Raw genomic sequence first — 65,315 nt, forward strand, 5'->3', positions numbered from 1 at the left:
GGCCGGAGCCGAAATCAAACCCATGACCACTGCACCGTGAGGTCATCGTGCTCACCAGTCGGCCGGGTCCACACTAACAAAATGACTAAAGTTAAAATTGAAAAAACATTTTCGTTGGTGACATAAAATAAAAACAAAAATGATTTAAAAATACAAACATTACAACTTAATTTTACATTTAAAAAACTAAAAATTATTAATAGTATTTGTAGCTGCCATCAAAGGCAAATCTCATTTGTTTCATTCCTTTATTTCATAGTTTTAATGTGGTTCAAAAGTACACTGAATAAAGATATTATTTTGTGTTATAATGTAAAGTAAGGTGTAATTTTCAGGAGTTTTGGTTTGAAATCGTAGTAAAGGGGGGAACTTATTTTTTGTTCCACATGTATAAACTGTTGTTTAGGGACATGGGCATAGATGCACACAATGGCCAGAAGAGGCAATGTACCCTGAAGAGAAGGCAAGACGACAAGTCACGTTTTGTGTGATGATTTGTAAACCTTTATTCCTTTTGAGTGAATGTGGCCAATGAGGGGAATATTATGCTATTTACTTTCTTTATTGTTTTTGTGAGCCATCCTTATTTTGTGTGCTAATTGCGTTTATATTGCTGTTTTCTTAGTTCTGGCGGCATTGTTGGGGTGTTGTTTTAACATGTAAAAAGACATGTCGACAACATTGAATGTCTGTTAAAACCGAAGAACGAAGTTGAGCCTTGATTGAACTTGAAAGGAGTAACATTATTGTTAGAATTGCAGCAAAATGTCCTTTGTTTTAATCTTTGTCAATTAAATTAATACACAAGGGTTGATTTTATTTCAATATTAATGGCACGGCAGTTAGCCGCAAGAAGAGAAGGTTGAGCAGTTAACTGTGAGTTGTAGTCCTTGTAACGTTTGTCGCACAGAATCGATGTCATCCAGCCGCAGTAATTAAAAAAAGTTTCAAAAAAAAGTTGTGAGACTTTTAAAACTAAGTTGTCTATTTTCTAAGATCCAAGAAAGCTTTAACATGTTGTAAATCACTAAAGTTGTTTAATAAACGTGATTGAAAGCATTTACACTTAGTCAAGTTTTGGAGTTTTAACAAATGAACATCAGCTTCAAATATCGGTTATCGAACCCCATGACTACTAATAATCGATATCCGACCTGAAAAAAGCATATCAGTCCATCACTACTCAACACCATGTGGGACAGTTCAGACACAAAATACATCATATGAAGCTAACGGTTCTTAGAATTGAATCAGTAGAACCCGTTTCTCAAAAATAAGCGGTATCCGATTCCCATCTTTACTTTTAAACCACTGCATCTCTCTTTTACATGTTGTGTCTCTCCTGTGGTGACTCCGTTCCAACAGTAAATCACCTCCTCTCAGCAGCTCACTCCAGTTCTCTCCTCACCTCCCCTTTTCTTCTGCTAATGTTCTGAGTCGGAAGTTGCTCTCCAGTCGAGAGAATAAATTATATGCTTTGCATACAGTACACACATTTCATACTGTACGTTCGCCAAGAATCGAAAATAATCTTTAACTGTGAAGCAGATGTGCTAATCACATGCTCCAACTGATGTATGTACAGTACATTCCAAGCCACACCATTGTTGGAGTTGAGTCACCGAGGAAATGAGAAGTATTTAGTAAATAAACCTTAAAAGCCAAACTTACTCCAATGCGTGTTCGTTTTTTTTGTACTCAAGAAGAAAAGGATAAAATAAAGACTCAATAACTGATTAGAGTTCCGATACTTAGTTTCTTCCATTTCTGGAGTTCAGGAAATAGTACAAAGGCAGATATCTGGGCGGCTTTTTCTTAATCTCACGATAAACTGTACAGCACAGTCGAAATGAGTCGCGCGGTATCTTAGCCCAGCCTCACTTTATATAGGATTTCTCGAGCCAGGTTTCTATGTCAAGGGTCATGTAGGTTGAAATCGGTCGGCCTCGCTCCCTCCCACGACACGGTTCCACGTCCAAGGGAAGGTCCTCTCCAGGTTAGTCCTCGTCTGGAAGGTTGATTCCTGTCTGGCCCCAAGACTGGCATGCCACGGCTGGCCTTCTCCGGCGGTCAGTCTCTCCGTCTGGCATTCCCCTGGAATCTTGTCGGTGTGCATGTGTGTGTGTGTGCTTCGATCTCAAATTGTTATGTCTTTCGGAATGTGCTTTTGCAATAGTGTCCCAGTGACCCCTTCAGTGCCCAATTTGGTATGATTGCATCTTCAAAGGCAGGCATCACCAAATGGTGGGCCGCGGTCCGGATCCGGACCGACAGATGGACCGGACCCATGACCAATCTATGATGATTTTTTTTCAGGGCGCAAACGTTGACGCTGCAATTCTAGTTAATACGGAAAAGGCGTCACTGATTTCAGCCAATCAAATCTTTTGTTTACAATCCACTGCCAATTGCGCAGCAGACCGGAAAAGAGTGCTGATGACAGTTTGCCGTGCTAAAAAGTTAGCAAGGTCGATGCGTGTTGTTTTAAATGAATGGACGGAGAAATTTAGTTGCGTTCTGGCTGCGGCAGATTCAAAACCAGGGTGCATCATATGCTCCGAAACCGTCGCAACATTGCGAAGCGCCACTACGAAACAAAGCACCACCCTTTTGTGCAAAGTTATCCGCTGAAGTTTGAGGTGAGCGCACGCAAAATCAGAATCAGAAATCCCTTTATTGTCATTGTACTCAAGTGTGCAACGAGATTAGAGAGCTCCCCTCTCCAGTGCAATACAACAATAATTCAGATAGATATATAAATTAGATAAATAAGAGAATAGTTAGTGCAATGGAAAATAATACTGGATAGGATATATAAAAACACATCACGTTGCTGTTCTGCAAGGTAAGGGTGGTCGTGTGTGTGTGTGAGAGTTTAGAATGGAGATGGCTCTTGGAAAGAAACTGTTTCTCAGTCTATTAGTCCTTGATTTGATGCACCTGTAGCGCCTGTCAGAGGGCATCAGGTCAAACAGGTGTGAGTTTGGGTGGGTATTGTCTTTGATGATATTGAGAGCCCTGCTGAGGCACCGGGCGGTGTAGATGTCCGACAGCGAGGGGAGAGGGCAGCCAATAATCCTTTGCGCTGTTTTGACTGTCCTCTGGAGCCTCACTCTGTCCGCCTCAGTGCAGCCGCTGTACCAGGTGGAGACACAGTACGTCAGCAGGCTCTCGATGGACGAGTGGTAGAAGGCCATCAGGAGCTTCCTGTCCAGGTTGAATTTCCTGAGGACTCTCAGGAAGTGCAGACGCTGGTGGACCTTCTTTACCACTGCTGTGGTGTTGTGTGTCCAAGAAAGGTCATCGGAGATCTGTACTCCCAGAAACTTGAACGTGTGGACCCTCTCCACACACACGCCTTCGATGCAGAGGGGGGGGCGGCACCGTCTTGTTCCTCCTGAAGTCGATGACGATCTCCTTTGTTTTTGCAATGTTGAGTTGCAGTCTGTTGTCCTCGCACCAAGCCGTCAGTCTCTGGACCTCCTCTCTGTAGGCTGTCTCGTCACCTTCCGAGATCAGACCGACCACTGTCGTGTCGTCAGCAAATTTGACGTTGGTGTTGTTATCGTGGGCCGGGCTGCAGTCGTAGGTGTAGAGGGCGTATAGGAGAGGGCTCAGTACGCATCCTTGGGGGGAACCGGTGCTCAGCGTACGGGTGGAGGACGTGTAGGGGCCGAGCAACACAGTCTGGGGTCTGTTGGTCACAAAGTCCTTAATCCAGATGCGTGTGAGGGCAGGGAGGCCGAGAATGTCCAGTTTGGAGATGAGGATGTCTGGGATGATTGTGTTGAATGCCGAGCTGTAGTCCACAAAGAGCAGCCTGGCATAGCTCTGCTGTCGTTCCAGGTGGCCCAGCACAACATGCAGAGCAGTGTCGATGGCGTCCTCTGTGGATCTGTTAGCAAACAGGTAGGGGTCCAGGGTGGGAGGAAGGCAGTCCCTGATGTGCTGGAGAACCAGCCTCTCGACGCACTTCATGATGACTGGTGTGAGAGCAACAGGACAGTAGTCATTCAGGAGGACTGCGCGTGGCTTTTTGGGGACAGGAATAATGGTGGAAGTTTTCAAGCAGGAGGGGATGACTGCTTGAGCCAGGGAGCGGTTGAAGATCCTGCAGAAAACATGTGCCAGTTGGTGGGCACATGCTCTGAAGACCTTGCCTGGTATTCCGTCGGGTCCAGTAGCTTTCCTGGGGTTAATAGCCAGGAGCGCGCGCCTCACATCGTGTTCCTCTACGGTGAGTGGGGGGCGTTGAGGCATGAAGCGCGGGGGTGTGACGGTTGGGGCGAGTCAAAGCGAGCGAAGAAGCAGTTAAGCTCCTCTGCCAGCGATGCACTCGGGTCTACAGAGGTCGTGCTGCTGCCTCGGAAGTTGGTGATGCTCCGTAGACCCTGCCACACCTCCCGTGGCCTGTTGCTGGCAAGGTGGGCCTCCAGCCTCCTCTTGTAGTTTGCCTTGGCTAGCTTGATGCCTTTGCTCAGGTCAGCACGAGCCACCCTGTACTCATCGAACTTCGAGTGCAGTGTAACAGATTTTCGTTTACAGCTCAGCGGCATGCAAACGAATGTTCACTAAAAGTATCATGGATTGTGGGGAAACATAAAAAACATAAGTGATGGGGAAGTTGTCAAGGAGTGCTTAAAGGCAGTTGCACAAACATTATTTAAAGGAAATAACAAAACCCAGATGTGTGAAAGAATCTACCGAATCCCAATGGCCCTGACTCCGTTCCAACACAGATTTAAGTCACTGGCAGGGCAGTCACAAACTCATTTTTCTCATTAAGAGAAGTTAAAAAATATTCAAAAGGAAAGGTGGTGTTAAAGCTCATTTTGAATTAGTTTTTCATGAGGACGTGTTGACCTGTATGGATAATTAGGCTTTCCGTTTTTTTTAGGCTGATAACTCTTTGATTTAAAAAAAAAAAAAAAAAAAAAGGTAAAATGTGTAAACTCAATGCTTAGCACTTGATATATTTCTGCAGCAGATATTTTCCTGTTTTTTTCTGGAAGTGGCACCCTTAAATTCCTGGAGCCACATTTTCTTGAATGTGAAAACGCCTTACATTTGTTTGACTGGCAAAGGTGTTTAATGGGAACATTGCTAAATATTTAGTATAAAAGTGTGCTCTGTTGAAAATGACTAAATATTGAAACTATGTAAAAAATATGAACATAGGCCAGACATTAAGGGAAGTTGGACTTTGGTTCGGACCTTTGAATTGGAAAAATTTTAGTCGTGGACCTCTGTGACTTTTAATTGAATACCTCTTTTCTACGGCCTATGTGGAGAATGTGCTTTGTCGTATTTGTCCATGAAGTGCTGTCTGGTTTGTAATCGGTTTGTAATGTGCAGACTGAATATGTTTGCTGTGAACGTGAGTGTAGGTCATGAAAATACTATGTGCGCAAGTTTGAGGTCTTAGAACTGAAAATTTCAACAGAGTTCACACATTTAAAGCTTAAGTAATATAAATTTAGCATATGAGAATATAATAAATCAGTAAAGCCCATGACTACAATCCCAGTCATTCCTATGCACAGTACTTCTAGTTTCATTTGATAAATGCTTTTTGTTTAATCAATATCTAACATATTCAGTTAATATGAACCTGTTAAATTAAATAATTGACATTCTGTCCCGTAAATGTTTAAAATAATGCCAGTAATCGAAATAGAATCCGTCACCATGAATCATTTTAAAAGGAAAACGCTTCCATGTTTTGGGATGATCAGTAATCACTGCCAGCACAGATAAAATGAATGTACCTGTTTGACTTCCATACTCGTCAATGAGTTAAATACAGTTATAAATTCTAAAGATAAAAACAAAATGTAAAATAATTTGGGCTGAATAACAGAAATCAAGCCATTGAGCGGGAATACTGAACCAATGACAATGTTCTTTTAACTTGGTATTTTGTCTAATGAAATGCACTCACCAAAGAAGACGGATCCTCCCTGATGAAACATTTACATTTGCTTAGCACAAAGGTAAATAACACAAACTCATTGTTGATGGAATAAAGCCACACTTGAGTGAATCAAGCACTCGCTGAGTTGTGTGCACGTTCAACTTGTATCGTGGTTTGTGTGATGTGGCCATCTATTCATCCAGGACACCCTACTCTTAAAATAGCTTTTCTGATGCAAATTAGTGGCGCTCGTAGTAATTAGACCTTGCCCTTATCATTTGAGAGGTTCGACTTAATTTTTCTTTCAGTTACAGAAACAGAATGTTTGAAAACTATAAGCCAATATAAATATGGTATATTAATATATCCATTGATTTTCTATAATGCTTGTTTTCATGAGGCTCACAGTTAAGCGCCAACCCATCCCAAATGACTTTTGCGTAGAGACGGCAAATGTAATGACCAATACAAAATTTTATTTTTGTCATGTTTTGTTGTGTTTTTGTTTTCATCCGCTGCGGGATTGTTGGGCGCACCTGTGCCTAATCCTTTCAAATGACTTATTAAGGACAACCATGCCGACTGCCCGGAGTCGGATTATTCTCCCTGCTCTCGTTCATGTTACCAGTTGAATTTCTAGACGTCTCGTTTTTCTGTTTTCTAGCGGTAAGAAATTTAATTTGTTCATAGCCATTCTCTTCATTTTACTAGTCACGTGGATTGGTCCCCCTTGTCCCTCTGAGGCAAGCGATTTTTGTTCTTTTTTTTTCGCCTTGCTTTTTTCAAGCTTTTTGTGTTCTTCACATTCTTCTCCTGGTGTGTTGCCACCAACGTCATTGCATTTAGTCGGTCTTGCACCTGATTTAATTTTTTTTGTAAATAAACATTTTTATAAAACTTATCTTATGTGTCTGCGCTAAAGAATCCTGTTCATTTCCATAATTTCTGTTAACCCTTAAGAATTTTTCGTCATGAACAATTTCTAATCCTCAGTTAGTCCGTCAGAATTACGTCTGTCCGTCAGTGTAAGTTGGTCAAGACTTGTATGAGGGATGTCATGATGAATAAATAGAGCCATTGGTAGATTTTTGGAAGCGAAATCAACATTTGCTCGCAAAAAAAAAAAAAAAAAATTAGGTCAAACAAATTCCTATTAGTTGTAGCTGTCCCTTGAATGATCATCTGCGGAGAAGTTTATACTGTAGCAAATGTATCCATGCATGAATTTCATTCACTGTTTGTCCTGTTCAGGGTTGTGATGATCTGGTGCCCATCCCAGCTGACTTTGGGCAAAAGGCAGACTGCTCCCTTGACTGGTCACCAGTCAATCATAAGGTACACATTCACATCATCACTGAGTGGGAGCTGAACCCACGCCAGAGCCAAAGTCAGTCAAGTGTCTCACTACACCATCAGTGACTCAGCAACAAATTGAATTAAATGTTTCTTCTTTTTATTTACTGTATCATATGACAAATAGGGCCAAGTTTTCAAGGTGAAAGTCTTGATGGAAACTGGAAATTGGATGCTGGTGACGTGAATTATTTCTTGTTATAATGGAATGGATGCTGAAAAATAATTTACACAAACAGTAGGACACCGCAGGACTCTCACAGTTTGCACTTTTCTTTGAAAATTTTGTTTAAAGTATCTCTGCAGCCAAGATGTCCCATTTTTCACTAACAAGCTGAGTTTGTATATTTTTGATCAGGAAGCTAAAATTAGTTTCAATTATCTTATTTTTATCCATTAATTTTGGAGAAATTAGGAAATAAGTGACATACACCCCCCCCCTCCGCTCTCCCCATATTCTGCAATAACTCCTCCATTGGAAATCATTGTACTTTCATTTCTTATAACGTGCAAAAACTGTGATAAACGGGGGTTAAAGATCCATGCCCGTCTGCTGCTGTCAGCCTCGTATGTCTCCTGGGAGTTAACACCACTTTAGCTTAGCTAAATGTCCGGGGTCCGTGTGCACATTCTTGCTCTTGTCCGCTTTAGCCTGTGTAAGTGGAGAATCGATTGGCACGGCTTTTTTGATTTTGTGAAGGTGATCACATAGGGCTGGGCGATGAGACCTAAAATCAATATCGCGATAAATTGAGCAATTTTACCTTGATAACGTTAAATACACAATAAATTCCCCCTGTGGACCAAAATCAAAATAAATGCAGGAAATGTATGTTAACTGCGTTTTCTATTGACCAACTGGTACACATTACTTTCAAATGAAAAATAAAAGTTCAAAAATCATTTGTATAAACATTCCAAATAGCTTGCTTTGCATGACTTTGAACAATGTCACAAAGAACAGGAGAAAAAGGGTAAGTCAAGTCAAGTCAATTTTATTTGTATAGCCCTTAATCACAGACAGTCTCAAAGGGCTTTACATAGCCACAATCGACATCCCCGATCTTAACCCCCAGGAGGGCAAGGAAAAACTCACAAAACCTCATTAGGGGAAAAGTGAGAAACCTTGAGAAGGGACCACAGATGGGGGAATCCCCCTTCCAGGATGACCAGGCTGCAATGGATGCCAACTGGGCAACATTTGGCACATACAATGATGCTATGCAATAATAGATGAGATAATATAAGAGTCAATTGAATGAAGTGCTGCAGGAAGATGACTTCAGTGGAGTGGGTCCTCATCCAGGGCCGTAATATCCATGGCAGCATATCCGAAGATGAGCCTTCGATCTTGTACCGGTCAGTTGGTGTAAATTCAGTACAGCCACTTCCAAGTGAATCGCCATCACCGGTTCGTCAGTGCCTCTCACAAAATCTTTTTCTGCAAATAGATTGCGCCGAGATGCTGTCATGCCATTTGCAAAGGCCGGGATTTGTGTAATGGTATCTTGTAAACAATATAAATAATGCCATGTGCAAAGGAGCTAGTCGCCTGTAAACAAAATGCTAATAAAATGAAAAAAATCTCAATGGAATGCCAATGCCAAATAAACAAGTGTGCATCATCGGGAAAATGTACCGTCTCGAGTACTCTGGTGCGCGGTCGCCACTTGTCTATCACAGTCAGGCTCAAACAGGGATCCATGTTGCGACTCAACCACAAGTCGGATGTGGACGCAAAATGCTTGACATGTCTACGCTCCCGTCCCGATGTTGTCCATATTGGGAAGTGCGGTTTGCGACAAATATTTTCGTACCTCTTGTCGGCTACGTTCATGAGGCGTTTAAATCCTGAGCGCTCCACTGGAACTAGAGGAGCGCTATCTTTAGCTATGTGCTCGGCTATCGCGTCCACCTCTGAGACGTTCTCTCGTATGGTGTCACCTCCGTTATGGGCTGTTGTCACTTGTCCAACCTTGCTTCTCACTTTGAACTTTTAGCACAAGCTCCAAGTCAACAGCATGGTTGTGTTGTGGGTGGTGAAAAAGAAAAGGTTGGAAGCGCTGTTTCGGGTGCTTACGACGCACTTTGCAGTTCATGTTCTTTTGCTCAAACATCGTCTTTATGGAACCCGAAACATTTCCAAACGACAGATGTCAAATTTCTTTTCGGGACAAGCGCGACAGGAACAATTTCAACTAACGTTACTTCGTCTTCAGCTGTGTCATCCGCTTCGGATTTGAATTGCCAGCTAAGAACGCGTCTTCTGTCTACATTCTTGTTCAGATGGGTGGAGTCACGTGACTACACGCGCTGTAGCCGTCCGTCTGAAAGGCGCATGAACTTCGCCGCAGACAGAAAAGACTTTTCTTTTTCTTTTTTTTTTTTTAAGACACCGAATTTACCGACATGAGCAAAATGATGTCGGTCATTGTAATACATTTCGGTAACGGTAAATCTTCGGTTTATCGCCCAGCCCTTTTTATCACATGAGATCACATTTGATGTCAATATAGCCAAACTATTGTGCAAAACACTTTTATAAGTGGACAAGAGTAGTAATGTGCTTTTGCATTTTGTTGGCGATTGGTCGCCGTTTTAGACAACAGAACAGACAATTTTAACAATAACAATATTTCCTCGCTTGGCTTCCTGCTTTGACCTAGACGCTGAAAGTGGAAAAAAATAAGCCAAGCTCCAAAAGGGGGCATGCCAATTTGTTGAAAATCTCATCGCAAAAAAAATGTCATTTTTACATCCAAACCAATTATATAAGCGCCAATGTTAACGTCAATCAAGCATCCCTTTAAGATAAATCATCCCTTCCATGCCTTTGTACCAGTGATAAGGAGTCACCACTTCCTCCATGTTGATTTCAAACTTGCAGACACGGCATAGAACAGGGGTCTCCAATCTCGTTCCTTCATCCTGCCAGGATGGCCGAGTGGTCTAAGGCGCCGCGTTCAGGACCCAGTCTCCCCAGGAGGCCTGGGTTCGAATCTCGAATTTCCCCATTGTGGGACTAATAAAGGGAATATTATTATCCCCATCTCTCCCTGCTGCAAAACACCTGATTCAAATGATTAGGATAATTATACAACTTCTGCAGACCTTGTTCATTATCTGATCATTTGAATCGGGTTTGTTGTAGCAAGGAGCGATGGGAAATATCCAGGAAACCGGATCTTGAGGAACAGGATTAAACACCCCTGACATAGCCCCTTCCCCCCCGCCTCTTCCTGACTACAGCAATTGCAGCATTGACGCAATTTATACTTATCTTCCTGTGAAATAATCACAGTTTTTAACAAATGTACCTGTAATCTGATTACCTGCTTTTTTCTGTAAATGTAACGGAATACAGTTGCATGTTTTTGTAACTTCAATATGTACTGCGTGTGTATTCTGGTAATCCTCATGCATGATTGTTGCAAGTTGAGATGAATTTGGATGACTCATCACTTCAAGTGATGAGATTGTACACTTCTACAAATCAAAACATTAAGCATAGTATTCATTTTTCCCCCACAACATTTAGCAGTTTCTACATTGAAAAAATGTAGGAAAAAATCGTAAGTAATCTGTCACGTCCAAATTAAATTAAATTAAATTCGACAAACCACTGGGAATAATAGGTTTGCTTCACCATCATAAATTAGTTTACATAAAGTTAAATTAAAATTTCAGTTTGCACTGACTGAATTATTTACAATAGTCCTAGCTCAAATTTGACAGATCAGTTATTTTTTTTAAGTTCGTCGCATGCTTCACTTTTTTTTTCTTGTAGATGTAATGTGACAGTAAAGATATTTTCCTTTGGTAAAAATGGATCATGGATCAATACGGTGAATTACGCTTAACACCAATGTCATCATTCATTGTTTTCACTGACACTGCTGCGACTTTTTAGCAGCAGTTTTGTGGGTTTGTACAGTGCACTTGCTTATTTTTTGTATCGTAACCGTTTTGTCAAGCTCAAGGCCACCTCAACAGTAACTAAGAGCCATTAATCCAAGCGTGACCCTCCGGTTCCAAATTCCAGATCCTTACAGATGAGCAACTGCCACCCTCGTATGGGGAAAACGATAGGCACAGTCGCAGATGCACTCAATTGAACGACACATTTCCACAAAAGCTGCTGTTGACGACAGCTCTCACCCAGACACTTTTACCTGGCCAATATAATATGCCACCGCACCAGATCTCAGTACTGCTGCACAGTGCATGATGCTTCTGAACCCAACTTGGACCGGACTATCACAAAAAAATAAAATGACTGTTGGACCGTACACTCATCCTTGCAGAAAAAAATTAATACATTTTTTAGCATGTGTAGAATGAGTAAAACCTTCCTATAGAATTACATTGTTTCCGTTTTGTGGATCTTCATTACAGTTGGTAAGCTGGAATTTATCCACGGCGACAAACAGGTGTCCACTGCAATTAAAAAGTAATATTTCCATAATATCCCTCCTTGCATGTACAAGTAAAACATCCAGTCATGCCACCGGTACACTGTAAAAAATGCGGAGTGATATTGACTTGAAAAATCCGAGTAAAGTTTTTTTCACTCAGGAATTCTATGTAAATATTACAAGAAGTTTTTAGTACATTATTTTATGGTATTTTACAAGTTCATTAAATTTAAAAAATCAATCCAAGGTTGAACCCACTTAATGTTTTGGTACACACATTTCATATTCTAAGGAGCACAATGTGGTAAAGTTAATTCAATAAACTAGGGAAATATACTCAAAAATTCATCTTGTAAAATGTACTGAAAATGTATGTCTTTGTGAAAAAACTTTAGTAGATTTTTTTTTTTCAAGTAAATATCACTCCCCATTTTTTTTACAGCGTGCTAAATTGATTTGGATGGTGGAAGAAGAGGTAAATGTTGATAAAGAGGAATCCCAATGCTGAATGCCAGGCAGAAATAACAGGCATGAATCTTGGAAAGGTTCACTATAAAACCACTTTAGACATCAAGAGAAAAAATAAATAGATAAACCGACTAGAAATAAGTGCAAATAGGATGAGCTCAGAGGACAGAGTCAGAGACGTGGAAGGAGAGTTGTTTGATGGAGACAAGCAGGGCAGATGAAAAATCATGACACAAACTGATGAGGAGGGACAAAGCAGGCATAAGGAAGTGATACAAAATGTGGAAAATATTAAAATCAACTCGATTAAAATAACGTTTTAAAAATCTGTCAAGACAAAGCAACAGAATATTAATACCAACTAAAAACCTATACATGACTCCAGAAAAAAAGGAACAAAAAATGCGACATGGACGTTTGATATACACTATCACAGTTAGTGTTTCATGCATGTATGTGGTTTTTTTTTCCCGAAAATTAGTTTGTCATGATGCAAAAGGCAATGAAATCTCGTCCGCATAATTGGCTTGACTGACAGCCAAAGCGAACACGTGGCTTCGTCGTGACTGGTCGCAAGTAATTCTGACAACTGCAACAGAATTACTAAACAGTGCCGAGGCTATAAAGAAGGCGAATATTTGCGGAGAGGGCGCAGCAAACAGGAGACACATTCCCCCGAGGTTCGGCGCGACGAAAGTGTGAAGTCTCATCATGGACCACTGAGGAAGACGCAATCTTTTTTCTCCTCCTCCTTCGTAGCCACATAGTGCCACTAAATTCTAGATTACAGTCGGTTGCCAGACGAACATCGCCAATCATGAGCTTGCGTCTTTTCCCACTTTTTATGCTTTTCATCGCCGCAACTCAAGTTTTGTGCGAAGAGAACGACCTGCAAGAAATCGATGACTACTGGACGAACCACATTCAGGTAGTTTTCCATATACGGTTGCTTCATTTACTTATTGCACCGTAACTGTAATGAAGTCATATAAGAAACACATATATGGAAAATAAATAAATAAAGTGGACTTCAGCACGTGTCTAAAATGCTATGACTAGAAAATAGATAATAGTTAAGGATACTACACAGGAATTGTATGTTAAGATAGAAGTCAACGGGGGTCCCGTTGTATTTATTTGCTCCTCAACAACAAGAAATGAAATGTGCACATTTACGAAATGAAAATGTATCCCCAAATCAAAGAAAAAGAGAGAATAAGAAGTAATGACAACTAGAGCCTATAGGGAAGCGTTTATAGTCGGTACTGCAGCCTTGCTTGTCTCTATTGATATGAATTGCACGTCGTGTTTTTGACATTGTGAATTGGAGCGATGCCAAGTTGAGGCCATTCTTCTAATGAATGAGCCAACTATAAATTGTTACAAGACATTTGAGCCCCCTTTCTCATCTCACTAATGCATTCTGTGGCGATAGATTTGAATTCTTATTATTATTATCATCATTATTAATATTCCCCAAAATCAATAATGTACTGAATGATATTGGATTTTATGAATATGATGTATTCCGCTTTACTGTTTCTTTAAAATATGAATCAATTAGCCACCCTATACCTCTGCCCTCCATATAGGACAAGTGGATGTCCAATGACCCCTTCAGAGAAATACTTTTGAGGCAGACAAGAAAGCCACGGCCACATCAGTTTATTGGCCTGATGGGGAGGCGCTCAATGGGTAACGAATTTTAAGTAGACTGATTCTTTTAGTTCTGATTGCAATCTGACACTTATACACCTTTCCCTCTTTTCTACCAAAGCAAAGACAGAGATTCCACGGAAAAGTAAGTAAGTAAGAAGTAGAAAAGAAATTGAAAATATTAAAATAAAAGCAAAAAATATGTCATTTCCTCCAGTGGCAGATTGTCAAAGACCAGGGTCAAATATTTACACAGCGCAGCCATTTAACCTATTTAAAAACCCGAATTACAGTATTGAGGTTTTTTTTTCCATCCACTGCGTCTCTGAAGTGATATTCCACATATGGATTGTTGAAAAGTCTTATCAAAGTTGTTTATAGTAGCACGCGCATAATATCAAACGGGTCGTTAGCGGACTCACGAATGAGCCAGTCAGCCGACAATTTTAATCCATCTGTTGCAGCTGTGAAATTTTGTTTGTTTTTAACAACAACACTATTTCTGCGGCTATTATTTTTTTTCGCTTCGTTCAATAATTTTACCTATCCAAAAATACAACTGCAGATTGAAATATGCTCCATAAGTGGATGAGGTCAGAGTGGTCTAATTGCATGTGGAGATCATTGCTTTTCTGTCGATGGTGCACATTTGCTCCTCGTCCTATTTTTAAAGTTTGACATTTTCGAACTTAGTAAAATAAGCCTTCTTACATCCCAGAATATAGGGAATTTAAAAAAATATTCAATAACAGTGAAAATATCATGTTAAATAGTAACAGTGAAATGGGAAATATTTTGCAAGTAATTTACTAATTATTAATCATGAATATTTTTGGACAAATAAAAATAGAAAATATTTGACCATCAGTTTTTTTTTTGTTCACAATTATATTCATGACAGTTGATCACAAGCTTGAATTGATTGACAGTGACCAAAATTTTCATCTGCCTCACCTTATTCTCTTATTATGCTTGAATGCATTCATTTGACTATTTCAGTCATGGTGAATGCGTGACAAAGAGAAAAAGAGATAGAGTTGTGCAGAGAAAAAACAAATGAGAAGGCGAGGATTTGTCCCAGTGTTTTTGTCAAAATTAGTCACCCCCACATTAATTAGCATAGTTTGGAGCGAGTCTGTTTTTTTTTTTTTCGTTTTTTTTCCCAGTGAATCACTCATTAAGATTAGTGAATGTACCAAGACCAGTGCTCCAAAGACATGAGAGTGAAATTTTCTTGCCTCAATGGACTGAAGGAATTATAATTATCCAGTGTCGAGTATATCAATGAAGTCAGTAATGTCGCATTTTCTAAGGCAAATAATATTTGCTTATTTGAGTGACTCACTGTAAAACAGCATAACTATGTAAATAGGTAATGGTATTGGTTAGACAAATAAATATAATGGTTTATCATTACTGTGATAATTTTTTTTTTTAGAATAATCTACAGAAGTAAAAAAAAACGTCAAAGTGTGTCCAAGTCAAATAAATCTATAGATATATTGTTATTTTTATTCCTTTTCTTGAGTCACAGCTAAGATTTTCCAAGTATTTCAATTAATCCAATAGAAAAGTTAAAATGATTTTTAAAGCACTAAACTATACAAAGTCTCATGTGTGTATTGTTCTTTCTTACTGTGTCTTTTTTTTTTTAAAGGGCATAAAGTCAACTCTTTTGTTGGGTTGATGGGGAAAAGAAACCAAGAAGATCCAGGTAAATTACATGGTCACATGGGTTACTTAGCTAATTGGGTGCATGTATTCTATAACAAGGAAGTGAGAGCGCTGTAGCAGACCGGCTAATCAGTGAAATGACTAAACCCGAACTAAAACAATTTTTAAACACCTCATTCACGTCCCGTGTGCACACAAATTTGTAGTTCAAAGATTTGTATGCGAACGGTGAATGACTGGTTAGCACGTCTGTCTCACAATGTAGAGGTTGTGGGTTTGATTCCAGACCCGGCCTTTGACCCTTTCCGTGTTGCCTGTGTGGGTTTTCTCCAGGTTGCCACCCCCACATTCCAAAAACATGCATGGTAGGTCTATTGAATACTCTAAATTTTCCTTAGGTATGATTCTGAGTGTGAATGGTTGTTTGTCTATCTGTGCCCAGCGATTGGCCAGAAACCAGTTCAGAGTGTACTCCGCCTACTGCCCAAAAACAGCTGGGCTAGGCTCCACCATCCTCACATCCCTCGTAAGGACAAGCGATGGTTGAATGGAGATTCATATGCACATTTGATGCACAAATCTGTGATCATTCATTCATCAGTATATTTGTATTTGAATTCGTGTGCATTCTGCGAAAAAATTCAGAACCTCTGAACCAAGCGTACCCACAAGTGATGAAGGATCAACTTTCCCTAAAAAAAAATAAAAAAATCCTATTTACCCAATTTCACAACATTTTGAAACAAAAGTCATTTATAAAAATCAATATTGATTTTTAATGAGTTTAACTTGCGCTCCATGACGTGTCACCTTACCTTAGCTGAGGGGTTTGTGCGTCCTAGGAGTGAACTTGATCCTAGGAGTGAACTTGTCACCCATGGCAACCAAGTCCTTGGAGGGTATGCTAGAAAGAGACTCCCTCGTTTTGCTTCGGGACTTGGAGTGGTGTTCTGTTATTGGACTTCAGTGCTCCTCACAAATTAACCATAATGAAAATGTTCAAACATAAAGGTGTCCATATGTCCAGTTGGCACCAGGATGCACCAGATCGATGATTGACTTTGTGGTCGTGTCATCAGATTTTCAGCCGCATCTTTTGGACGCTCGGGTGAAGAGAGGGGCGGAGCTGTCAATTGGTCACCACCTGATGGTGAGTTGAAGGCAATGGTGGGGAAAGATGCCAATGCGAGCTGGCAGACCCAAGCGCATTGTGATGGTTTGCTGGGAGCGTCAGAACCCAATCTCAGAGAGCGTTTCAACTCCTACCTCTAGCAGAGCTTCACCCGGGGAAGGCAGGGGACATTGAATCTGATTTGTAATGTTACGCGCCTCTATTATTGAGGTGGCTGATTGGAGTTGTGGCCGGAAGGTGGTTGGTGCCAGTCATGGCGTAAATCCCTTAATCCGCTAGTGGACTACGATGTAAGGGATGCCGTAAAGCTGAAGAAAGAGTCCTATCAGGCCTTTTTGGCAAGTGGGACTCCAGAGGCAGCTGATGGGTACCGGGTGGCTAAGCAGAGCTTAGCTAAGCTTTTGCAGTTGCCGAGGCAAAAACTCTGACACGGGAGGAGTTGAGGCCAATGGAAACAGCTTCCGGACGACTTTGAGGAAATTCTGGTCTAACACCCGGCATTTCAGGAGGAGGAAGCAATGTACCATTAACCCTGTATAGTGGAGATGGGGCTCTGCTGAACTCGACTCGGGATGTGGTGAGGTGGCGGGGAGAATAATTGAAAGACCTCCTCAATTCCACTGACTTTTTTAGAGGAGGAGGAGTCTCTGGATTCTGAGGGGGACCCTCCTATCTCTGGGGTTAAAGAGGTAGAAAACCTTCTCAGTGGGGGTGGATGTGATCCACACGGAGTTCCGAAAGGCTCTGGATGTTGTGGTGTTGGTCCACACGCCTCGACAACATCACGTAAAAATCAGGGCCAGTACATCTGTAGTAGATCGTCTGATACACCATACTCCTGGCGCACCCTCCACAAGATCCCCCAGGGTATACGGTAGAATGCATTCTCAATGTCCACAAAGCACATGTGGATAGGTTGAGTGAACTGCCATTCACACTCAAATACCCTGCCTAGGGTGTAGAGCTGGTTCACTGTTCCACGGACGGGAAGAAAACATCACTGCTCCTTCTGAATCTGAATCGACGTCCCAATAGAACCTCCCGTCCAGCACTCCTGAATAGACCTTACCAGGGACGCTTGGGAGTATCATCCCTCTCTAGTTGGGATACAACCTCCGGTCCCCCTACTGAAAAAGATCTCTGTCTCTGCATTTTGTAGATGATCTGGTACTATTGGCTCCTTCAAATCATTATTACTGGAGCGGTTTGGAGCCAAGTGCGAAGCGTTTAGGATGAAAATCAGCACTTCCAAATCTGAGACCATGGTTCTCTGTTGGAAAAGGGTGGAGTGCCCTCTCCAGGTCAGGTGGAGGAGTTCAAGTATCTTGGGGTCTTGTGAGAGGATGATGGAGCGGGAGATTGCCAGGCACGTCGTTGCAGCGTCTGTAGTGATGCGGACTCTATCTGTTCGCAGTGGTGAAGAGAGAGCTTAGTCATTAGGCAAAGATCTCGATTTACAGATTGATCTACATTCCTTTCCTCATTTACGGTGGTTCGTGACTGAAAGAATAAGATCCAGGATACAAGTGGCTGAAATGAATTTACTCAGCAGGATGTCAAGGCTTTTTCTTCAAGATAAGAAGAGAGAGATGAAAAGCTCAGTCATCGGGAGGGGTTCACGGGGATCTAGTCAGGATGCCACCTGTGGTGCTAAGTACAAAATGATTGAAATCATAATTATTCATGGTGCTTTCATTTTCTTTCACTTTCAGAAAGTTTTCTGATAATTCGAAAATTATTAAAATACGATAAAGATGAAGAAAGTGATGGATGTTTTGGGCGCAACAGTTGTGTCTTAAAAACCTTCAACAATGGCTGAGATTCTTTTGAAAGGATGCCCATTGAAAGGGAAATACGGGCAGGATTTATGCAAATTACAGCACCAAGAAGCATGAGCCATCATTTAGAATGAATTATTTTGATCCAGCCACTGGGTTGTTATTCGAGCATCCCAAATTAAGTTAAATTGACCCAGCAGGGGGTTTGTCGATTCAACTGAACAGTGAAATATTTTACCTAAATGTTGTGTCAAATTAACTGCAGTTCTGGGTCGTTTCAACGACACGTTTTTATCATATACTATCACTAACTACCATTCCTTTTTGTTCAGTAATCTATCCAAATGTTTTTTCATTTTAACCAATATGCTAACTAAATTCTATGATATTACAGTACAATTTGTAAAAATATTACCAAAACAGTAATCCCTACTTTTTCACTGTTATTGGGGAACTCCATGTGAAAAGTCAAAAGTCGCAAAGTAGAGGTTAACTTCTTCTTCTTCTTATTATTATTATTATTATTTATTTATTTATTTTTAATTCAACCATCCATCCACTTTCTGATCCACTTTTCCTCACGAGGGTCGCAGGCTTGCTGGAGCCCATCCCAACTGTCTTTGGGCAGTAGGCGGGTACACCCTAAACTGGTTACCAGTCAATTGCAGGGCATACAAAGACAATTTATAGTGTTCAATTAACCTACCACGTGGGAGGAAACCGGAGTAACTGGAGAAAACCCTACTGGGTTTATATTCAATCACCATTTCTTTCATGTATTCAGGACTCAAACCATTCAGTGATATATAGACTAGTAGCAGAATTTTAAAATCTATTCTCCATCTTATTAGGAGCAATGCCTATAGGACTGGAGTCATATGTTCTAGTCTCTATGTTCTGGTCAGAACCCGAGCTGCAGCATTCTGAATTTTCACTCTTGCTATGATACAAATTCCGAGGAGGGCTGGTGGATGGAGCTGGCTGTCTTTTAGCATGCTCGTGCACACCGTTTGCGGACACTGGTAGCACGGGCTAATTTACAGATTTCCCACTCACCTTCACAAACACTTTGAGGCAGTACATTTTTTCCTCCAGGATTGGCATCTTCTTAAGGAGTTTATGCCAGTCGTCCGTGGAGACGGGAGACATCTTGCTTCTAGCCTTATAGCTAATAGCAGTCTTGTGGTGATCAGCAGGTTGTGCTCATGTTATTGTGAGGAGGTAATGAAAACGTATTACATCTACACCGATCTAATAAGTATCCAGGAGAAGTCAGAGAGAGAAAAACAAAGCAGGTATCAACTGAAAGAATGCATACAAAACAGGAGCTGAAAAACTAGCATCTTCCCACTACGCAAACAGGAGGCAATTTAACAAGCTACGAAGTACAACAATAATATTAAGTTGAGCAGATATTCTACTTTAAAACAAAATGTACCACCTTGGACTTTACTCATGACATATTATAGACCAGGGGTTCTCAAATGGGGGTACGTGTACCCCTGGGGGTACTTGAAGGAACTCCAGGGGGTATGCGAAATTTTAAATAAAACAAACAAACATGCATGATTCTCCCCCAAATGAGAATGGGTCGACTCATTTTTAGTATGTATGCCAAGATAAATGCTAAAGCCCCTCTCCCACTGAGTACCGAACAATTGCGAGTGTTTGTGGAGACAGTGAATGGAGCATCCTCTTCAGGGTTCCTTTCAGGTTGCAAATGTTCTCCAAACGGTCGCCATTTTGAACATGTTCAAAATTTCCTTGATACATGAATAACTACTAAAACTCTTTATGAAAATTTGCGACCTTGGACGAACCCTGCCACTCAATGAGAAAGGCGTTTAAAAGGTGTACCACTGTGGTTGTGTCACGGGTTCGTTCGTTGAAAATTTTAAAATGATGGCACAGTAAATAAAAAATTAAGTTCAGTGAGTTTTAATTACTACAAAAATTACCCAATAGGTGAAAAGATATTTACATTGCAGACTCAAGTGACAAAATAACAAAAATAAAGCAACCAAAAAGAAAGAGAAAATTTTTACAATTGAAAATTCAACACTGGCTTCTACTTAGCTCAGTTTGGCTACGGTCTGCAGCAGCTAGTCACACACAACGTTACTAGGCTCAGCCTTCTTCAAATGAATTTGGACTCCTTAAATATCCTTAGCCCCTCCCTCCGGGCAAACCATTTAAGATATTGGTATTTATAATAATGATAATAATCGTATTAATAGTCCAATTTCAATCTCTGTTAACCAAACAGGAACCAAAATTCACATAAATAATAAAGGCAAGTTACAAAAAAGTCTTCATATAACAGCTGTCAAATTACTACAAAATAATACGTTAATTGGCTAAAATGGTTCAGTACCAAAGTCAGGTGACCTCCTCTTCCGCCACCGATCGCCATTTAAGGCACGATACGGAATTGATTGGTTTGCTTCATATGACGTGTCCAACCAAGCGGTAGTATGCTGGTGCGTGTTTTGTCATGTATGCGTGTCGAGCGAGTGTCCGTGTCCAACGAGTGTCGATTGTGCACCCCCGAATTGTCCAGGCAGTGGTGAAACAGTCTTTATGGGAAGTGTGACCGCAGACTCTTGCACGGGTCCGCAGGAACAGTCTGAATGGAGCGTAGCATACAGGCTAATCTTGTAAAACATGAATAAATCTGCCGTTTGTTCTCCTTGTTTGGGAAGGAGTAAAATCAGGAAAAAAAAACAGCCCTATTATCTTCGCCTGTGCCAGGCCTAACTCAATGAAGCGATGACCTCTGTGGTTCCTTTTCATATTGGAAAAGAAAAACGATTTAACAAACTGTAATGCTTGTTGGAAATGTCACTGTACTATTAAGGTCGTCCTTCAAGTTGAACAAGCTGTGTTGAGACTCCCTATTAATTAAATGTCTCCTGCAGATTCCTTCGAATGGAGCACAATACAGACGTACGACAAGCGCCGCTAAAACCGTCAACTCCTCACCTGCCTGCTTCTCATCTTGGCATTACTCATTTGTGACAGGAGCCCTCTATATTTGTTTTATTTTGGAGATGTTCATTGCTGTTTGTCAAATAAAATAATTCTGTTTAAATGTTTTAGTAGTGGTTGTTACACTTGATCAGTCGTGTTCCTGTGCAGATGTATCTGTGCTATCGGCAGAATCCTCACATCTTGGAAATAAAAAAATAAAGTGTTGCTTGAGCCATTGACATTGCATGGTGAAAAATTGGGATTTAAAAAATTAATTAAAAATGTGTACTTTGCTCCTCAAAATTCATTGATTAGCAAAATAGCTCTTCAAATAAAAGTTATTTTAAACTTTTAGATATAAATATATCAATATATCAATTTATGCGGCTCACGTTAGCGTGCCATAATTGTACCTGTTCATAACTACACATTAATCAAATGAAGTCATTGTGTGTGCTGAAATATGGTCCCCTAAAATCACAGAGGCAATTTGATCAAACATGTAGTAACCTACTTAATCAAGGAAGCACGTATGACACGGAAAAAGAAAGGGAAAAAAAAAAAAAAACAAGGAATGGAAAAAAAAATTAACCAGGAATTAACCTAAACCAAAATAGCTTAAAACAGATGGACACATTACCCTATATTACCGCCCCGCGTCCTCCGTCCACGACCTGGCCACCCTTCCGTCATTCCACTTATTCATAAAAATAATCGCCCTTATTGTGGCGCCCACAATGTAGTTAGCAACAGTTGCACTTTTATCATTTGAAGCAGCAGAACTAGCTTACTGCGACTTAGAGAGAGATTCAAACAATGATGAGGTGTAAATCATTTGTCAACGCCTCATTCACGGTCACATCTCAACTAAAATTATTACACAGCAGCAAACTGAATAGCATAAAAACAAATAATGAAACACCAAAATAAAGATTTAAGAATCATAATTGACACAAAACATGTATTTTAAATTTTCTATTGACACACCTTAGTACCGCCTACAATATTCGGAGTGCATTCGTTAAATCACAGGTGTCAAAATCCAGTCCTGGGGTTGGGTTGCCGTCTTCCTGCATGTTTTCCATCTCTCCCGGCTGCAACACACCTGATTTAAATGAGCAATGAGCAGGATACTTCAGAGCTTGCTGATGAGCTGATCATCAAATGCAAGCATTGTGGTTTTATAGAAGGTTTTATTTGTAGCGCAACCACTGCAATGAATGTGAACAAAGCAAATCATGAATATTTAACACGCAGAGATAATGCAAAAACAGATATAATGCATCAGGAAGGAGCAAGCATCGGGTTTTATAGAAGGTTTTATTTATCGCACTACTACTGCTCTGAATGTAAACGAAGCAAATCATGATTATGTAACACCCAGAAATAATGCGGACAAACATGGATATAATCCATTCAAATCCAAAAGTTGCGATACATAATGGCTAATATATGGCAACAAAAACCGGATTTACATGGAGCCTTGTATTCAGATTAGAATTGGGTGAGAAGCCGAATATTTTACTTACGAAAGGACTTCAATTCACTGATGTGCGTAACTGACATTATTTTGGTTGACTCTGTATTTAAAAAAAAAAGATCATTAAGACTTCAATGAAGCATTGATAAATGGTCATGGAATACCAGTGGCCAGCTGTGCATTTCACACAGGCCTTCAGTGAAGTCCTACTTAGTCCAACTTGAATAAATCCCCCTCATAATACTATCATTTAGGACACCACGGCTGGAGAAATAATGAACAGAAACACACTTACGCACTACTGAGTGAGTGTTGGATGAACTAGCTTCTCTTGAAAAGTCCGACTTGAAAATGGCATTGCAAGTGTATCTGCAATCAAATCTACACTTTTCCCTCCCTCGGCCATTGTGGTTAAAAAAAAGCGGGAAAATATTTAAGATTTTCGAACGGTAGCCTGTTACGACTTTCGGGTGTGTTGATTCCGCATAGCGCTGCCCCCTCATGAGTGAGTATCCAATCACAAGACGCGTTCATCACTTTAAGCGTAAGGCCAGTGAGAAGGCTCACTGTAACCAACTCGTGATCTGATTGTCTATCGTAACTGTCTATCAACGGTAAAAGCCCCATTGAGAAACAGAACAGATGCCCGCACGATTGTATATGAAGGCTTCGGACAAATAGTGGGTGCTACAGTCATTATGAAATCTGCCTGGCAACACAAGCTATCTGAATTCTGATTGGATAAAACTCTAACCTAAAAATTCTGTACTAAGATATAACAACAATGTGAAGAATAAGATCACGATTTCTTCATTATGTTAGGCCAGATGAGAAGGCCTTGACCGCCCGCCACTGTGGAATATCGCAGTGTTCTATGAACGTTGTGTTCCTGCAGTACCGGAAATGTTTATCCTATGATACCCGCGCCTGCATGTGGACGTGTATGGATATAAAACAAGATGTTAGTAAAGTTATGAGCATAACTCTACATCTGTCTTCTTGGAACAAACACGAACATAAATCATGTGAGGTTTACGTTGATCTGCGGATGTCAAACGTCTGTAAAATGGCTTTTCTGATTAAATGTAGTGGCACATTTAAGCACAGTTTTAAATCAATCATGTCACATGTAAACAGTTTACATGAGATCTTCAATCAGAATGCTTTCAGCTGGGATGGCAAATGTCTGCATGTAAATCCGGCTACTAATGATGTTGCATTTTACAATGACAGAGTACACCGGTTCATTGTAATATATGAGGAGCTACATTGCTAGAAATCACAATAATAAGCATGCATGCTCGATGGAGTAATAAAGAAGGGGGGAAAAGGAATAAACATGCACGGTGAGTTAATTGAAGATTAAAATTGCTCATTAGTGTGAATGTGACTCATTGTCTATGGCCTGTAATTCACTGACAAACAGGCATCTTGCCCCAGAAAAAAAAGTTGAAAATTAATGAAGAGTTGCAGGGAAATCATCCAGCATCATGGAAAGAAATGTTGTTAGATTCAGGAAGTTCCGCTGGAAATAAAATTGAAATGATCTTTATTAGATTAAGAGATTTCTAACTTTATTAACACAGCAGTACATAGCTGGTTCCAGCTATGTAAAATTCTAGAAGTGAGTGTCAATTATATTGTATTTATTATAATTATTAAATGCTTTTAAAGCTTAAGTGTATTCAGTAAAATAAATAAAGTTGTTTGACCTGAATTATTAATAATAATAATAACGTTTGTATATTTTATATATATATATATATATATATATATATATATATATATATATATATATATATATACACACATATATATACATATACACACATATATATACATATACACACATATATATACATATACACACATATATATACATATATATATATATATATATATATATATATATATATACGATTGTACCAACATCTGGGAGCAGCGCTACAAGCGCATTTTAACGGCAAGAATGCAATTCTCCATTTTCTCTTCTAAGGTCCATCTATGAGTTCTACTCAAAGATTCGTCTGCATCATGTCGTCAAAACCATGAGCAATGAAATGAAAATAAAGCTCATCAGAAAAAAAAAATTAAATGCAAAATATAAACTCAACCTGTGTAAGTCACGAATCACGATAATGAGAAAATATATTCTCAATGGTCGAAGCAAACATTGATTGTTATGCTTTGCGCGTCTCTCATTATTTCATACGGGGATCCTGATATAAACACGCACTGATGAAAGTGTTTTCAGTTAAATAAAACAACAGAAGTCGTCAGTAACCTGGGCAACGTAAGATGGCTGCCCTGCGGATTCAGCTGTAAGGGGGCAATTGTTAGACCAAAACATATAAATCCACCTTCTCACCATCCTTCCTGCTCCCGTCTACTCCGCTTTATGTAGTTGAACAAGCAAACGTGGTACCTACAGTTTAGCTCACTCCAGTCGGACGACTGCCACTGAAAAAAGTAGTCACCTGATGCACAAATGTATCTTCAATTGATACCATTTTTTTAACAAATTAAAATAATCAAAACACTATTGAAATAAAGTTTGGCAGCACTGTGAGGTCATATATTGCTGGACTGGAGGCACCAACTGGCTGTTGGAAGGAGTGTCACTCTTCTGTCATTTCAAATACATGTTTTGAGCACTGGTCTCAAACTCAAGGCCCTGGGGGCCAAATCTGGCCCGCAACCTCTTTTTATACGGCCCGCAAAGGGCAAATCATGTACGTCAACTTGCTGTTGCTAGCACATTTATTGACTTTTAACAACATTTATAAATTATATATTGCCATTTATTTGTTACCAATCCTGCCCTTTTAAAATTAATTTAAGAATTGCTGAACAAACAATTATTTACTGGCTTCTGACTTCAAATCTGGCTTTCCATCAATTTGTTGAGCGTATGTGATGATGTAAGATCATCATACAGAATGGCCCTCTAAGGGAAAACATAATTACGATGTGGACGGTCCACAAAAAATTTGTTTGACACGCCAGTTTTTGAGTATCATAATTTTCAGTTTCAATACTGTAAAGATACAGGCTTTGTGGATAAAAAGTGCAGTTCAAATGCTTGTTTTGGTGATATAAAAAAATTATAGAGATTTAAAAAAAAAGAAATTTCCACCATAAAAATGACCTATAACATATACAGCTCAATTAGAAAGAAAAACAAAATATTTTCACAAGGTAAACCGTTGAGACAACATGGCTGCTCATCCTCTAATTACTGAAGATGTGTCAGTGTAAAACATTAACCATTCATATTTAGATTTGTTTTAAATGAGAATGAGCACACACTGCCACCATCTAAAGTGCCTCTGATTATCCGCAAATTAAGTTCAGATGTTCTGGTAAGTTCTTTTGACATTTTTTGGGTGCTCTTTAGCAGGCCATTGTGACCATGTTGAAGTGCCCTTGAGGAAGATACTGAATCCTCAGTTGCTCCTGATGCTGCGTCATCAGTTGGCAATTGAGGTAACAGTGTAAAGCGTTTCACGTACCAAAGGTAGAAAAGGGCTATACAAGTGACAGCCCGTCGACCATTCACTTAATAATGAACGTCCGACATGTTATACTTCAATTGAAACTGTGCAGAGCAACGCAGTATTTTCCCCTTTAGAAACAGTGAGATTTTAGACAAATCTCCTCCCCATAGTTTTTGGTCTATGAGACGAAGTGACAACAGAACCACAATGGTTATTTTGCCAGCTAAAACAACAAACACTCTTGAGTAAGCCTGGTTTGTTAAAGGGTGCTCAGTTGGAACGGCAACTGTGCAGGCTGTCAGCGTCAAAGTGTGCAGAGTCATTTAAGGCTACTGCCTATGAAAAGTCATTTGACAGCATTTACCAGCACTTAAGCACTGCTAGAAATGGAGCCGCCACTAAAAACTGGCAACAGGCGCCATATAAATACAGTGTCAGTGCTATGATGCAGTTTTGTAGTGCCCTTAAATTGGCGATTGAACATTTTTTTCAGGACGTCAAGTTGTTGAGGTCAGGAGCAACAGTTTGTGACCAGTGTTGGGCAAGTTACTTCCAAAATGTAACGTATTACATATTACTTGCGTGTGAAAGTAATAGTTTCCTTCACACTATTGTCTTCGTAGAGTAACTTAGTTTACTCAAGTTTAAATTACTTTTTGGTTATTTTAAAAATAATAATAATAATCAATTGGGGATTAATGAATTAATTTATCTAATTTATTGATCATAATGATTTTGACACATTGAAAGGAAAATGCAAAATTCTCTACCATACTGTAGCTGGTAAAGTAAACACGCAATAACGATTTTTCATTCATTTCAATATTATAGCCCACATAATATAGTTAAATATCAGAAATCAGAATCAGAAATCCCTTTATTGTCATTGTACAGTGTCAATAAAGGGATTTCTGATTCTGATTTCTGATCCTGATTCTGATTTCTGATATTCAACTATGTTGTGTGGGCTATAATATTGACTGGGTTGCCCCTGGTGGGAGATTACAACCTTGATCAATATTTGTATCAGTAACCTTTATTCATTTATACAGAAGTGATATTTTGTCCAGTAAATGAATAATCCCAGACTGAATGTAATGATCAAAAAACTAAAATTAATTTGCACACAAAAAAAGCGAGAGATGACATATAACTGATAATTAAAAAAAACTAATAAAACAGATAGATCGAAAGGCCACGTGAAATAAAAGCAAAAAATACTGTCTGTATTGATAAAGTAAAAAATTTATTTGCCAGATTTATTCCTGCTCTTATTTTGAGTTGATGTTTTGTATTTTATTTTATGAAACCATGACTGTGATTGGTGTCGCAAACAATAACTTCTCAACCTTTAAGAAGGCTGACCATCATGTAAATTCAAATGAAACAGTTCAAAGAGAGTTCAAACAGGCTAGCCGCTTCGCATTGCTGTGTGACCTTCGCAAATCGTCAAGGAACTGATTGGACAATTGTTCTGGTTAACTTCTTCCCGGCAGTGTACATGTAAATAAGCGGCTACCCAAGTCAGAAAAAAAATGCCTTGAGCATTATTGAAAATATAATTCCGAACCGAAAACCGTGAACACAAAACCATGTTATGAACCAGATTGCATTATTGTGACTAATTTTGTTTTTAGTTTTGTGCCCTGCTTCTATTGTATTTTGATTCCTAAATATTGACACAAGGATGTCCTGAAAATGTTTTTTAAATTTGATGAAAATCAAATCCCGGACCGCGGGATGGTTCGGACCGGACCCATGACCAATCTATGATGAATTTTTTTTCAGGGCGCATTCGCAAACGTTGGCGCTGCAATTCGAGTTGATACGGAAAAGGCGTCACTGATTTGAGCCAATCGAATCTTTTGTTTACGATCCACTGCCAATTGGGCAGCAGACCGGAAGAGAGTGCTGCTGACAGTTTGCCGTGCTAAAAAGTTAGCGAGGTCGATGCGTCTTGTTTTAAATGAATGGACGGGGAAATTTAGTTTCGTTCTGGCTGCAGCCAATTCAAAACCAGTGTGCATCATATGCCCCGAAACCGTCGCAACATTGCGAAGCGCCACTACGAAACAAAGCACCGCCCTTTTGTGCAAAGTTATCCGCTGAAGTTTGAGGTGAGCGCACGCAAAAACATCGAACTTCGAGTGCAGTATAACAGATTTTTACATTTTCGTTTACAGCCCAGCGGCATGCAAACGAACGTTCACTAAAAGTATCATGGATTTTGGGGAAACATAAAAAAACGTTCAAGTGATGGGGAAGTTGTGAAGGAGTGCTTAAATGGTTGCACAAACATCATTTAAAGGAAAACACAAAGCCCAGATGTGTGAAATAATCTACCAAATCCCAATGGCCCTGACTCCGTTCCAACCCAGATTTAAATCACTGGCAGGGCAGTCACAAACTCATTTTTCTCATTAAGAGAAGTTAAAAAAAATATTCTAAAGAAAAGGTGGTGTTAAAGCTCATTTTGAATTAGTTTTTCATGAGGACAGCCATTTTTACTGATTGTGTACTGAACATGTTGACCTGTTTTACTTGGATAATTAGGCTTTCCGTTTTTTTTAGGCTGATAACTCTTTGATTTAAGAAAAAAGGGTCAAATATGTTAACGCAGTGTATAAGTGCGCTCTGTTGAAAATGACTAAATATTGAAACTATTTAAAAATGTGAACATAGGCTAGACTAAGGGAAGTCGGACTTTGGTTCGGACCTTTTAATTGGAAGAAATTTTAGTCGTGGACCTCTGTGACTTTTAATTGAATACCTCTGCTCTATCGGATGTTTTGAGTTGACCATTTCTGCAGGGACTTGACTTGCAGTTGTTCAGTCGTCACTGTGGGCGTTGTAGATGGACAGTGTGCGAGCCGACGGATCACTGGCATCAATCCAGCGTGGCATCCAGAAATGGGGCAGCAAATCAGCATGGTCAGGGTAGTGTTTCTCAAACACCTGTCTGAAGTAGTAGGCCTCTTTGGTGTGGGGAGTGTTGTGCGGGAATATCTTGGAGGCAATCGCCATCTGTTCATCAGTTACCTGTCAAAGACAAGAAAAGAAAATTACAATTTGTTGGGCTGATACGTACATAGCTGTGTGTATGGATTTGTTTTGCATTTCTGTATTTGTCGAAAACGTTTACATCAAAGTACAGTAACAATTTGTTTTCATGGGTATGCATTTTTCTCTGGGTACTATTGTTTCCACCCACAACCCAAAACATACATCGAAAGGCTTCTATAAACCAATCTGACATCCCACGGTGTCACCGATATCAAACCCACTGTCATGTCGGCCGAAACATCGGGCCGGAGAAAGTGAGTGTACCCACCTTCTGTGCATGCATGAGATGTAATACCGCTGCATACCATTTCTGGCAATAGTTTTCCTCATTCCAAACCAAAAGCATGGTAGCCGTGGTATATCATACGCATAAACAAATCTTAATGGTGTTACGGTTCACCTGGCTTTCAGATTAATTGGCTCATGATGTCAGATCTGCTTGTTACTTGAGTAATCTTGAGTTTCCTGTCTGCAAATTCATCACAAAGCTACATTGAAATTCTTCAACTGCATTATAAAACGGCTTGTTTACAACATCTGTCTGCAGGGAACTGTGAACATTGTAAACTTAAACCTGTAACGCAAAGGAATAAAGCAGGGCCTTTGGTGGAGCCACTCCACCCACCACTCCATGAGGTGACACACACCGGTGCAGAATTTGTACAGAATTTGTTCTAAATTCGTTCACCGTCGAGGTGACACGAGCCAATCTGGGGGCGAAGTCTACGTAAATAACGTCATCATGACACCACAGCCAGAGAAATAATATACAGACACACTTATGCATTACTGAGTGTTGGACCACCTCGGCTCACGAGAGCTCGCTTCTCTTGAAAGGTCCATCTTGAAAATAGCCTTGTAATTATGAATGCAATCAAATTCTCACTTTTCCCTCCTTTGGCCATTGTGGGTTAAAAAAGCAAGAATATATTTTATATTTTCTAAAGGTAGAAGGGTAAGAATGTGTGGCTGGGCCCTGCCCTGTCACAAGTGATTATCCAATGTTCATACTTTCAACGTGAGGCCTGCGAGAAGGCTTACTGTAACTAACTTGTGATCTGATTGGCTATCGCAACTGTCTATTAACTCTAAGAGCCCGTTGACTCACACAGCACAGACGCCTACAGGGAAGAATCTGAAGGCTCGGAGGAAAAGAATGTGAAGATGGTATTATGAAATCTGCCTGGCAACACAAGCAGGCTGAATTCTGATTGGATAAAAACTCTCACCTAAAAATACAGCATCTTATGACATGAATGTGAATATGTAATTAGAATAAAATTAAAAGAAAATTATATAAGTGTTATCATAAATATGATCATGATGTGGGGCGGCACGGTGGCCGACTGGTTAGCACGATGGCCTCACAGTGAGAGACAGCATCGGTCGTGGGTTCGATCACAGCTCCAGCGTTCCTGTGTGGAGTTTGCATGTTCTCCCCGTGCCTGCGTGGGTTTCCTCCCACATTCCAAAAACATGCATGGCAGGCCGATCGAACACTCTAAATTTCCCCTAGGTATGAGTGTGAGCGTGGATGGTTGTTCGTCTCTGCTTGCCATTAATAGGGCTGGAGAATGAGAGCTAATGTTACTTCTGAATATTTACAAGTATCCACTTTCCACCCGTCTTGTCTATTCAGCATTGTCAGACCAAGAAACCAGACACCGATATATCGCCCTATCTGTAGCTTTATCACTTTGCTCACAAATCTTTTAAGTACTCTTGGAGACCTTCTGTTTTGTTTTTCGTAAATAGAATTTTGGAGCCCCTCTGTTGTTACCTTCCGTCCTACGTGGGTCTGTCCACTGTTTTTTTGTGAGTGCGCTTTGCCACTTGCTTTTTGCCACTGTTCTTTTGTGCTCATATGAATTGGTTTTAAAAGCCTGTGTCACTGCTCTCAAACCCTTTTCGTCTGCATGGTTATCTATTCTCTGGCTGTAAAGCTAACCATAACAACACGATTAATGTTGTACTTGCCAACATTTTTTAATTATTCAATTGCTGTTGCGGTAATAGTGTTCAGAAGTAAATGCAGATGTTTGCGAGTGTCTTGTTTTGACTAAACAAAAAAGATAATCAGTGGTTTCCAGCTGTTGTGAAATGCGCTGAATAAATAAAGTTGTATTGTATTGTATATTATTTTATGAATAACTATTAAAAAATAATGAACCAAACAGACAAACACAAATGTACACAGTGAGTAGGTCAGCACGATAATGGAAAAACATGTAATCTGCGAAATGGATGTTGACTGAAGCGATATGGATAATATTGTGATATTTCATGTTTTCATATTTACGTACCTAAAAAAATGACAAGGAAGTTTTTCAAAAAGCAATGTCACTGCAAGTGTCTTAAAACTTTGCACATACCATCGACTCAAGGCACTCCTGAAGAAAGATATACCAGGACTTCTTAATGGACATTACACCATCACTGAAGGCTTCTTTCCTCCGCCACAGGATCTCATCAGGGATCAATTTCTGATCTTTGAATGAGTCCCTCAAAAGGTACTTCTCCACTCCATGCTGGGGACAAATTTCAAATACTTAATATTAGGAAATTCTTTTGGACAAATCATAGTAAATAATGAATCAAAAAAGTTGCATAAAAGAATGAACCCTGGGATTTCGCATTTCCTCAGGCAGGGATAGGTAGTAGGCTGTCAGTCTGTGGTCCAGGAAAGGCACTCGGAGCTCCAAACTGAAAAATAACACAAATTGACAGCAGTAAACATGCATTTGTTGACAAGCTGACTGAGGTCGCCACTGGGCTCGCTCGCTCTCTCTCTCTCTCACTCTCTCACTCTCTCTCTCACTCTCTCTCTCTCACTCTCTCTCTCACTCTCTCTCTCACTCACACTCTCTCTCTCAGTCTCTCTCTCACTCACACTCTCTCTCAGACTCTCTCTCTCACTCTCTCTCTCACACTCTCTCTCTCACTCTCTCACACTCTCTCTCACTCTCTGTCTCACACTCTCTCACACTCTCTCACACTCTCTCACTCTCTCTCACTCTCTCATATATATATATATATATATATATATGCATACATATACACATATACACATATACACATATATAAAACAATACAATCTCAGTAAGAAATGGGCAAGCAGGTGCACGGAAGTACAAATGTTACCCATGTGCAGAAGTCGTGCGATCTGCTCGGAGATTATCAAACAGGTAGAGTTCTTTCAGCAGTCGAACGCTTTCTTCAGCTCCTGCTTTGGTGCTTGGAGCCTACAGAAGGAGTATATTAATAAAATCAACATAATATTATTAATATTGTGACTTAAGAGTCATCAATGTCTTTTGCTGTATTGCTTGTTTGACTATTCCATCAGTCATATTTATTCATGCAAGGAGGGGAGCAATGCCTGAATGCTGTTAGAAGTCATTGGTGGAGCCAAGTTTACCTTTAATGACAGGATTGGGAAGGCACAGGATAAAAAAAAATCAAGGGAGCAGATTATTACACAGGATTATCCAGTACAGGGGTCGACATTGCTTGCAACTTTTCAGTGTTGAATATGAGGAGGTAAAATACAACTAAGGCGCTGCAACTCTGTGACTGCATGCCTGCATGAGTGTGTGTTTTAATACACTCGATCTTTAGGATTCAAACAGATATGGTCATGACGGGGACATGATATTAAACATTGACGTACATCGAGACATGCGATGCAATCAAATACAGTCAGATATATCAAACTCAAACCGAAAAAAAAAAGTCGATCGACGCATTCCAAGTTAATAATTAAAAATACCTAAACAATAAGTATGAATCTATAAAAGTTGACCTAAATATACATCAAGAAGAATGATGGGGGTGACATCACTTCACCATTTGACTTGATTGCAATCAATGTTTCCATCCTTCATTTTAGTGGTTGAGATGTCAAACATTAAATATTCAATGTTATTTTATACTCTCTAATGGCTTAAACAATAAGCAAATCTTTTGGGGCTCTAAGACTTTTGTTAAGTCCTGGAATTTTAATAAAAATTATCGGTAGTGTGTAAAACACATTTCGTGTTCAATTGTTTGAAAGTTTTCACTGTATTTTTTTAATGCTATGAAATTTTTTTTAAATAGTATCCATATAGCATTTTGTTGAACTAATGCAGACAAAATAAATGTGAAATAGTTTAGCCGTGTCACTGCTATTTATCGAGGTTTTAAGTGTTTCCCATGGTATATATTTTCTTATTTTCAAATTAAATCAAATATTTTTAAAATTATTTTGAAATAGTTTTTTTATTTAATGAATAATTTGAAGTTAGACTGTACGCTGAGTGGTCTCGCAGTCAATTCTGCTTCGTTTTTCGGATGAGGTGGTTGTTCTATATGTCTTTCGAGGGGGTGCACCAATGATTTTTAATAGCTGTAGTCACTATGAGCTGCTGAGCTTTCTCGTTCGTCAATGCAACTGCAACCACACAGTGATGCAGCTGGAAAAGATGCTCTCAATGGCTCCTTATAAAGAGTATGTTCTTCGTTGCTGTCTTTGAAGTGTTATGCTATATTTTGTGTCTAGTGCCCTTTTTCTTTCCTCATGCCACGGGCCGAGTTGGCTCTCGCTTTTCTCAGATCGAATTCATCCCCAGCTCTGAAGGTGATGTCTCTAGCCTTCAACAGCCTGTGGAGGTCCCCTGTCAACCACAGCTTCTGGTTAGCTCCAGTGGTGATGATCTGGATCTTGATCTACACGAGATCACGTGTCTGTGTATACCTCATTGTTTGAGTGGTTGTTCAAGGTGGCTGCCTGCTATTTTTTCCTGCTTTGTTGTCTCAAAGCAGTCTTGAGGCCACACGCTTACCTGCTTCTAAACTAGTTAGGCAACTTTCAACTCTCTGTTCGTATGCTAGCAATAGCATAATATTGATGTGATCAAGTCCAACGTTGACCTTGGCCAAGACAAAAATCCGGAATGAGACCCCATGAAGATTTCATTGAGGCTCCCAAATAGAAATTGTACTGGTAGAGTTTCATAATTTGAAAACAATTAAATATGGGTCTTCTGTCCCCTGAGCAAGGCAACAAAGTCCAAAACTGATCATAAGCTGTTGAGCAAGATTTTGACCATGCCAACACGCTGTGTGCGCGAGTGTGCATGCGTTAGTGAAATATTTTTGGGTGAGGGGTAATACATGCAATGCAAATACATACATTACGCATTAGTCTCAGATTTAATATTTTTCAAAAACCGAAACCTACCCAATATGTTTTTAGATATTTTCACAGCTTAATAAAAAAAATCGAATACATGTGAAAAATAAATGCCTTTAAAAACAAGACTTGCCTTGTGGAAGTAAATGTAGCCTTGTGTGAGCTCATCTGAGCCTTCTCCAGAGAAGATCACCACACTATCAGTCTTCTCAGAGATATATTTAGAAACTAAATACATTCCTACAGTGAAAAAAAAGGGAACTGTGGGTTAGCGTTTGTATGAAACAGTCACAATCTTAGTTACTCGAAAAATTTATTTATATATATATATATATATATATATTTATTTATTTATTTATTTATTTATTTAGAGTGCAAGGTGGAAAAAAAGGTGCAAATGCATTGCTAATGACTTCAACAACTAATCAGAGTCCGGACATAGCGAGGAGTGAAAAAGAGTGCAAGTGTTGGTTAAAGTGGCACTCTAAAAACAAATCTCTCCACAAATGATTCTCAAGCATTGCACGATGTGAACCATGTGTAACACAAAAGAGGTCTCAGAATACCTAGAATGAAGAATTTTTAAGGCACGAAGCTAAAAAGAATCACAAAATTGCAGTGGAACTTTCATGAATGAACTGGTTTCCAATTTGGTTCATGAAAAATAGAAAAAATTTAATTTAGGTTACACCCTACTTTGGTTTTACTAATGCTCCTGCAGTCGGAATGCATATTTGGGATTTTGACGAAGTGTAGATTGGAGGTGTGTTCATACTGCAGATACATCACATATCTGATTTATATTATTCACACACGAATGAGGTCCAGGTCCGATTTGAAAAAAAAAAAAATGGAATTGTGCTGTTGTGCATGTCGTTCACACTGCATGAAAAAAAATCTGAAACGTGTAGCTGCTGTCACATAAGAGCAAAAAAAAAGGAGCTGCAGTTTTAACATAACCATATATTTGTATTGAGATAAATATGCATAAAATTAATCTGCCACTAGGTGGAAAGAGCGTTTCATGTTGGGTGTTCGCCTAGGTTGCCCTGAATCCCGCTCTGCCCTTTTGTCGTTCCCCAAGGTTCTGTTTTGGGGCCCTTGCTGTTTTCATTATACTTGCTGCCCCTCCATCTGACGAAAACATGGAATTTCCTTCCTTTAATATGCGGATACCAGTCAGATCTATGTCCCGCTGAGCAAAAAAGACGCTTTCTCCTTGAGACCACTTTTGCCCTGTCTAGAGGAAATCAAAATCAGGATGTCACTTAATTTCTTGAATTTCAATAAAAATGAGACAGACGTTATTGTGTTCAGTCCCAGTGGCCCCTCTACTTTTAACCCTGTTGACATTGGCCCCCTGGCATCTTATCTAAGGCCAACAGTCTCGAACTTGGGTTTTAAACTGGACAGTAATTTTAAATTAGATCAGAAAATCAGTGCTGTTGTTCGATCCAGCTTTTTTCATTTTAGGCAGCTGGCTAAAGTGTAAAGCGCTTAGAAACACTAATCCATGCCTTCATTACATCGAGGCTAGATTATCGTTCTGCACTTTACTTTGGAGTCAGCCGGTCCTCCCTCAAGCACCTCCAACTGGTGCAAAATGCTGCTGCTCGTCTTATAACTGGAGCCCGGAAGACAGATCAAATAACCCCAATCTTGGCCTCTCCTCACTAATGTATTTAATTACAAAGTAGTCGACTCCTGCTAATTTTGTTAATTGAAAATTAAAACTAGTCCTCAGCCAACACAAATATATTTATTATAGCAAAATTGTGTTAGAGTGACACTTTGTAACCCATTATTTTGTATTATTGTATTGCACGGATGCATATTGTCATTAATGACGCAGCTTTCAAACAAACACGCCAGAAATAAAAAACAATAATGTTACATGAGCTATCTTCCGGGATTGTTGAATAAAGTATAGCTCATGTCTAAAGAGCAAGTGAACTGGAGTCACTCCAAGTGACCAGCCATACACTCTTAGCTGTTCAAGGGGTCTAGGAGTGCCCATGCAGACTACTTTGAGAGCTGTAGCAACCGAGCATGTTGCATGAGAATGGATCTTTATCCAATATTTGGAAGAGCGTAGATGCCATGAAATGTACATTATCTCCAATGTTACTGAATACACCCAGATTAAAAAAAGAAAAATCATGAACATAGTACAGAAATGAAGCAGAAACATGGGAAGAAGGGCTGACATATTTCTTCAACACGTCTTCAGTTTTTACTCACCAACAGAGGCCCGTACAGTGGTGATGTCATACGTCTCGAGGCTTACAATGACTTTCTCCACAACCTGAATGCCTTCTTCTGCAGTAAAGTTCACCTCGTGGTGTTCACTGCCAATGTAAGCTGCAACCTTGGAAACCATTACAATTCTGACTGAAAGATACTGTACATAAACTTGGATGGAGAAAAGCAAAAGAAAAAAACGCTTGCATAATTGTCATTTACTTCTGTGATAGCCATAAATTTGAAATACTTACTTTACGGGCAGCTAAGATGTCCGGGCTGTCCTCCGACCCAATTGAAAATGTTTGAATAGGATATTTGAGCCCCCCTTCCTTTGCCAGCTTTACCAACGTAGCAGCAACCAAACTGGAATCCAAACCCCCTGAAAAACGGAACATGCAACAAAAAAATGCAAATGTTACTCCTTTTGCTATTGAGTTGTCAGCTTCCTTCCTCAATACATTGATACAGTAAGGCTTTGACTTCAAATCAAAATCAATAAACTGATTGAGCATTAAGATAATCAAGCATTGTCTAATTGGGTTAACTATCAGCTCGCTCTTGAACAGGGGTGGGGAAACTTTTTGATTGGTGGGCCACAATGGGTTCTAAAATTTGGCAGCAGGCCGGAGCACCAGCAGAAGGATGGAGTGTTTTGGTAACCTCACATCATCGGAGAAAAAAATATATATTTAATTTTAAATGAAAATGAACAAAAGCAATAGAACAAAATGTATGTGTTTGACACAGTTTTTAGAAAATAAAACATTAAAAAGGTTTGTTCATTTAATTTTTTGGCGGGCCGGATAAAAACATTTAACGGGCCGCATGTGGCCCCGGGGCCATAGTTTGCCCACGCCTGCCCTTGAAGTTGATTTTATGATTAGGTGGAATCATGAATGACAAAGATCTTGACCAAGTGAAAAGTGTCCTGACAGATGAACAGATACATGCGCAGGTTAGCGACAAGCTAACTAATTTAGAAGTATGACTACACCAATCTGAGTCTCAGCCCATCAAACCATCGTCGTCTGCACGACCTACTGATATTGTAGACCTGGAGAACAAAGTTGCTAAATTAGCACAGGCAAACTGCCTGTGATCAGAAAGAAAATTCGCAAAACTTTGCATTTGAAATTTGCCAGCAAAAAGAACAAATTGCAGCATTATCAGGATGTTAGAGTGAAGCCCAGTGGCTTGACCTTCAAGTGACCATGACCTTGACCAATATTTGCAAGGCGTCGGAAATGGTGAAATTGCAGAACTAACGCAAAAGTTAACAATCCTAAAAAAGCAATACATCGAAGGAAAAAGGCAAACATTTTGCTTGAAATCTCAATTGCCAATAGAAGTAAAAATATGTGATGTCACATTTGTTCAATCACAAACAGGATGATGACTCATCCCACACTGAACCTAACTTGCCGCACGTTCTGTGGGATGTCCAACAAACACTTGACAGGCCACTTTTCTGGAGTTGCCCATCCAGGATCTGCGTTAATTGGACTCCCCAATGACGTTCAACTCATTCCCTTTTCGCACACCCGTCCCTACATTTGTGGTGTTACGGCCTTGTTCTGCCATTCTTAGATCAGCTTCACAGCCACCTGCTCGAATTCCGGTTCTTGCCTCTTCCACGGCAAATGCTGTTTGATGCATTGCTAAACATGGAGCAGGAACCCGTCCCTCTGCAATTGGACTGAGCAGAACCAGCAAACACCAATCAAGCCCAGGTGCTTGACAGCACCATCCTTCAGTCCCCTGCAATTCTCTTACATTCTGCCCAGCAACTTTTGGGTAATTTGAGAGTTAAAGGTTTTATTTGAAGACCAAACTTGAACAAACAATATGATGCATTTATTGACTCAGTTGCTAAAATCACCGTCAGGTCCAGGACATTCTTCATCCAACTTCAAGCCATGTTACACAACAGTGACTGGACGCTCCCTCTCTAATGCTGACAACGGCCTGTCCCGCTTGTAAGTTCAACAATCCACTCGCGGTGCGCAATGCTTCCCCCTTGTGGAATGTAACACTGATAACTAAGACACAAACTGAGGATGCTGTCCTCAATTTTGTTGCAGATACGATTCAGCTTCACTGATGAACTTATAAGTCTTAATTGAACATCCAAGGATGCATTGATCTTGACAATTTTAACAGCTCGCTGATTTTGGAATTTTTTTTATCCCAGACTGGCAACTCATTCGATACAGGTGCTCCTACGCCAACTTGTGTCTTCTATGCTTGTGTACGTATGGGACTTCTTTTCGATCACTTGCGACAAAACTACGTGCCTATTAACATTCACACAACATCAATGAACTTGCAGTCACCTCACAACAGTTGTCATTTTGTGGCTCAACGCTACCACCTGTCTTTCTTATCCACCTGCAGGCATAACGCTTATTCATTACAGGACTTTTACTCTCGGTTGTCACCTACAGTGTCCTGTCATGGGCTTTCTTTTTCATGGCTCTAGTAACTGCGATCCACTACCATTTTTAGCGGGGTCCAGACAGCATACGCTTCAAATTTGCTTCATGAACCAGCTGTTGTATTTTTTTGAGTCCTCTAGATGACACAGTTGGTTTAAATAAAGGTTTTAAAAAATGGCAATTCAATGTGCTTTCAGCCTAATGTTGAACAGAGAGTGCCATCTAGAGGAGTCCAAAAATACGACAACTGGTTCATGAACCAGATTTCAAGCTTCATTAACCCATCACTAGCATATGCCCATGACACCCGAAGGGAGCTCATCAGCAGAAAGCTGGAGCAGCCAATCAGGCCCACATCAATGACTTCACTCGGTTACAATCAATGGACCAACCTTATTGTCCACCTCTGTTAACCATTATCAGCATGTGAAAGACATTCTGAAAATGTTCAAGGTGACTAACTCACAATATGCCTTGGAGTCTACGGTTCCCACACAACATACACGTTTGCTCGACGGGCGTGGGGGGCGTTTCCTTCCAGCGCGTGTCCTGTCATGTCATGTTGGCTGGAGAGACGCGCCCACCAGCCACGCACCTGTTACTCGTTGACTCCTTGATTTACCTCACTACTTAAACACCCCGCGCTGACTACTCGGCGTCCGTGCATTGCCCTGTTTTGGATGTCACTGTTGCCCTTTGTTCATCGTCTTTGCTCATGCTTCATTGTCACGGTCGCTTATCCCTGGTTCCTGTCCCTGTGTCATAGTCCTGTTTAGTTCTGCCCAGCCGCGTTTGTTAGTCGTCGTTGTTTTGCACTTTGTCACATTTGTTTGCTCCAAGTACCTTGTTTGCCTTTCGGTTTGTTTTGTTAATTAAATTCCCTTTAAGTTACCCTTGCCAGGCTTCCCTGCATTTTGGGTCCTCCTCTACCTCCACCCGCCGATCGTAACAGAATGCACCGACCAAACGTGGACCCAGCGGGAAGCTCACGGCGGCGTCATCGACGTCGCCGCTCAGACTACTACCCCCCTCAGCCAGCCGACCAACCCCGTACCCTTCTCGTAGGTTCTGCTTTTCGTTCCTCGTTTGTCTCTCCCTCTTCGTCTCGTTACAACTCCCGGCGCCTCGCCAGCTGCACAGCCACGTCCCGGCACCTCGCCAGCTGCAGAGCCCCGTCCCGGCGGCTCGCCAGCTGCAGAGCCCCGTCCCGGCTCCTCGCCAGCTGCAGCGCCCAGTTCCGGCTCCTCGCCAGCTGCAGCGCCCAGTTCCGGCTCCTCGCCAGCTGCAGCGCCCAGTTCCGGCGCCACACATTCCGCGTCCGTCCCAAGTCCTTGTCCCAGCGGAGCACGTCCTGCGTCCACCCCAAGTCCCTGTTCCAGCGGAGCCCGTCCTGCGTCCGCCCCAAGTCCCTGACCCGGCGGAGCCCGTCCTGCGTCCGTCCCAAGTCCATGTTCCGGCGGAGCCCGTCCTGCGTCCGTCCCAAGTCCATGTTCCGGCGGAGCACGTCCTGCATCCGTCCCAAGTCCATGTTCCGGCGGAGCCCGTCCTGCGTCCGTCCCAAGTCCATGTTCCGGCGGAGCACGTCCTGCATCCGTCCCAAGTCCCTGTTCCGGCGGAGCACGTCCTGCGTCCGTCCCAAGTTCCTGTTCCGGCGGAGCACGTCCTGCGTCTGTCCCAAGTCCATGTTCCGGCGGAGCACGTCCTGCGTCCGTCCCAAGTCCCTGTTCCGGCGGAGCACATCCTGCGTCCGTCCCAAGATCCTGTTCCGGCGGAGCACGTCCGGAGTCCGGCCCGGTCCTCCGCTGCCTCTCGTCTCTGCCTCGGCGGCGCCCGATGGCCCGCCGCCTCTCCAAGTCCCGGCCTCTGCTGCGCCCGGCCCGCCGCCGCTCCAAGTCCCTGTCTCGGCTGCACCCGGCCCGCCGCCGCTCCAAGTCCCGGCCTCTGCTGCGCCCGGCCCGCCGCCGCTCCAAGTGCCTGTCTCGGCTGCGCCCGACCCGCCGCCGCCTCTCCTCTCTGCCTCGGCAGCACACTCCATGTGGCTGCCTTGGCCTCCCGGACGCCCGCCTGAATGGCCACGGCTGGACTCGCTGGTCTGGCCTCCCGGACACCGCCCCCTTCCGCCCACCCTCATTTTGGACATTTTTCCTGTTGTTTACGTTTTGGGACGTCTGGGATCCGTCCTTTAAGGTGGGGGGGGTACTGTCATGGTCCGTTTCCGTCATGTCTTGTTTTTGTTTACGTTTGCTCAACGGGCGTGGGGGGGCGTTTCCTTCCAGCGTGTGTCCTGCCGTGTCATGTTGGCTGGAGAGACGCACCCACCAGCCACGCACCTGTTACTCGTTGACTCCTTGATTTACCTCACTACTTAAACACCCCGCGCTGACTACTCGGCGTCGGTGCATTGCCCTTTTTTGGATGTCACTGTTGCCCTTTGTTCATCGTCCTTGCTCATGCTTCATGCTTCATTGTCACGGTCGCTTATCCCTGGTTCCTGTCCCTGTGTCATAGTCCTGTTTAGTTCTGCCCAGCCGCGTTTGTTAGTCGTCGTTGTTTTGCACTTTGTCACGTTTGTTTGCTCCAAGTACCTTGTTTGCCTTTCGGTTTGTTTTGTTAATTAAATTCCCTTTTAAGTTACCCTTGCCTGGCTTCCCTGCATTTTGGGTCCTTCTCTACCTCCACCCGCCGATCGTAACAGAATGCAGGACCCAGACCAATTTCAAATAGTGGTTTCAGATGCCCTGGCACCTAACTGCTAACAAATTTGTGTTTCTATTGTTCCTCAGCGTGCTAATTACACTACTACAATGGATCACGATGTGCTTGTGTTTAGCATTTTGAACATTAAATAGCTTTTCTTTGTGGAGTAATGTATTTATTTCATTGTATTCAGTTTTGGAAAAATAATGGAAATATACTTGATAAGTACCTGAGAGAAGACAACCAATCCTCCTCGTGGACATGAGACGTTTCCGAACTGCATTCTCAAACAAGGTTCTGATGTTGTCCTTCACAATGTCTTCATCAAAACCTAAAGACATTTTAATGACATTAAAGCCTTTTTTTCTGGATTCAATGAGACAAACTCAGTGATGACGGCCAATTCATACGTGCTGGCAGTCTCCCCACAGTATCATAGATGGCATGACTTGGCTCATTTGTGCATTCGTGGAATTGCTCCAACTGAATGGATTTCACTTTGCCATTGGGCTTCAAATCAAACACCTCAAAATGTCCTGGCAGAAAGGGGGTGATTTTGGCCGGATTGTCCAACGCAGCGATAACATCCATAAGACCTGTAAGAAAATTTACTTCACTTAAGAAAACGAACACAATGTCTAACACTCAACTGCAAATTTCGGTGAGACCCCGCATATCCGAGGTTTGCGAATTGCAAACTGACCTATTTTTGGGGGGAAATATCCTGCGTTATTCCCTGCAAATATCACCTATTCACTGTATTTCTGCTCAGGCCAAGGCTGTGTCTCATGTAACGTGATTACTTAGGCGTTGTCTCGTAGAAGGGCAGCCGGGATTAGTTAGATCAAAATCGTCGACAATAATTTTAACTCATTCATGGCTGTCAATGGCAGTGAAAGAGTTAATAGTCCACAAATCGTTTATGTATTTATTTATTCGGCACTGTGTTTTCCTCTCGAAACGGTCTCTTGCTTCTCCTGCTGGCTCTATGTCTGTATTCCACGATTTACATATGGTCCGGTTAGACAACCAGAAATTAAGGAATTATATTGAAGTGAGTTAAAGAACTTCATGTACTGCTTTTCCGCCATCTTGTGGCATCTTGGTGCCAAGGAACTATGTTTTATTGACTTAAGGAGCTTCTTGTACTGTCGCACTCTCCTGCAAATAGCGGGGGTTCACTATACGTATTCCATTACCTTTGGCCTCGGAGCTGACTCCAAGTAATCCACTGTCAGTCAGAAGTCTAAACAAAGGGCGCACACCATACGTGTCCCTTCCAAGACATACTTTTCTGTTAATGGTGTCCAACAGAACAAAAGCAAACGTGCCATCCAGGAGCGACACCGCCTTCTGAATGCCAAAGCGCTCATACAAATGGAGCAAAACCTCACCGTCCACTTCTGTCTGGCAATCAAACTCAAATTGCTTCTTTAGCTGAAAGAACAGTTGAAAAAAAGATAGCAGACGGTGACTGAAAGACAGAATATACATGAAGTTTTTACAGTACATATATACATTCGGCGGCCATTAACTGGATGGTGTGCTTGAGTTAACAAACCCCCCTAAAGGCAACTTCTTGAGTGACATGCTTGGAATCTAAATCTGACATGTTTTGAAAAAAAAAATCTCATCACTTGTTTACAATGCTGCGTTGGGGCTTGGGAGGCATTCCAAAGAGGAAGTTATGTGAAAACCCAAAGTAAGTTGCCCTGAGATGAAGGAACCTGTGAATCATCCTTTCTAGTGAAAACACAAAGTAAGTTACCCTGAAATGAAGGAACCTTTGAATAATCCATTCTAGAAAGACGGGTGAGAGAAATTCCCACGTCAGCCACCATGGTAACAGACTGTGAAAAAAATAACTGCTCGCTGGTAGCTTTTTGTACACGAAACTCGGACTTTCCAACTGAAGTAAACATGGTTTATCCGTTTCTCCCCTATGCCATCAATATTAAGGGACAACTCAGTATAAAAGTATATATTGGCATTTCCATATTAATTTCTGATGGAAAGATGCATATATATATATATATATATATATATATATATATATATATATATATATATATATATATATATATATATATATATATATATATATATATAAAATTCTATAATAAAATTATATATATAATATATATATATAGAGAGAGAGAGAATTTTTTAAATTTATTTATTTCTTTTTTTAAGGGGAAAAAAGGTATTGCAGACTCAGACAAATAACATAACATTCTTTGGCCATATATTGTATCTTGAGCAGTAGCAGATGGTGCAGTGGTACACTCGCCTGCGTTGTGTGCGTGCAGCGTGGGTTCAGTTCCCACTCAGTGACGGTGTCTATGACTGCCCTGAGACTGGCTGGCGACCAGTTCAGGGTGTAGTGCGCCTTTTGCCTGTAGTCAGCTGGAATAGGCTCCGCGCCCCTTCCAGGATAAGCGGTGTGGATAATGACATGACATATTGTATCTTGAATGTCAGACACCACAGACGTGTGCTTATATCGGTGTAGCTTTTGTGCAGCACCCATCCAATTTTTTAGCCAAGACATTTTATTAGTTCATGTATTAATGTGTTGGTGCAGAACATACGGCATATAAGCAGCCAGTGTTGTACTCCGATGAAAAAAAGTTAAAATGCTGTTAACTGGAAAGGTGGCTTTGGACACAAACTTGTTGAAAATTAAAAAAAAATACAAAAAAAAAAACAAAAAACAGACGAATTCCATAGAATTGCAAGTGACTGATGTTTTCAAATTAATGATTAATAACTTCTACAAAATGATGTGTTCAACATTGCCTCCAAGGGCTGATTGCAAAATAAAAGCAAAGTAAAGCATTGATGGCCATGTGCAGTATTCATTGTTTTGCCTTTATTATGTAGTTGACAGTCGGGCGCTTTGCATAGTTGCCTATGAACGACCAGTGGTGGGCAGTCAAGGCCTTCTCTGATGGCCTAACATAATCAAGAAATCATGATCATATTTATAATTTAGGTGAGAGTTTTTAGCCAATCAGATTTCATCTAGCTTGTGTTGCCAGGCAGCTTTCATAATACCAGCGACACATTCTTTTTCTCCGAGCCTTCATATTCTTTCCCACGGGCGTCTGTGCTGTGTGAGTCAACAGGCTTTCACAGTTGCTTGACAGTTGCGATAGCCAATCAGATCACAAGTTGGTTACAGTGAGCCTTCTGCAGGCCTTATGCTGAAGGTGCAAAAGTGTCCTGTGATTGGATAATCACTTATGACAGGGCTGGGCCAGGCCAGACATTCTTACCCGGCGACTTTAGGAAAATCTAAAATATATTCTTGCTTTTTTAACCCACAATGGCCGAAGGAGGGAAAAGTGGAGATTTGATTGCAGTTGTACTTGCAAAGCCATTTTCAAGACGGACCTTTCGAGAGAAGCTGAGTCGTAACTGAGTAGTCATTTCTCTTTGCAACATATAATTAAGTCACTCCCAGTTATTACATAACCTGCCGGCAGGACTTCAGTTTACAAGCACCTTGGGCTTTGAGGTCTGCAAGCACTTAACTCACATGCCATGTAGACCAGGCACTCAGCATGTACACAAGAATTCCGGAGGAAGCAACATTTGATGTGCCCAATCGTTGAAAATCTACTGCAGATGTTGGCAATGTGTTATATAGGGGTAGGGATTTACGTAATGTGCAATTGCTGTGAGTGCAAAATGGGGAAACGCGAGCTTAATAGCTAAATTGATTTAATCAATGCAGGATGGGAAAATGACTCATTATATAAAGATCCCATTCAAAATTGATGTGTGAAAACTAGGGCTGTCAAAAAACTTTTAAAAATTAACTCAGTTAAATGTGTCTGTATCATTTGTGGCTCCCGAGGCGCATTGTGGCGCTTTCATCCATCTGGTTGCTGTGGCTTTGTTACTTTGGAAAATAATAATAATAATTTTATGTCATTTTACAAGGACCCCTTCAGATTTGTGAAAGGGCTCTTCACCAAGGAAAAGAACGGATCACTCAAGGTTCCAAAAAGGGAGCTGGAGGACCACCTGAGAGCAACGCACACGGACAACTTAAGGTACGAGCTAAGGGAGCTACCTTCGGACATGCCACCAATGGCCGTACCAGAGCACCAGATGGACGACAGCCCACCAAGGTGGAATGAGATTGAGAAGTTGGTGAGGAAAGCAAGGGCAGCTTCAGCTCCAGGACCAAACGGAGTCCCGTACAGACTCTACAAAAATGCTCCTAAAGTCCTACGATTCCTGTGGAGGCAAATGAAGGTGCCATGGAAGAAACAAATCATCCCAAGGGCGTGGCGAAGAGCAGGGGGAGTAATGATCCCCAAGGAAAAGCATGCCTCGACCATCGACCAATTCCGACAGATCAATCTCTTGAATGTTGAAGGTAAGATCTTCTTTAGCATTGTGGCTCAGAGAATGACGACCTACCGAAAGCAAAACAACTTGATTGATACATCGGTACAGAAGGCCGGAATACCAAGCTTCTCAGGATGCTTAGAACACACTAGCATGATATGGCATCAAATCCAATCTGCAAAAAGAGAAGGAAAAGATCTACACGTCTTATTCCTGGACCTAGCCAACGCCTTTGGATCTGTCCCCCATTCTCTCATCTGGACAGCCTTTGACTTCTTCCGTGTACCGAGCAACATCACAAACCTGGTCAGAACCTACTTCCAGGACTTGCAGGTTTGTGTTACAACAGCAGAGTATACAACAGCTTGGCAACCACTGGAAGTGAGAATAATGGCAGGATGCACCATCTCCCCGCTGGCTTTCACCATGGCAATGGAAGTTATCATCCAAGCTTCCAGGTGGGTTGTAGGAGGGCAACGCCTGCAAAACGGACAACAGCTGCCCCCTATTCGTGCCTACATGGATGACATGACCACCCTAACCTCTACCATCCCATGTACCAGACGTCTGTTGGAAAAACTTCACAACAACATAACGTGGGCACGAATGAAACTTAAACCCAGCAAATCCAGGAGCATATCCATCGTCAAAGGAAAACTCGCGGACCAGAGATCCTACATCAAAGAAGCACCCATTCCGTTGGTGTCAGAACAGCCAGTCAAAAGCTTGGGCCGATGGTATGATGCAAGCCTCAAAGACTCGGACCAGAGCGATCAACTTAGGGAGGCAACCATCAAAGGACTTGTCACCATAGACAAGACATCCCTCCCAGGCAGGTTGAAGTTGTGGTGTTTGCAGTTTGGATTGCTCCCAAGGTTGATGTGGCCTCTAACATTCTACAAAGTCCCCATCACTAAAGTCGAGAAACTGGAGAGGTCAGTCAGCTTCTACATCAAAAAGTGGCTTGGACTCCCACGGTGCCTGAGCAACATCGGATTATATGGACATGGTGCGCTGGAGCTACCGGTCTCTGGCCTCACCGAACAATACAAATGCACCAAAGTGAGGCTAGACATGACCCTGTCAGAATCCCAAGTAGACCAGCTTGGCACAAAGCAACACCCAATCAGAGAAGAAGACTGGTGGTTGATGAGGCCCGCCAGCAGGAGGAAGCAGACCGATGCGCAAAGGCAGTCTCACAGGCCAAACAGGGTCAGTGGACCACCTGGGAGAATCTGGAGCATCGCAAACTCACATGGAGGGATCTGTGGGGGATGGAAGGAAGCCGAATCAGCTTCATCATCAGAGCCACCTACGATGTTCTTCCTACACCCACGAACCTCAACCAATGGATTGGAGAAGATCCCTCATGTGCCCTCTGCCAAACTCCAGCATCATTGAGACACATCCTCACTGGCTGCAAAACCAGCTTGTCTCAGGGCCGATACACCTGGAGGCACAATCAGGTCCTACGGCAACTGGCGATCATACTGGAGGAAAGGAGAACTACCAACAATGCCCTCCCTCCCCACGTGCCTGGACTCCCAAGCACAATCGCCTTTGTGAAAGCAGGACAACTTCCAGGGAGACCATCTGTAAGAGTGGAAACAACCCTCCTGGACACAGCCCGAGACTGGAAAATGAAAGTTGACCTGGATCAGAAACTCATCTTTCCACCGGAGATCATTCCCACTAATCTCAGGCCAGACCTGATCTTGTGGTCAACCTCACAGAAACTCCTGTACATCGTGGAACTAACAGTCCCATGGGAGTCTGCAGTGGATGAAGCCTATAATCGCAAAAGCCTGAAATACATGGACATCGCAGCAGAGGCGGAGCAGCGTGGCTGGCGTACACAGGTGCTCCCTGTGGAGGTCGGGTGTAGAGGATTTGTAGCCACATCAACAACAAGGCTCCTGAGAAGCATGGGGATCCGAGGCCAGGCCCAACGACAAGCTGTGAAATTGCTGTCGCAGGCTGCGGAGAGAGGCAGTAATTGGCTCTGGATGAAAAGGAAGGACCCCACTTGGGCTGTTAGATGTCAAATGTGAGGAGAAGTGGAGGAGGAACACCCTCAAAGAACCACAGGAGACTTCAAAGACCTAGTAAAGGACTCTTCTCCCTTCTATTTTTGACAACAGGCAGGAGGAGCAGAGGTAGAGGGGGGCACACCTGAGGCGCACAGGTGTCGCTGTTGAACCCATCCTGAGGTGTTGTGGGTTTATCAACGAAACACCGATGAAGGAGGGCACCCACCTGATGACCCCAGTGAAGCCTCTGGTCCTCATGCAGATCAAATTGAGTTGCTTCTTCTTCCCCACTCTAAACACCAGGAAAGTGATGATTTTTTTTGGGATTATAACAACAAGTCCTATAGCTAAACGATAATTTCAAATGACCTTGGCCATTTTTCAAATGTAATTCTAAATTTGAAACGTATGGTGTTCTTGAAAATGCAACTTTCCGTGCAATATCTGGTGCGAAAATTTGTTGGAAAAAAAATGTTGCTGAAAGAAATAATTGTTTAATGATATTCCCTGCATGATCCATATCAAAAACTTGAAAGAACTCCAGGGAGTACGCAAGATTTTAAATAAAACAAACAAACATGCAAAAATCCTTTCAAAATATTTATTGAATTAATTAAATGTTTCAGGAAAACAGAAGTTCATAAAATGGATTTGATATTCATAAGATTGAGCAATTTCATTATTTTCAAAACCCAGATTCTGCCCCATACTAGAATGGGTCGACCCAACTTGTCACATGCCATCTCTCGTTACCTGTCAATCACTCGAAGAAGCAAATAATGTAGAGAAGCGTAAGCCTTCTGAAAAAACTCAGGCCCAAGTGCAAAAGAAGGCCAAACCGGAGTCAGCAAAATACCGGTTGTATGTTGAAGATTATGTTTTATTTGGATTTATGCCCACAAGTTGCAAATCTCTTCTATGATCCAAAAGAGGACACTTTGTGCTGATTATGTTTTATTGTGGACCAATACAGATGAACTATGAAATGTTTACAAGTTTAATAAATCAGATACTGGTGGCATGTTTTACGTCTTTTTTTTAACCCAAAAATGTTTGAGAACCACTGACATAGAAAATGCACTTTTTTCCCAACCTTGCCAACAATTGTGTCCATATGTTGAACATGCATGCGCACATGCTCTTTTATTGAATGTGTGTAAAACAATCTTGGCCCTCCAGTGCGGAATTTACATTTTATAACTTTGCTCTTGTGGTTTTTCTCTGGGGACTTCAGCTTCCCTCCCACATTCCAAAAACATGCATGTTAGCAAGCTGCAGTGGACATTTTTCAAAAATGTTGCTGCTCCGTCATTCGTCAAGCGTCTGTTTTTTGTTTTGTGACGTAAAACCTGATGTTTGCAAATATGTTATTTGGAAAAAAATCACAGATTATCAATCTGCTTTCAATGTGGACCACGGAAAGGTTATTTACGGTTTAGAGTGCTTCCAAAATGCTGACAAAAAGAAAAACACTATATATACAATTTATGAAATACAAAACAAAAGAAACAGGATACAAATACAAGAAATGTAAAAATAAGTTAAGTAGTATTTTGAAAAAATGTAAAAAAGAATATTATACCAAACTATTACAAAACAATAAATATAACACTAAAGGAATTTGGAATATCTTAAACAACGTAATTAGAAATGGTTATAGAAAGGACAACTATCCACCTTACTTTATTGAAAATGAAGTAAACATTAACAATATGGGTGAGGTTGTGGATAAAGACAACCATTTCTTTGTCAATGTTGGACCTAACCTGGCAAAGAAAATTCCTAATCCTGCTATAACAAACAATACTCACACTGACTTAATTGAAAGAAATCCAAGTTCAATGTTTCTTAAACCCATTGATGAAAAATAAGTTATTGATATTGTTAATGGTTGTAAAGAAAAAATATCTAATGACTGTGATGACATTGACATGAAGATAGTGAAAAAGGTTATTGTGGGAATATCCAAACACTAACTTACATTGCCAATTTATCATTTCAAACTGGGCAATTTCAGAGTAAAACGAAAACTGCAAAGATCATTCCCATACAAAACTGGTGACAAACACAACTTTACAAACTATAGGTCCATCTCCCTTCTTCCACAATTCTCGAAAATCCTTGAAAGTCTCTTAAAAAATAGACTCGACTAACTCATTGTAAAACCGAAACTACTCTCTGACAGTCAGTATAGATTTAGAGCAAACCGGTCAACAGCATTCGCTTTAGCAGAACCTATCGGAGAGATCACTGAGTCAATAGAAAAAAATGAATTTATAATAGGACTATTTGTTGATTTACAGAAAGCATTTGACACCATAAATCATGAAATCCTGATTAATAAATTGGAGCATTGTGGAATTAGGGGGTTGGCCCTGAATTGGCTAAGAAGCTATTTTAAAGAAAGGAAGCAGTTTGTGAAGTTGGGCAAGCCTCAATCAAAATGTTTGGACATTGTGTGTGGTGTGCCCCAGGGGTCAGTGTTGGGACCAAAATTGATTACATTATACATTAAAGATACAGTAATATCCCGGTTATCGCGGTTAATAGGGACCGAGACCACCCGCGAAAACTGAAAATCCGCTAAATAGCGGCGCACCTTCAAAAATGCTTAAAAAAAAAAAAATGTATATATATATATATATATATATATATATATATATATATATATATATACGGGTAGAGAGAGAGAGAATGAAATTCATGTTATAACAAAAAAAAAAATAATTTTTAAAACTTATTATTTTTTTATTCCCCAGCCATTATTTTTGTATTTATTCAATTACTTCTTTTTGTATTTATTTAATTACTTCGACTTTTACCTGCTGGTACGCCGTCCGGTGTGCCCTGTGAAATGAAAGGTGGCATTCTTCATTTATTTATTTATTCATTTATTCATTCATAACTGACAGCCTCGCGCTGCGCTCGTGCCCGGGCGGAAGAGGTGCTCCTCTCCGGCTTAATTGTCACGCACGCCGGACCTGCTCCCCCGAAGCGTGTCTCTGTTCGGTTGAACTCGGTTTCATTTCGCCCGCCCGTGCCCGGGGAAGGTGCTCCTATTCGGCTTAACTGTGACACACGCCCGCCCTCCTCCTCCGGAGCTTCCATTCGGTTAAACTTAGGGGCCGCTTGACACCGCCCGTGCCCGGGGAAGGTGCTCCTATTCGGCGTAACTGTCACGCACGCCGGCCGGCCTCCTCCAGAGCTCTCGTACGGTCCGAACCGTGCGAAACGTCGCCCCGGATCGTGCCCGGGGGAACGTGCTCTTCTTCGTCCACTCTCCTCTTCGCCCACGCTCTTCTTCGGCGCACGCCGGCCGTCTAACCGCTCCAGCGCCCCGTCGTGCCGCTCGGCGAAACTACAATGCCCCCGAATATTTTTTAGACCCGCGAAGTACGGAACCCGCGAAAGGTGAACCGCGAAGTAGCGGGGTATTACTGTATACGTAAAGTTTTCCACTTATTGAAATTTGTTTTGTTTGCAGACGATACAAATACTTTGGTTTCTGGTGAAAAATTACAACATATTTTGGATATAATTACCTCAGAGTTCCAAAAAGTTAAAATTTGGTTAGATAAAAACATGCTATCAATAAATGTAAATAAGACAAAACTAACGGTATTTGGAAATGTAAAAGCAAATAACCAAGTTAGAGTTCAAATTGCGGCGGAGATCAAAATCCTCAGGGTAATTGTTGGCACAGAAATCTGTTGGAAGCCTCACAGTAAACATATAGAGCCATGAGAGCAGTTTACAATATCAACTATCGCCACCACACAAATGCACTGTTTCTACATTCTAAAAGCTTAAAATTATTTGATCTTCTAGAATATAAAACTTTACAACTAATTTACAAAGCTAAACAGAATGAACATTTTTGTTTTCATTTTACATGTTCAAAATAAATACTAAAAAAATAGCCTAAAATAAAGAGGATTTGGACACATTTTAAATAAACAATTCATTATCAAAATAATTCTCAATTAATTTGATAATTGCTAAGTTGAAACTTAATAGATTCGTAATCAGACTTCTACTGCACTTAATGTGAAACCAATGCTTGCTACTGTGGTTCAAACATAACCACAAAGGGCAAATTAAAAAACATCTTGTATTCTTACTGTGAGATGGTTGTAAATCTCGCCGTTGTAGCACAGCCACAAAAAAGGAAATTTTTTGACATGCAAGGGTTGCATGCCATGCAACTGATCCAAAATAGCCAGGTGATGGAAGCCAAAGCAGCAGTTGGTGTGTCCGTTGATATTCTCAAAACGGAAGGCGTCTGGGCCTCTGTGTGTGATTTTCATGGCATTGGTGCACTGAGCTGACAGGCACTCATCACTTCCAAACATAGCCCAGATACCGCACATCTTGGATCTGTGGTAAGAAATACATAAATAAAAATAAATAGTCAAGTATGAACCATGATAAAAGGGCCAAATACCAGCAAGGAAATGACTTGTAGTACTCTCTTAGATGTTACCCCCCACTGCAACATAGCGTCAAATATCGATTTATGAATGCCCCTGAAGAATACTCTGATCAACAGAATATGTTTGTATCTCCGTTTGGTCAGTCAGTTGATCCATGAGTTATTTAAAAAAGAAACGTAAATACAGTATTTCCTGTGAAAAGAAGCAGAAAGTTTTACATTTGCTTTTGTTTTCATTCAAATTAAGCATTTTCATGGAAATAAGTGATTTACTAAATTTACTTTTTTTCTTGGGTGCACCAGCACAAAATCTGAAATTTTCAACTCCATCACATTCAGCCAGGGCCAACACAAGCCAATGTTGCGTTTTTACATGTTTTTCATGGTGATCCCATTCATTGACAACATTTACATACACGTACATCGGTTGTAACATTGCCGCTAATTAATAAAGACAACTTGTCACATGATTTCAAACATAAAATAAACCCTTGTGAGGATAAGTGACTCAGATAATGGATAAATGAACCATTTTACTCAATTCGCAGCAGAGAGCCAGCGTGAGTGTGACGATACGTGAATTCTTGTGGGGGAAAAAAAAACTAAATCTAATCTTGATGCAGGGCGGAGGGCAGCAGGTGAGTGCAACAGTCGCGACTGGATCTTTTCCTGGATTCTTTTTTTTTTTTTTATGGGTCTTTGCCGCACAAATTTGCCGGTGTGCCAAAGTCTGGAGGCGTGCTTGTTCTGTTCTGCTCTGATCCTCAGCAAGTTCTCAGGTGCAATCTAACCGCCACCGCAGACCTGCCCCCACCTACTCTGTCAGACAAAGAGTGTGGCTCAGTACCAGGAACATTCCCCTCAGGGTTGAGTCCCAAAAGCTCTCGCCCCGCTTCATTGGCCCTTTTGAGGTAGTGGCCTTGGTGAACCCTTGCGCCGTACGCAGCAGTCTCCCGCCCTCGATGGACATTTACCCTACCTTCCATGTCTCTCAGCTCAAACCTCTCTTTGAACTCGCTAAACCCTCCCGTCCCGCCCCCCTCCTACTCAGGATAGATAGAATAGAATAGAAATAGAAATCCCTTTATTGTCATTGTACTCAAGTGTGCAACGAGATTAGAGGGCTCCCCTCTCCAGTGCAATACAACAATAATACAGACAAATATATAAATTAGATAAATAAAGAAGACAGTGCAATGGAATTCAGTACTGAATAGGGCATATAGAAACACATCACAATGCTGTTTTGCAAGGTTAGGGTGGTCTCGTGTGTGTGTGAGAGTTCAGTATGGAGATGGCTCTCGGAAAGAAACTGTTTCTCAGTCTATTGGTCCTTGATTTGATGCATCTGTAGCGCCTGCCAGAGGGCAACAGGTCGAACAAGCGTGAGTTTGGGTGGGTATTGTCATTGACGATGTTGAGAGCCCTTCTGAGGCACCGGGCGGTGTAGATGTCCGACAGTGAGGGGAGAGGGCAGCCAATAATCCTTTGCGCTGTTTTGACTGTCCTCCGGAGCCTCACTCTGTCCGCCTCAGTGCAGCCGCTGTACCAGGTGGAGACACAGTACGTCAGCAGGCTCTCGATGGACGAGTGGTGGTCGACGGCCATCCCGCTTTCATTTTGTGCAGGCTCCTGGATGAACTGCGCCGTGGTTGTGGCCTTCAGTACCTTGTTGATTGGGAGGGTTATGGTGGTGCCCGATGCGTGGGGGGGTACCGGGGGATCAAGGGGGGGTGGCCAATGTCAAGTGTCCTGAGGTGTGTGTGTGTGTTTGGAAGCCATGCAGGTTGTTGTCGTCAGGTGGTCGGCAATTAAAGACGCTCAGAGAAGACATTGCCAGACTGTCGACTCCGGGGGTGTCAGGATCGAGTCCTGGAGGGCAGCTTTCCTGCATGCTTTCAATCTCTCCCGGCTGCAACCCACCTGATTCAAATGATCAGCTCATTTGAAACCTGATAAGTATCCTGCTCATTTGAATCAGGTGTGTTGTAGCCGGTAGAGATGGAAAACATGCAGCACACAAGGCCTCGAGGACTGGAGTTTGACACCCCTGGTCTACTCACTACGTGAAGTTTGTAGCCATCTAGCCTTTTTGATCTTTGAGCGACCAATCGTGTATTCAAGTCAATTTTACTTAACCTTTTCTCCAACCTCAGATCACCTTCTGACTTCCTTGAATCACGCAGTGCCCACCGACCGACCTGCCTGGCTGCCTACAAACTTCTTGCGCTCCACACCAAAGACCCGCTTACCACCGAACCCCAATCGACCACCATCTCACTGGACACTCAAATAAACATTCTTCATACTGCAATCCTTCATTCTCTATCCCTGCATTTGAGTCTTACTCTCGCCCCTCAACACTCCCTGACAGTGGTGGAAGACCCAAACATATTGTGAGGGTTTGCTGGGAATGACTGTCAGAATCCCCTGTCGGAAAGAGTTTCAACTGACACCTCTGGCGGGGGACATGATTCTGACTGGAGCATGTAATGAAATCTAAAAAATATATCAATGTGAAATAAGAGTGAATGATGGACCTGCCTTGTTTATAACTGTGGTTTACCACAAAAAAAACCCTGGAGATACTTTGAGTAAGTTTTTCAACAGGCATTTAAACTTTAAATGTCAGGAAACACTAATATTCAGACCCTCTATAGCAGTTATACTTCCTCAGTCATCTGAGCTTTACACTTCAAGACCAAGTGTGAAGTAAGAATGACCCACTGTATGTTGAGTAATAAATCTATGTTAAGAATACTCACGTTAGTGTTTTAACACATAATCATCCTAAATTCATAGCATCGCCCAAACTATGGAAATGCTTTGGTTCAGCAATCGCCGGTATGCTTCGGGAATGACGTCACGCGAAGAACCACAAGGTGCCAGTCGGCATTGTAATGCATTGCTTATTGTCCAGTGAGCTGCTCAACTGACTTTGTTTTTGTGTTTATCAGTGAAATGCCTCTGCGCCATGTGGCGATGCGTTAAAATTTAAAATTCTGGGAAGCTTCTGAGTGGCCCAAAAAAAATAAATAAATAATTAAAAATATATATATAAATATATCTATATATATATAAATATATATATATATATATACACAATTACTTTACATGTGACAAAAACAGATTACATTTTCCATTTTATTAACTTACCTCAAACTTGGTCCTTAAGCAACTATGAGATTTGTATTCGCAAGACTCTCATCCCATTGATGAACTGACTCGGCGTATTAACTTAATTGTCATCCTTGAATTAAAACATTAAATGTTTCAATTTTTTATGAGTGTAAAGGAAAACCACAGTAATCTAAGAATTAAGGCATAGAGTATTATCTTTTCGAGTAATTAAGTACGAGTCAGTTCTTCTAAGCCTTAGATGTGCAAATTCCTCTGTCCACGCAGCCTGGAATGTACGGTAATCATCATCTTTTTTTCTTTTCGCCATCTTTTCTGTTACAAGGGTTGAGCGGGTTGAAGGGTTGAAATTTTATCTCTGATAAAAATTAATTTCCGTACATTGACAATGACCCGTGACGTACTTGCGATCGATTGGTTCCCGACCTGATCCTCGGGTCACCGGCGGATTGCAAGTTGACCCCTGACTTTTAAAATGTATCTTTAAAACTAATTTTAAATTACTTAATATTATTAAGATCATCACTAGTATTTTAAAACCAGTTCCAAAATATATATATATTTTAATTTAATTTAATTTAATTTAAAAATTTTTTGGCCCCCTCAACTCCAAACTGTCTGGGAGCCATATGACGTCTCCGGAAGAGCCATATATGGCTCGAGAGCCATAGGTTCCCGACCGCTGTTCTAAGGTATTCTTGTCTTGTCTGATGTGGCGTTGTAATAACAGACCTCTGTCAAAGCTCGGCGTCCTACTTTGGATCAGCATCGCACCAAATTGTACTCCGATCCGCGCACAAGCTGCGTGACTTTCTCGTTTGAGGCGCGCGCATTTACTGAGAATAACGTCTTACAAGTTCTAAAATTGATGGCGGTACAAAATGTGCTCATCTGAATGCCATTACGACACCGCGTAAAGATAGTTTTTGCGTAAAAAAAAAAGGCAGTGTCGACATAAACCTCTTGGTGAAACTCTACTGTATAATTACGCATGCCCTAAAAAAGGGGGGGGATTAAATAAAAGGCGTTTCATATGTTAGTAACGATGGCAAAAGCTAAATCTAATTGTGTTAGACAATGTCAATATAGTTGTTTTTGTTTTTATTAACCGTTTGTCTAAGTATTAACTCGTGAATAATTGAGTTATCCAATCTAGTTTTTGTTTGTTTATTAGCCGTTTGTCTAAATATTGGCTTGCGCATGAATTTAATTAAACAATCAAATGTTTGTTTTTGTTATTTTTGGTTTTTGACGGCGATCGTCTTAACATTGACTTGCGCATTGATAATCAAACAAAGGACTTTACGTAACACAAGAGTGCCTCGGATAACCGCAAAAGTTGAATAATTTGTAAGACTGTGAGAGTCAAAACTATTTCCCCCTGTAGACGTTTTAAAATCAGTCAAAGGCTTATAAAACATGCATTTAAACAGTAGTTACGGTCACGGAGTCTTTACCTTATTCTTTCAAAGATTACCCCACGAGTTGAATTTGCGTGTGCTGGGTTGAAGGTGCGACTGAGATCAGGTCAGCATTCGCTTCCTTTTACACTTTTTCAAACTGGGCGTTACATAACGAGAGATGAGATGAGAGCGTGTGCGCTGGTTTTCATTTCAAAGCAATTATTTGTATTTATTTTTACTGCCACAACCCTTTTTCAATTAATTGTAGACAAGTTACTTGAAAAAAAAATCAATTTTCTCTGGATATTTAGTGCTATTATCTAGCACAATACTGTATGAAACCTGCTGCCAAACATGTGCATACTGCTTACAGTACATTCCCGGATTGGATTCATAAAATGAGTTACTAATTTACATAGTGGAGTAGAGTTATCAAGGGAAAGTGGGAAAGTTTGCAAGGTGTTACAGTGCCGTTATAAAATCATCATACCGCTCTGAAATATAGCTACTTTATTTGTCTTCCAACTAGAAATCAAAAACAAAAACAACAACTATATATGTATACTGTTTATGGCCCTTTTTCAGAAAAGGCTTCTTTCTTGCATACCTGTTTTTTTCCACTGTATATGATGATTTTCTGTAAGCACTGTAAATTGGTTCTGTGTACAAATTGATAATGAATAAGATGGTTTACTGGGTTTTAGAAAATGAAATTATTGTAATCTGTTCACAATCATTCCAGTCTGAATTTCCCTGCTCCGAACTGCATCTTGGGCCAAAGGATTGATTGATTGATTAGAATCACTTTTGAAAAATACAGTCGTATATAGTATTGACTATGCCCCATGTCTATTGAAATAAAATCATTTGGTACAAAATGACCATACAACAACATGACAATAGAATACAACCTTAACAGCTGGAATGAAATTTAAAAAAAATAATTAATTGCCAGGTATTTAAAAAAAAAAAAGAAAAAAACGTTTCAATTTGAAATAAATAAATACATATCAAGTGAACATGCATGCCTTTTACAGACAAACATCTGCATTTTCTGGATGCAGTCATTGTATGACAATTGCTGTGCATCATCATAATTGCTGTTTATGATCTCCAGGCCAAATAAAGGGGAGGTCAACCCAAAAATGTTTTTTACAATAATATGTTCTAAGTGTGGGCGGCCACACAGTGCGAGACAGCATCGGGCGTGGGTTCGATCCCAGCTCCGGCCATCCTGTGTGGAGTTTGCATGTTCTCCCCGTTCTTGCGTAGGTTTCCTCCGGGTACTCCGGTTTCCTCCCACATTCCAAAAACATGCATGGCAGGCCGATTGAACACTCTAAAATTGCCCCTAGGTGTGAGTGTGAGCGTGGATGGTTGTTCGTCTCTGTGTGCCCTGCGATTGGCTGGCAACCAGTTCAGGGTGTCCCCCGCCTACTGCCCGAAGATAGCTGGGATAGGCTCCAGCACACCCCGTGACCCTAGTGAGGAGAAGCGGTACAGACGATGGATGGATGGATGGATGTTCTAAGTGCCTCCACAAGTCTAAACTCAGCATTTTGATTGATATTGCGTTTGTGGAATATGAGTTAAGCAGCTAAATCCACCAATTTTTAGCCATCGCAGGGGGAAGTTATTTGGCCATTTTCTGTCGAATGAAAGTGACCTCACAGATGTAGAGGGCTCAGGTAACGACCGATCATGACTCAGCTACAGAAAAATTATGAACCGTATTTTAAAGAAATTTTCGGGTTTGACTTCACCTTTAAGCGCTCTCGTGCTTTTGATGTGCGGCGTAAATCATAATAAGCTTCTGTTTTGATAGCATACGCAACTGAAACTGGAAGAGTTACTGCAATGCAGATATTTGCATTCAGTTCCTGCAAATACTCGTCATGAAAATAACATCTTGGGTTTTTTTTTAGGCACGTCCAGAAGGTTCATGATCTCCTAGGTCATAAATAACAGACTCTTGCTGCAGGCGAGGTTTTCTCTACAATTGCGAAGAGTTTGTGTAAGGTGTCCTTGGGCATCCTTTAAGATGACTCAAATCAAACAGCTCACCAAATCTCTCCTTGATCTGACTAAATGTCTCAAATATGTTTTGCAAGATGTGAGAGAAGAGTGTTACATGTCGCCTGTTTCAACAGATCAATCAGGCGCTCATCTTTAGCCTCATAGGCAAGCGAGCGACTGACTATTAATTGAGACATGCATCTCCCAGTCCATCTATCGTTGGAAGAGATGACAAATCCAATGTGATTAAGATGGAGTGCACTATATATCAGTTTAACTCGATCATGCATCCCAAAGAGCTTTACACACACAAAACACACCCATTTCTCGTACAGTTATTTACTAATCTTGAACTATTAAGTACAGCGGGAGCATGCTGCTGACTGCCCGCAGCTGTTTTAACTCGTATAAAGCCCCAAACTTGAAATTGAGTTGGTTGTTAGCCGGATAGGCTGCGCTGATTGACAATATTAGTATTGTATTCGGATACGGCGTGTAAGTGTTGATACTTTTCAAAGTATCGATACTTTTGACAAGTGACGACATGATGTGACAAACCAAGCCAGGAAACAACATGTATTACAATGCTTGCCTCCTTGCTATAAGATGGCAGGCCGCTAAAAGGGGCAAGGAAAGCGCCACTGCAAACTACTGGAGTGGATGATCAATTACACTTTATTGTAGTATGACGGAGAAAAAGGATATTACCCAGGTCCCACGCGCCCCCCTTAGCATCGCACCGTGATTTCCGAACGCGTCCCAAATGCATGAGGAATGACCTACTCAGACATGTTTTTTCACTGCTGGTCAGTTCTCTGATGAACTCAGCTCTTGGTTCCACTCTTCTTGTTATAATATTTTGGATTCTGTGGCTCCATTCAATAATTATGAGGCCAAATGTAAGATTTGAGCCATGTTTTAATGGAAGAACTCGTGCAGCTAAACAAGAATGCCGCATAGCTGAACGCAGATGGAAAAAAAAAAACAGGCTGCAGGATTGCTGCCGTTGTTGCCAAAGCTAAGTGGAAGAGTCCAACAGGGAACACTTGTCAATTCTTATTCAGACAAATAGCCATTATCCATGTGCTCTATTTGAAATGATATATTCTGCAACCTAAGCCTCGTCCGCCGATTTGCACATAATTGTCCCCTGAAATCCGGAATAGATTTTTGCAGTTTTTCCACTAACAAGCTTGGCACAGTCAGGGCTCTCATTTCCAACCTTTAAAACGTTTTATGTTCTCTGATGCTGCTGAGTAAATACACTTCAATTATAGCCAAGAAGATGCTGCAAGGTGATCATTGCTACGGCTGTGCTGCATAACTTCCTGATGCATCGTAACTGTCCTGACCCTCCAATGGGAGACCAGAATGATCCAGATGTTCCCATAATTGTGGTAGACAATAATTGCACACTTTCACGCTAGAAACATGTTTTTATTTTTTTTAACATTGAAATGATTATGGCGTGTTGTTGCCTTAATTATTTTTATGATATACAACAAATATAAATATGTGGACAAACAAACAAAACAACCAAGGCTTTTGTGTAGAGCACAAATGAGGGAAAAAAATGTTCCCAATGTATTTCATGACACAACTTTCTTCGAACAGCTCTCTCTTCTAATTTTCATGACATGCTCTTCATTCATATATTTCATTTTCTGCTCAAGGTTAACTTTTCATGAATGGACATCCTTCTTGATCTTCTTTTTGGGTTGCCATACCAGATGCGGACGATTCAAAGACATTGTGCACTGGCTCCTCCACTAGGGTTAGAGTAATTTCCTCTTTCAAAACATAAGTGTTAGAAGAACTCACAGCATCTCTTATTCCAATCAGCAGGTCAGCAAATTAAAATTTGTTCCATGCTCAATATAATCTTTTTTTTTTTTCCTCACAAAATAGTTTGTGCTCCTACATCCGATGTGACTTGAATAAATTATTCCGGTTGAGATATATATATATATATATATATATATATATATATATATATATATATATATATAAATAAATAAATATATATATATATATATATATATATATATATATATATATATATATATATATATATAAGAAAAGCAGTTCCTCATGTGCTATATGGTTGGATTTTGATTGTTTAATAAAACCCTTACTTGGGGTCACTGGAAAAAAATATATGCTCCGCAAAATTAGGCAGTTGCTGCTCAAATGAAGTTAAAAAAATACTTTGTGCCTTAATCGAGGCACACATTTGAAATTTCCTTTCCTCCTGTAAAACTGTGATTAGTGCTCGTGCAAAAAACAAGCAAAAAAAAAAGTTGGGCTCACCAGTGTAACCGGTTAGTCAAAAGCCCCGGGGATAGAATACGTGCCTCTGAGTATTATTAAATTACTTGCATGTATCTGCTCCTACAGCATTTGTGTGAGAATTTTCCTAATTTGAAGGAATACTGCTCCTGGAAGTCGAAGCTAATTTCCTGTTATCAAGTCAATGGGAGTATACATTGACGTCAGCATTAGCGCCGGCGGTGTTTTTTTTTTTTTAAAAAGAAGCATGTGTTGTATTTAAATATACAATGTGGGAAATTCTTTTTGCCTTGTGTTTAGTTTTACAGGTAACTTTAACTGGGGTGTCATTATACAGTTCAAAGCACGCCCAGGAAGGGCAGAATTACATCATGTCACATGGAGGCTGCACACGTGGTGCAATCACGGTACTTTCACAACGTTGGGAAACTGCACACACACACACACACACACACACCCCCACCCCCGCACACCCCCACACACACACACACGCTCACACAAAAACACGTGAGAGGCCTAATCAAGCGATTTCCAGGTCCGGTCCTCGGGGGCCACTTTCCAGCATGCGTTATATGTTTCCACTCTCCAACACACCTGATCAGCTAGTCAGCAAGCTCTGCAGAAGCCTGATCTCGATGATGATCATTTGAATCAGATGTGTTGGAGAAGGGAAACATCTAAAATAAGCAGGATAGCGGTCCTCGAGTATTGGGTTTTGACACCGCTTTCAAAAGTTTAAAGATACTACAATCGCGGGAACTACGTGGCACAGAATTGCCTCAGTTGGTAAACTCATGCCAAGACTGGAAAGAGCTTTAGTGGAAATTTAACAAATTGAGATTTTTTTTTTAATTCTGATGGACCTTGAGTACCGTCAGCCAAGCTGGGCTCAAAGCCTGGGTCGACTTTTTAGTTTACTTCCTCTGCTTTTACTAAATTCACTCTTAATAATGGCAAGGGATGCCGATTACGGGGTTTCCATGAAAAATGTTTTGAATTTTTTTCCAGCAAATTCATTGATAACGTAGAAAACGAACATTCGACTTTTCTATTAATTATTTTTTTCGAATGGGAGGAGAGGAGTCCGCACCCTGAGATGACATCATATGAGCACGTCTCTCTGCCACAAGACACTTTGGTTGACTGCCAGCCTAATTCATTCTTTTTTTTCTCCTGCCCCTTTCTCTTTTTGCTTCTAGTAACAGTGAACGCAATCCGGAAGTTGTTCTCATTCCGCAATATGTAATTTTAAGATTTCTTCAGTTAACAATAGTGGCGGTACGGAGGTGATGTCACAATGTGAGGATCCAGCCGTTTTCTTAGATCGGGCGAGGTTGGCGCTGAGAGAGGAGGAATGAGCAGGAATGTTTTAAGAACTTCCTTACAAGGTTCGCAGGCGTGCTGGGGCCTATCTCAATTGTCTTCAGGCAGTAGCCGGGGTACACCCTGAACTGGTTGTCGGCCAATCGCAAAGCACACAAACACAAACAATCATTCACACTCACAGTCACACAACTTTAGAGTGTCACATTAATCTAACGGGCATGTCTTTGGAATGTGGGTGGAAACCACAGAACCGGGAGAAAACCTATGCGCGTACGGGGAGAACATGCAGCCGGAATCAAACCCTGCACCTATGAACTGTGAGGGGGGCGTTCCTAACCAGTCGACTACCGTGCCGCTTAATTCAATATTCATTTAATATAATTTCATTTCAAATAATAGCATTGCTCGAAGATTCTGATTTCAACAAGCATGTGGTAGTGCGGTGGTTGGCGCAACTCATCCATACATCAGAACTTTCTTTTTCGTTTAATATTATTCATATTTATTTGATCATTGAAACGTTAAGATTTTTGGTTTTTTTTTATTTTATTTGTTGTATTTCATTTGTTAATTGTTTTTTGTGTTTTGCACTTTAGGTCCACCGTAAAAAGGTCCACTTTTATCTCATCCTTCCAAATAACACTGCACAATTGTGGATTTTCAGAACGCATGGTGGCAAATTCCAGGCTTGTCAATTTCAGTGACCTATGTGGGGTTTTTTTTTCCCTTAATGGAAGGTTGCCACAATTGAGTCCAAGTGTGTAAGATGCATGCCCACATTCTTTTTTTAATGAATGTGTGTTTTACATGATAAAGTAATTTTGGCTCAGGCCCTCGTACGTGCGATTGGCATTTTATTCCTGTACTTTTGTGGGGATTTCTCTGTCTGCGCCAGCTTTCTACCACATTCCAAAAACATGCACGTACGGATAAAGATCTTGTAAGGTTTTCATTTTCATGAGTTGTTTCTAAATGTAATACTTGAACTGATATTTTTTTTTCCAGTAAAGAACTAATCCCAGACTCTATACTCTAAATGAAATGATCAACATACTCAAATTAGTTTACACACAAAATATAGAGATGGATGACGTATAGGTGATAATTCTAACAAAACAAATCCAAAGGACATGTTATAAAAGCAAACATTTCTAAGTTCAATTAGCTGTAATTTTCTTGACTACACGGAAACAAATGTTCAAGGTGAATCAACATAAATATGGATATTATAAACGCGCGCATCAGACTAACGTAATAGATGATTAGTATTGGATTGCGAACAGCCCATCAGTATGATCACTGTTTTACATACAGCAGGTGCGGGCACAAAATTCATTAAAATCACATTTAAAAAGCATATTGACTAAATTCTAAGCAGTTTATTTGCTGCTTTTTACTTCTGTTCATTCCTGCTTGTATTTTGGGTATATGTATGGCATTTTATGATATGAAACCAGGATTTGTGCCACAAAACAATAATTTCTCAGCCATTACTGTTAGAGAACACGTACTGGTCTTCCAATTAATTGGTTGATTTATTTATTTTGTAACGATTGATAGCTGAAATGACTGGAAAATGTATTTTTGGTACTGATTTTCATGGAAGGTGATTTACAGGCTCCATAAAATGAAGTCGCAGGCCAGAAATGCACTCCGGACATTGCGTTTGACAACTATGATGAACATAATTTTTGCCAAAGACTAAAGAACTTTCTGCATTGACAAATTCTTTCTCTGATCAGCAAGTATCCTTTTAGGGGACTCAAACTGATGGACAAACTTGACGAGGTACAAGGTGCCCTCTGCAGCAGAATTTGATCTCAAGGCATAAGCTTGAAGCCGTTTTGTAAATTAATCTACTATAAAGCTGATGCATCGGCAACCCTCTCGTGTCTCTGTTAGTTTTCCTATGAGGTCCATCGCCACCAGTTCGAACGGCTGCATATGAAACCTAATGAAGAAATGTTTTCTCATCATTTGAGTATATTCCTGACAAAAATGAATTTGCACTTCCATACACAACGTACTTCGTACTATACAGCAGTGGCTATAAAGAAAAAAAAAAGTATCTGGATCAACTGACCTGTATGCACGCATGAGCTCTGTTGGGCTTTTTATAGAGATGCCACTGGTCTGGCAGGAACTGAAAACGGCATTTCTTTTCTGAAATTAGGGTTTCATCGTGAAAAAAAAATACAAATATTAATAAATGCAAATACAAGGGCAATTATTTTCATTATTCATTTTGAATTATATGGTGAAATAGATGCAAAGAGAATTTATCACCTTTTTTTCTCATTAGCATTTGTATTTATTTCACTGTATACATACAATAAAAAGAATGTAATTACCAAAAACAAAAAATTCTGC

At 40.9% G+C, this 65,315-nt stretch overlaps 2 protein-coding genes across 3 annotated transcripts; one reads left to right on the top strand and one right to left on the bottom strand.

Moving 5' to 3' along the window:
* Positions 1 to 12,893: 12,893 nt before the first annotated feature.
* LOC148321046 (protachykinin-like) lies at positions 12,894 to 15,608 on the top strand. The gene is made up of 4 exons (XM_088319236.1): positions 12,894 to 13,078; positions 13,743 to 13,845; positions 13,928 to 13,951; positions 15,464 to 15,608. Exons 1-4 carry the CDS (start codon positions 12,968 to 12,970, stop codon positions 15,595 to 15,597), a joined length of 372 nt encoding a protein of 123 aa, XP_088175362.1. The 5' UTR covers positions 12,894 to 12,967; the 3' UTR covers positions 15,598 to 15,608.
* An 8,328-nt stretch (positions 15,609 to 23,936) lies between these two features.
* On the bottom strand, positions 23,937 to 57,454 carry LOC148321047 (asparagine synthetase [glutamine-hydrolyzing]-like). 2 transcript variants are annotated; one of them, XR_015847042.1, is made up of 13 exons: positions 57,369 to 57,454; positions 52,463 to 52,718; positions 43,149 to 43,386; positions 42,360 to 42,545; positions 42,179 to 42,280; positions 37,069 to 37,196; positions 36,815 to 36,941; positions 34,707 to 34,813; positions 32,542 to 32,642; positions 32,022 to 32,103; positions 31,773 to 31,928; positions 29,108 to 29,376; positions 23,937 to 24,365 (listed from the first exon to the last, which is right to left on the bottom strand). XR_015847042.1 is itself a non-coding variant. In XM_088319543.1 (12 exons), exons 2-12 carry the CDS (start codon positions 52,709 to 52,711, stop codon positions 29,167 to 29,169), a joined length of 1,686 nt encoding a protein of 561 aa, XP_088175669.1. In that variant the 5' UTR covers positions 52,712 to 52,718; positions 57,369 to 57,454; the 3' UTR covers positions 29,036 to 29,166. The 2 variants fall into 2 exon arrangements, 1 of the variants encoding a protein (XP_088175669.1); XM_088319543.1 differs by lacking the exon at positions 23,937 to 24,365 and having other exon boundaries at positions 29,036 to 29,376.
* Positions 57,455 to 65,315: the final 7,861 nt, after the last annotated feature.

Source organism: Idiotropiscis lumnitzeri, chromosome 16, assembly GCF_059441095.1.
Source record: "Idiotropiscis lumnitzeri isolate Australia: NSW breed Sydney's pygmy pipehorse chromosome 16, RoL_Ilum_1.0, whole genome shotgun sequence".
Classification (NCBI taxonomy): domain Eukaryota; kingdom Metazoa; phylum Chordata; class Actinopteri; order Syngnathiformes; family Syngnathidae; genus Idiotropiscis; species Idiotropiscis lumnitzeri.

Coding starts and splice junctions, on each gene's coding strand:
- LOC148321046 (XM_088319236.1), top strand. CDS start 12,968: ATGAGCTTGCGTCTTTTCCCACTTTTTATGCTTTTCATCGCCGCAACT. Junction 13,079..13,742: donor ACTGGACGAACCACATTCAG/GTAGTTTTCCAT, acceptor CCCTCCATATAG/GACAAGTGGATGTCCAATGA. Junction 13,952..15,463: donor GACAGAGATTCCACGGAAAA/GTAAGTAAGTAA, acceptor TTTTTTTTAAAG/GGCATAAAGTCAACTCTTTT.
- LOC148321047 (XM_088319543.1), bottom strand. CDS start 52,711: ATGTGCGGTATCTGGGCTATGTTTGGAAGTGATGAGTGCCTGTCAGCT. Junction 34,814..36,814: donor CACTGTACGGGCCTCTGTTG/GTGAGTAAAAAC, acceptor TTTTCACTGTAG/GAATGTATTTAGTTTCTAAA. Junction 29,377..31,772: donor AGGAGTGCCTTGAGTCGATG/GTATGTGCAAAG, acceptor TGTCTTTGACAG/GTAACTGATGAACAGATGGC.